Source organism: Xyrauchen texanus, chromosome 10, assembly GCF_025860055.1.
Source record: "Xyrauchen texanus isolate HMW12.3.18 chromosome 10, RBS_HiC_50CHRs, whole genome shotgun sequence".
Classification (NCBI taxonomy): domain Eukaryota; kingdom Metazoa; phylum Chordata; class Actinopteri; order Cypriniformes; family Catostomidae; genus Xyrauchen; species Xyrauchen texanus.
The window spans coordinates 19,013,542-19,069,591 of NC_068285.1; the positions used below are offsets into that span (position 1 = coordinate 19,013,542).

General features: G+C 37.9%; 2 protein-coding genes and 1 pseudogene across 4 annotated transcripts; all 3 read left to right on the forward strand.

The window, feature by feature from the left end:
• The first annotated feature begins 268 nt into the window (after nt 1-268).
• LOC127650689 (chromobox protein homolog 3-like) lies at nt 269-14,594 on the forward strand. Of its 3 annotated transcripts, XM_052136282.1 has the most exons (7): nt 269-1,139; nt 2,583-2,699; nt 2,963-3,049; nt 11,315-11,454; nt 11,597-11,765; nt 11,896-11,990; nt 12,274-14,594. In XM_052136282.1, the coding sequence occupies exons 1-7, from the start codon at nt 624-626 to the stop codon at nt 12,398-12,400; spliced, it is 1,251 nt and encodes a 416-aa protein (XP_051992242.1). In that variant the 5' UTR covers nt 269-623; the 3' UTR covers nt 12,401-14,594. The 3 variants fall into 3 exon arrangements, with proteins under 3 accessions (XP_051992242.1, XP_051992241.1, XP_051992243.1); XM_052136283.1 differs by lacking the exons at nt 269-1,139; nt 2,583-2,699; nt 2,963-3,049 and adding an exon at nt 10,452-10,658; XM_052136281.1 differs by lacking the exons at nt 11,315-11,454; nt 11,597-11,765; nt 11,896-11,990; nt 12,274-14,594 and adding an exon at nt 5,102-7,372.
• A 3,340-nt stretch (nt 14,595-17,934) lies between these two features.
• LOC127651027 (sorting nexin-10A-like) lies at nt 17,935-27,013 on the forward strand. Its single transcript, XM_052136726.1, has 7 exons — nt 17,935-17,985; nt 21,529-21,568; nt 22,897-22,983; nt 23,544-23,644; nt 23,833-23,931; nt 26,333-26,548; nt 26,776-27,013. The coding sequence occupies exons 2-7, from the start codon at nt 21,542-21,544 to the stop codon at nt 26,948-26,950; spliced, it is 705 nt and encodes a 234-aa protein (XP_051992686.1). The 5' UTR covers nt 17,935-17,985; nt 21,529-21,541; the 3' UTR covers nt 26,951-27,013.
• A 6,709-nt stretch (nt 27,014-33,722) lies between these two features.
• Nucleotides 33,723-37,898, forward strand: LOC127650854 (uncharacterized; annotated as a pseudogene).
• Nucleotides 37,899-56,050: the final 18,152 nt, after the last annotated feature.

The window sequence follows — 56,050 nt, forward strand, 5'->3', positions numbered from 1 at the left end:
GGCAAATTGACAAAGTTTTACACACCAACAAATATCGATATCAAACCCATCATGGGATGAAACTCCCCACACCCTAGCCCAGTTTATCATTTCCTCCAACGGCGGAAGTGTTTAACCGAAGCGGAGAGCACGCTTAATAGTGATTGGCTCTTGAAGTATAATACATCAGGAATGGGCCAATCAGCGCCTGTTGCGAAGGCAACTCCGTCACATGTGAGTGGGATTTTATGAATTATGCAAATTTGAGCAGTTGTTATCCTCCTTGAAAGAGAGGTTCGATTCAGGATACAACAGACGGGGAGTTTTATTGTTTTAATAAGATAAACGTTTGATCTCCTGCCACATAGTACTGAATATCCTGGACAAGAATGACTCTTTCTGTTTAGCGAGTTGAGAGGATGGCGTCGCTGCTGTGAATTATGTTATATAGCAGGAAGTTATGAAAAGCCGGTAGTGTGTTAGTGCAGCGAACAGTTTCGCCGGTCGGTGCTGCTCTCTTTGTCTGACACAGAGAGCAGTCAACGCGTGCTCTTTTGTTTGGGATTTTGTCTTTGTTAAACTGCAAACGGGCGAGCTTTGTTCGGGTTTTAGCCTCTCGTGGTTGAAATATATCGTTTTGAAACATGCAGCATATGAAGAAATATTTCACAGAGGGGCTCATTCAGTTTACGATCCTGCTGAGTTTGATAGGAGTTCGCGTGGATGTCGATACCTATTTGAACGGCTACTACTCGCCGTTGATTGAGACTGATGGAGGGCCGAGCTCGGCTTTCATACAGACCCCCTTTCACCACTACCGTGACACCGCGGCGGGCCATCAAGTGCATCCTAAATGTCCCGAACTTGACTATTATTTCACCAGCCGTAGGCTGCTGAATGAAGTGCGTGCGCTCGGGTCTCCGGCCCGCTTCCCCACGCGTGTCAGTGCATGGCTGGTGCACCTTGTGCCTGATGATGGCTCTGATGTCGGCGAGCCACACGACCTGTCCGAGTACGCTAGTAACGATGAGGTAAACACCGAAAATATCCGGGACGAAGTGGAAAATGACCACAGGACTGGAGAGGACTTCGAGCTGTCATTATCTCAGGAACACAGTATTTCAAGGCCTTGCTGTGCAGCTGAAGAGCTTTCCAAAGAGGTATCCGTGTAGTACCGTATTATTTTCTTTATCTTACAGTAGTTAACCGATTATTGTGTTGCTTTCTCGTCATGGGGAAAGTTAGGAGCCACACACGAGGTGTGTTTTTGATGAGTTAGCTGGCTAGCTTCATAGCAGTATTTTGCAGCAGTGGGACACCAAGTCGAAAGCGAAACAATAAGTGATCCACAAACAAAACAGCTTTTGCTACTCGATAAATATTCAATAAAATGTACTATTTGGTGGTTAACTACCTTGTTTCAGTGGCATTTGTGATGGCTATAGTAATAGATATTTAGTTGTATTGTTATTAAGTGGTTATAAGCCTCGATTAATGCCAGTTTTGGAACTGTAGGTTAATGATGAATAATGTTGTGTTAACTGTGTGCAGAGGTTATCTGACTTCTTCTATCTGTCACCATGGATACCAGATGTAGGTGTTGGTCAAGTGTCATGCAAACTTTGACACTACTTGGCCCATTTGCACTAGCATTATAAAACAAATTTAGACCTACAATTAAAATAAACTTCCTTTCATTTTCCTTCTATTTCAAGACCTGTATAATAGTCTGCTTAGAGGCCTTCTGGTGCAGGCTAAACTACTTTTGCATTCAGGCCAAACCTGCTCTCTCTGAAGTGTTTGTTGCTTACTTGTTCATGCTTGACAAAACTCAACCTCATCCCTGAAGTCATCCCTTTACTATCCCAAAGCCACTTCTGACAGTTTGTAGTCTGCTTTTCAAATATTTCACAATTTCTGTGAAATTGAAAGTGACAGATACTAGTGAAATATGTTAATTCCTTTGAATCTGATACACATTCCAGCTGTATTTCAGGGTACAATACAGCAATAATGAGAGTAGCATAAACCTTAAGAGATAGTTAACCCAAAAATAACAATTCTCTCACTATTTACTCACCCACATGCCATCCAAGATGTGTATGACTTTATCTTCTGCTGAACACAAAGACTTTTAGAAGAATATTTCTGCTCTCTTTAGGACATTGCACATGACAGTGAATGGTGACCAGAACTTTATAGGTCCAAAAAAACACAGAAAGGCAGCATAAAATGAGTCCATATTACTCCAGTGGTTCAATCCATGTCTTCTGAAGCGTTGTGTGGATGAAAACAGCTGAATATTTAGGTCCTTTTTTACTATAAATCTTCACTTTCACATGAACATTCTTCTTTTTGTTTTTGGAGATTCCAATTTTTTGTGCATACCGCCACCACCTGGGTAGGGAGGACAATTTATTGTACAAAAATTAAAAATAATTATTGATATATTTCTCATCCACACCTGTCATATCACATATCACAAACCACTGCATTCATATGGATTACTTTTATGTTGCCATTATGTCCTTGAATTTCTTGTCAGTGAAAAAGCGAAAGATCTTTAATCCTATATTTTTGCATCGCTATTTCTTTGTCTCCAGGATACTTTACCTAACCAAGAAAAAGAGGAGGATGATGTGAAATATGAGAGAGGGCAAGAGGAAACCAGCCTTACTGCGGTGAACCAGCTGACTCAGATCTCAGCACTAGAGCAGGAGGTACACAAACACTAACATCAAAACCTGTATAACAAGAATGAGTTGTTTTAATCAGATACATCTTGAGAAATTAATTCAACTTTATATTCATTGGTTAATAATTCAATGTGATTGAATTTTAACGCCTTGTAAGATTTCTGGTCATCTCAACAAACTGAACTGAAAAGGGATCTGACCTCAATTCAACACCATAGTAACTGTATTGTTGGTGTGAGACATTAAATATTTGTTTTAATAAGCTTTTTCTCATCTTTTCCATTCAGTATTTGCTGGGTAGCAGTGCCCTGCCCACACCTATTTCTGGGCTTGAGCTCACTCCACCATGGCAAGACTTTCTCTCAGAATTTGATGTAAGTAACTGCTGGAGAAAATTATGGATTGCTTTGTTCCAATAATTTAATTGTAATTAAAGAATCAAACTCCAAGTTTTTTGTTTCCAACTAAATGACAGACCCCGTTTACTCATTGTATTAAGATGTGTCTCTGGTCATCCGATCACATGTGGTCAGGCAGGACACATCGCTGTTTACACCTGGTCGCTTAAATGCATCTCCTATGACCACTTGTGTTCAGATTTCGAGGGGAGGGTCTCTGATTTCATGACGGCATACATCAATCACTGTCAATGTGCTACTCCGTGATAAATATACAGCAACAAAATCATAAATGACAAAGAAGGTGCGAATAAAACTGGTGGGCTATTTCTCCCAGATGTAACTGAAATTTAATCTAAGCACAAATGCAAAATTTCAAGCAGAATTCTCCGTTATTTTAGTGGAGTACTGTATTGACCAGTGCTGTTTAAAAACCGGTACTTCGGTACCAAGTCGGTACTACAATTAAAAAAGATTTAATGATATTAGTGATTCTGTAGTACGGGTAGAACCGAGCACTGACTTAATTTGGTACCCGCACACTGTCTTACTGACACACGACTGCTTTCAGATGCTCACATGCTTATTTGAACGTTTGCTCTGTTACTGCTTTTACACTGAAATGCACAACTAATCAAATTAAAATCGTGATATGTACTAGTGTATTTATTAGACTGCGAAATGCTGCAATCTTAGTCTGTATGAGCTGCATGAGCTTTAAATGAATGTGTAAAGATGACGGCTCATACACTGGAAAATCTGCAGACTATAAGAATCATTTGTCTTGTATGAGAGTTGACAGAGCAGATTCGTTTTTAAAGTTTTATTTTTATATAATTAAATTGCAGCACTTTAACGATCACACTGAGCCATGTAGCTAACTGTTTATCCAGAGAGGTTAAGTTCTTTCAAAAATACACGTCAAAATAAAAGCACGATTCATAATAAAAGCTAAACACCTGAAATTGAAGAAACTGCAACAGAAATATATTCTAAATGTATAGTAAAATGTAATCCTCACTGTAGAAATAATAATAATGAATAATGGTTGTAATAATAATGAAAATTAAGTAATATATTACAAGCAATAGTGCTTTAAAATGCAACGGTATGTTGATAAGTAGTTGTTCTATTTTTTTACGTGTTAAATTTTGTAAAAGTGTAAGGAACATTTTCTGATTAGACACCATTTTGAAAATGAAATTAAATCTAATATAAAACATGGAATTCTGGGGGAAAAATAAACAAAAAGGAATAAATAAAGACAGATTTCAGTAGGGCCCTGCTTAAAATTGAACAAGTATTAGAAACACTTGAAGGAAACATGAATATCTTTTAATTTATTATTGACATTGAAATGGAACTTTAAATAGGCTAAAGGAGTATATTCAATAGGACATTACCATATTAGCATTTTTTTTTTTTTGTCGTATCGAAATTGATATCGAGAATCATGAAATTTCACTGGTATCTATAATGTCTACTGAAATTTTGGTACCGTGACAACACTAGTATTAACTGAGTTTCAAATGTATGTGCTTGTCATCTGTGTCCTTGCATTTTGGTATCAGACACACTGAAGATGTTCCATGTAGTTCTCGTGCTTCTTTATGTATCTGCTTTTTCAAATTTTCTGATCGGATGGTTATTTCCTTTTAAAGCCGCTCGTAACCAGCAAAGTATAAACTCTTGTCTTGTTGTAGACAGTTGAGGAGTGGCACTTCACTGCTGTCTGGGACGCTTTCATGACATGGATTAGCGTTTAAACCTCAAATGCAAATGGCCACATGTGTTTTTGAATACCTCCGAATGTGGTTTATGTGATTTGATCACAAAACGTTTTAGGCCCCGTTTGCACCTGTACTTAATGCTGACCACTTGTGATCAGATCATCTAAATGCATCTTAATTCCAGGTGTAAATGGGGTCTTAGTTGTTGCTGATTCTTGTTTGTTGATCACATTTGCACATAATACGATTTTAACATTTTCCCTGGAAATCTAATTTTGGTTTTGCTTTCCATGAACAGGATTTTGACTCCCAGCATATATCAGATTTAGAACTTGATCTGACTAATCCTATTAGCTATAATGTAAGCCTGCAAGATGCCATGGTGACTAGGGGAGATTCAACAAGTTGCAGGCCCACATCTAACCGAGCACCCATCTTTCGTCTAGAATCTACAAATTCTTCCCACTCAGATCCATCTCAAAGTTCAGAAGGGACACTTCCTTTAACCCTCTTTTCTTTAACGGGGAACTGCTCCCGTAATGAAACCTCAGTTTCACAGGTTGGAGGTTATCTAGATGAGGCTGTTTTTGAGCAGATAAATATGTTGGATCTTTGTAATCTTGGTACAATTGATCCTCGGATGCTGGACTGCATGCAAGGTGATATGGACACTCCATGGCTGGAAGATTCAGACTCTGGTCTGTCTTTGGAGAGCAGTTCTAGAAGCCCTGCTTCCCCACCTACATCATCCGATTCATTTTGCGAGGATGAGGGTGGAGCTACAGGCTACAACAGTGAGGCAGAGTCCCTCATTTCGAAAGGAGGAGCTTGTGCAGCTGCTTACCGCCATTGGTCACCAGTGAACCTTAATGACAACATCTGGCATGACCACACATACTCAGTCCCACAGGCCCAGAATTCTACATCTGTTAGCTGGGACCAACCCATCAATTCTATCAAACAGGAAATAATGAGTGAAGATGAAGATGAACCAGAAGAGATGAGTCGTGATGAACGACGGGTCCAGGAATTGGGTCTTTCATTTTCCGCATTTCAGATTGTCAACATGCCTGTAGATGACTTCCTGGAGCTGTTGGACAGGCAGAGTCTGTCAGGATCAGAAGTTACGCTCTTGCGGGACGTCCGCAGAAGAGGCAAAAACAAGCTTGCTGCACAAAACTGCCGCAAGAGGAAGTTAGATGCGATCATGGGGCTTCAAGATGAGGTTGAGGGCCTTGCAGCGCAGCGAGAGGCTCTCCTGCGGCAGAGAGCTCACACTGCCAAGGCACTCTCTGCTGCTGCAGAACGCTTCGAAACGTTCTCAAGGACTGTGCTGAGCCACCTCCGGGATGAATATGGGCAGCCTCTAAGCCCTGAGCACTACGCACTTCAATGCAGCGCCAATGGACGGGTGGTGGTTCAGCCTCGCACAAGCGCAACATCAAGAACAATGACAGGGGGCAAGACAAAGAGAAAGAAGGACAAGAAACATTAAGAGACCTTTTTGAGTGTGTTTGTGTGTGAGAGAGAGTGCATGCATGTTTGTGTTTATATACATATATAAGTTTTTATCCTTCATATAAGATTGTGACGTGTTTCACAGCATGGGCAAGGAGGAGGCGGGAACCGGCTGAACAGCAATGTAAACTTTAATGACAGAAAGGAATTTAAACATAACATAAACTGCTTTCCAACATAAACAAAACAAAGACTCACACACACACAACACGTGTGTCTCGAACTGGTGTCCCGGCCGTTCCTTATCTCCCTCCCGCTGATTAGTTTGTGGGTGGCTGTGGCTCATGTGGTAGAGCGGGTCGGCTGCTAATCGCAGGGTTGATGGTTCGATTCCCGGCCCACAGGACTCCACATGCCGAAGTGTCCTTGGGCAAGACACTGAACCCCAAGTTGCTCCCAATGTCAGGCTAGCGCCTTGCATGGCAGCTCTGCCAACATTGGTGTGTGGGTGAGTGGGACACAGTGTAAAGTGCTTTGGTAACCTCTAAGGTGCAGACCATTGCAGACCATTTACTATTTAGTCAACTCAGCGCCAGGCGTGCGTCAGCCACGCCTTCCTCCTCCTCACAAAAATGTTATGGGGCATTTCAGGCTCTTCTCTGTTCCTACATACCATTCGTAACTCATAATGTGGACAGAAAGAATAAATTCTACACTTACAGCATGGAAGTGCGGGACTCAATTGCAGGACCGAATGTAAGGAAAACACTGGATATGTGTATAATAAGAGTGTGTATTAAAAGTATTTCTAAAGAGTACATTAGAACAGTAAAAGCGTATGTTCTTTTCTTTTACTTTAAATGGCAAGTTACTAAAGAAGGTTTGCAGCTAGAAGCAGATGGTCACTGGATGACCATGTTTAAAAAAAACTAAAGTATAATTTGCATCTGTTTCTTACAGGTTCAGCACTGACCTTAATTGATACTATTATCATAAATTAATCAATTTACATTTTGCCTCATTTGCTTCCTGTTAAGCATTGTGTAATCATCAGTTCACACTTTTATGATTTTTGCAATTGCAACCAACCATCTGTTTAAACAAGTACAATGTCCAAGCAAGCGGCTACAGCCCCCAACTCTCATGCAATAAATAAAAACTCACTAGTAAGATGGTCAGTGTGACATGCAGTGATCAGTCTGCTAAAACTGTTCTCATTAATTACATTCTTGTCACTTGCCAAAGAGCAATTATGTTGTGTTCTGTTGGCCTTATTTGCTTTTTTTATCAAGGGGTTTTATGGTAAAATTGTTTTTTATGAACTTGTTGAGTTTTGGTCTACCTCATAGCATAGCAAATAGATTCTGAAAAGTACAATATCAGCTTAATGATTAATTAATTTGAGACAATTATAAATCTTGTTATTGGCAGAGTGGATTGATATGTGTTGTAAGTAGGAACTGCTGCTTTCTGTTTCGCATTCTGTGTGTTTTTAAACAAGAATTTTGATCTCTATGGGGTTGGAATACCTACTTTTAATTTTAAACATGGGTTTTCAAAATCTGTCTCTTTACGTCTTTTAAAATAAAGGAAGAAAATGAACTGCTTATCTCAATGGTTTCTTTTTTGGTTTGTAGTTCATGACATTTATGTAATTCCACGGCATGCCACATGTAAATAGTGTCATGCTAAATTCTTTAAAGCCTCTTATCTCCATCCCATTCCTGTTGATCTACACCTAATCGTTATAGCATATATTTCCCTTTCAAAGTGATTTAAAAGAAGGTACATAATTATTCTGTTTATAATTGCCAAAACTATGTGATGCCTATTATTAGGACAGGTAACATAATTTTTCAAATTAGGCCTGACATATAAAATCAGGCTGTCCTATACAAATTTGGTGAACGGACAACAAAGGCAACAAACACTCTTCAGCATTTCTCAAAGGTATCTTCAATTAGAGAATGGCTAGAATGAAACCTATATATGGGAAAGGCTGACATTGCCATGTCTCGATTTTACTGGAAGCCATGTGACAACCTGAATTCTGTTGTCAACCTGAATTCTGTTGTGATATGACTTAAGTCAAGCAATTTGACTTTTGGTTAATTCAAACAGTCCTTTGAAACAAAGTATTGTGAATACTTTGTGAAAACAGTGAATGTGGAACTAAGGGAATTGCAAAAGCAAAACTACAGAATAAAACCCTGAATAGGCAATAAAAGCCCAATTCAAAAGACTGCTTTTCATGATTTTCATTGCAGAAAATCTTGAATGACATGTTAGATTATATATATATATATATATATATATATATATATATATATATATATATATATATATATATATATATATATAAATAACAAGTATTTGTTTGTGCTCTTTACAAAACACAAGACCTACAACAGTATCACACAAGGGTCTGAAAGAAAGCATAAAAAAACAAAAGAATACTTGTTCAGTCACTTGTCATAACTAGACTGGACTACTGTAATGCTCTCATTGCAGGCCTTCCTGCATGTGCAACTAGACCTCTGCAAATGATCCAGAATGCTGCAGCACATCTGGTCTTTAATGAACCAAAGAGAGCACATGTTACACCACTCTTTGTCTCTCTCTCCACTGGCTGCCGGTTGATGCACGCATTAAATTCAAGGCTCTGATGCTGGCATACAAAACAGTCACTGGGTCTGCTCCAGCATACCTAAAAACATTTATGCAGAGCTACACGCCCACCAGCCTGCGGTCGGCTAAGGAACGTCACCTTGTTGTACCAACACAAAGAAGCATCAAAACACTTTCCCGAACTCTCAGTTTCATCTTACCACTTTGGTGGAATGACCTTCCCAACTCCATACGTGAAGCTGACTCGCTCCCTGTCTTTACTTAACCAGTCACTAAAAAAATAAAATAAAAAAATCCTTGTTGCACTTAAATCTGTTTTGAATACTATTCTGATGCTAGTGAAACTTTGCAGTATGGCACTTTTCGTACCACTGTCTCCTTAAGGTGATTCAATTATGTTTTCCTCTTTTGTAAGTCGCTTTGGATAAATATGTCTGCCAAATGAATAAATGTAAATGTAAATGAATAAATGTAAATACAAAGGCTTTTATATTTTAAATAAATGTAAGCTTTTAAAATTAATAAGCCTGTCTGTTCTTGTTGTGGGCCTATTCACTTACGCATTGATATACCAGCTGTTTTATATATATATTTTAAGTCATCATGATTTCATGCTGAACACTTGAGCAGTGTAAATTATTTAAAAAAAAATTATACATATATTTAAAACAGTGTCTGTGCACAGTTTAAATGAATTAAAATTCTTATTTTCATAATCATCCGCTTTCAGCAGAGGTAAATCCCGCTGAGTCTCTCGCTAGAAGTGAATCGCGTTCTCCCACGTGATTGGTTGGGCGCTGCAAACGTCACTCATTCATGTTTTCGAGCGCATAATCTAATCTTAAATTCAGGATCGAAGCCTGTGTTGACAGAGAAAGTTGATGAGATGCATCATGGTACCAATTAAGCCTGAATGTATTGGTTTGCATTTGTCAACCTGAAACCAATCCTGAAACCCTGAGTTCGTTCATGGTACAGGCTTTCGTCCCGGAATGGAACTGCAAAGTAGAATATACTGGCTGTAGCATTGTCATCGGAGAAGCCAGTATTTCAAATTAGCATGTTTCCTAATTCTCTAATGTCATTGTGTGATTTAGTACATTTAATGGTTTCACCACATGGCATTTTTAATAATCGAATGTTATATTGTTTTTGTCTTTTGTTTGTTGTAGAAAATGCTATAAATGCTTTTTCAAAATATTGTGCAACCAACATGAACAAGACTTTTTTTTTTATCACTTCTTTATCACTCCACATTCGTCCAAACTACACTTATTTGAGTTCAACTTTAACGTTAAAGTTAGGAAATTGTCTAATTCCCTCAATGGGTCAGAAAACTTAAAAATATAATTTTAACTGGGCTAAAATAATGAATAGATTTAGAATACACAATTATTTTCAAGTATATATAGACTTTCTAAATATAACTAGAGGTATTAAACTTCTAAATATAGTGTTGTCTCAGTTTTGCATAATAAATAACACCTGCGGACGAAGGTGTTTTTGAAAACTTGCTCCGCCCCGTGAAGGTCTCATTGGACATACATGCACGCGCTGAAGAGTGGCTTTTACGTCCTCATGTTCGATTCGCGTTGTACCTAGTTCGAGCCTGTCGTCGTCAGTTCCATTGATATACAAAGAGCGTAGAGAGAAAAGTTTAAAAGTAGTTTGCACCCTGTTCGACTGAATTACATTTTCGCTGCAGTTATTTGCAGGTCGGCGAGCGATAAGACTTCTAATTCAGGTTTTAGTCCTTTTTCATTGTGGAGGTAAGTTTTCGCGCGCATGGATCTCATGCTGCAGCGTCCTCCATTGTAGTTTGATGTTGGAACGCTTCAGTGCATAAAGCTTTTTTTCTTGATTTGTTTCTCGACTTTTTGAAGTTTTATATTACATAGACTTAAGGCTGAGCTATGCATGATGTTGTATACGAACTTTAAATTATTTAATGGAATTACTTGTTAGCCATCCAGCTAGCAGGCTAACTCTGGGCATTTAAACACAAAACACGTTTGTTTTTAATAGTTCAAATGAAGAGGTGTTTTTTTTTTTTTTTTTTAACAGTGAGGCATTAACCCGAACGGTAGGACTAAACAACATAAAGTTTGATACCTGATGTATTGTTTAAACTGGGGGGCGGCCTGTTCATGTATGTAGGCCTTGTTAGCTCAATAGCATGTTAGCACTCACTGTAAACAAACTAAGTGATATAATTCGATGTTAGCCCTGCTACAATAGATCAGGGGATATTTTGAGGAGCTAAATAATTCACTATTAAAATGGTTTACACTTCAATTAAATGCAGGAAAAAAAATCCTAATTTAGGCAAACCGGTTTAGCCTTGCTACGCAATGCGTTGATATAGCAACTTTTGAAGTACCATCCAGGTTCTTGATTTGATCCTGCAGCCTTTTGTATTTTGTAGGTCAACATGGGTAAGAAACAGGCAACCAAATCAAAGAAGGACGTTCAGGAGGTCGAGGAGTTTGTGGTAGAGAAAGTGATGGACCAGCGGGTGGTCAATGGGAAAGTAGAGTTTTTCCTCAAGTGGAAAGGCTTCACAGAGTGAGTATTGATAACCTAATTATTTATTTTATTTTCCTACAGCTGTAATAAATCAGAGGAAACTCTCCTTTTCAACTATACTAGGAGTTTCACTGTTGCTAGTTGAGGTCTGGTGTATACAACAATTTATCATTTTCTTCAGTGCTGATAACACCTGGGAACCTGAGGAGAATTTGGGCTGCCCTGAACTGATTGCTGCCTTTCTGGAATCTCAGAAAGGGGTGGTGGAGAAAACCGACTCCAATAAAAGAAAACCATCCACAGATGAACCAGAAACCGAGGAGAGCAAAGCCAAGAGAAAGAAAGAAATGGTAAGGCTGTGTGTGTTTGAGTGCACCCGTTGACTAGGCTTTCTTTTGAAGGCACCTGCTTGTATCCAGCAGGTGTGATGGATTTTAGCTATTCTGTATTTTGATATAAACTTCATCTACATGTCTGCAGTCTGACAAGCCCAGAGGGTTTGCAAGAAACCTTGATCCAGAGCGTATCATTGGGGCAACTGATAGCAGTGGTGAACTCATGTTTCTCATGAAGTGGTAAGAAAATGTAATTTCCTGTGGTGGGAAAATACCATCCCCACAGTATAACCTTTAGCATCTTCCTTTGAATGATTTAAAAAGCCTGAAGGGGGCAGTATGTACACATCTCAGTCACTATAGTGAGTTGATGTTGGTACTACTGCTCCACATGCGAAACCTTGTTCAAAGACACTAGATTTAATTACTTTAACAGACTACATTGCACCTTGTTTACTCGGTGGTGGTGTTTTTTTTTTTTTTTTGTTGCTTTTTTATAAAAGGGATGTCTTTTGTTCTATAGGAAGGACTCTGATGAGGCAGACCTGGTGCCTGCGCGTGAGGCCAACACTCGCTGTCCACAGATTGTCATCGCCTTCTATGAGGAAAGACTGACTTGGCATTCTTGTCCTGAGGATGAGCAGCAGTAGCACCCCACTTCTTGAACCGTGCTTTAGTGTCTTCCACCTGTATAGCGTACATTCCTCTTTGTTAGCTAAAGTGTGGGTGACCTGACGGTGGGGGATATCTTTTTAGTGTTGCGATTGGGCTGGAAGCTATGTGCATGACTGTAGACCGATGAAAGTATGTATAATTGGATGATGGATATAATTTTTTTTTTTTTAACAATGTAGGATGCTGAAATGTTTTTTTTTTTTATTAAATATTACCACAGTGCTGTTCATTAATGGGCTGGATTGTTTTTTTTCTCTACCCTGTTTTGATCAACCAGAGAGATGCAAAACTTCCTTTCCACTCATGTGTTCATAATATATATTTTTTTTGTTTTTTTTGGTGTACAATACCCTCATAATCAGTTTGTTTTTTCATTTTTTTTTTTTTTTTCATTGTTTACATTAATATTGGATTAGTGTCTGTTGCTGTAAATGTTTGTGTAAATATGTCATTTTAGTTCAATAAACATTTATATGCATGCTTTTAATCTGTTTGCATGCTGTTTCCTAAACCAAAAATCCAAAGCAACCTGTATTTCCAGTATAAAACTATTGTCCGATGTATTATGGTTTTGTATTTTTTGCATGAGACATGCTGATTTTGACTGCACCAAAAACTGGTTCAATAGTGTGATTTGAGTTTTAGTTGTGTTAAGCATTTGAGCTATGTTACTGGGCTAAAATCAAGTTTTTGTAAAAGTACAACAGGTCTTAATATGTCTGATGTCAATCAGATGGGAAATCTTTATGATGGACAATTAATAGGAAATGTTCACAAAACCATCCTGCTTTTTGCTTTAACCTTATGGTATGAGTAGCTTCCTGAAGACTACACAATGACCAGGTTCTGCAACCCAATCATGTGTCTTGTAGTACTGAATCATTCATATTAGTTATTTTGACCTACAAATACTCATGGGTCCTGTTTTGTGTGCCATTGTGGTTTTAAATGCAGTTCCATACTAATGGATTAAAAGGAGGAATTTTCCAATTTTTTTCACAATGTATTTGCCTCCAAAGTGAATGTTGTCTGGTAATCTCTGCTGCATTGGATTTTCTGCTTTTTTTGTTTTCATTGAAATGGGTCTTTTTATTTGTGCATTTTGTTTTCTGCTGCTGTGCCCAACTTTCAGTTGGATAGGCTCCAACAGAACTGCATTGTTTTAGAACAGATGGCATTTTGCAAGTGACGTTTGCAGTGAAATGTTTTATTTACCATTTAAGTAGGCTGTTCCGTGCTCTGTTTAAAGTGCAAAATGATTGGTTCTCATCCCAAGACATTTGGAAATATAGGAACTAGAAAAGAAACGCCTACATTTTATAGTTATGACAACTTGTAAAGCTTCAATTGCCAAGTTTAATTAAGTCTTAAATAATAGTCATAATTTCCCATAGTCATTCACCAGCTGCCTTTTGTGTGTTAGAGCAAAGCAAAACAGAATGTGTCATCCTTTTCATCTTCAGTTGCACAACTCTGAAATAATCTAACACACTCAGGGAGGGAAGAGAGTTTAGCCACTAAATCAGTGTGACCAAAAATTTCATTCGAGTCCCTGACCTGCTTCCTTCCCCATTAGGGGGTCAGAGTTCATTGGGTTTGTGTTCGGTACACTTTATCTGAGGTGGGATACACACATATGCCTCTTACATGTGTACAGTAATACTTCATGTTGGTGCCAATGGAAGCAAAGTGGCTCCTTCAGATGTTGTCTCAGAAGCATGTAAATGCTAACAATATATGTGCAGTTCTGAAAAATTTACTGAAAACCCAGATTTTTGTAATCTGGGTTGTAATCTTGTTTATCAAACTGGGAAAACAGTCATGTTCTGTGTGATAGTGTATTTGACTCTCTAGATAAAGATTCATAGATAACATTTTGAAAAAACAAGAGAAGGGGTTAGAGCAATTTTGTCATCTATACCTCACCCCTCCTTCACAGGATTATGGCCATAGAAAATAAATGTACTACCTTTTGCTTAGCTGGTAACGGTAACAAGTCTCATGGTGAAGATTAGCAGTGTGAGATGGACTTTGAGTTGCCGTTTTTGTTAGTTTGTTTTTGTGCTTTCAATCACCTACTTTTTTAATGTCATCCTGAAATAAGCAAGTCTCCTTAATGACAAACCACCATGTGAATATACAGTTTACAGTCATAATAAAAATCTGCATTGACACTGTTTGGATGTGTAAATGTACTGGCTGCATACACACTAACATAAAGGATACACCCTAAGTTACATAACATCCAGCCAGATAGCCCCCAGCTTCCACCTGCTTCCCCCCCCCCACTGGGACCTTTGATATGTGTTTTACATCCTGTACACATTAATATTAAACATTTCTTTCTTAAAGGGTAGTTCACCCAAAAATGAAAATTCTTTCCAAATGTATTCACCCTCATGCCATCCCAGATGTGTATGTCTTTCTTTCAGCAGAACACAAACAGAAATTTTCAAAGACCCAGTCCTCAGTATCTCATATTGTCTGTAACAGTACGATCCAATTTCTGTACATCCTCATGGGCACATGTACTTTTTGTTATCTGGATTAGGTAATTTTTTTGTGATTATGGGAGAGGTGAAGTCTTGTTGTGCTAAGCTTCCCAGCCTACTGGACCTTTGAGTATATTATCGGTAAAAATAAATTTAGTCAGATATTTTGCAGCGGTCCAGAGTTAAGATTACACAAGTTCCAGTTTTTTGACAAACCATTTTAACACTCATGGAGCCTAAAATGCTTACATTTACTTTAGAAATTAAGAAAACAGATTTTGGAATGGAAAATATTTCAACAAAATCAAAGTCATCTCCTTGAATTCTAAGTTACTAAACTAACTTTTAACTCACACACTCCTTACGGATGGGGATGCCCATATATTCCTTTCTATTTCAGTATATATGCCAGAGATTTTCTCGTCACTATATGACGAGATTTATAATGGGGTTTCTGTGTGAATGTGTGTTTGGGTATGTGCTGATGCAAATTATTTCATTTTGGATTTCCAAGAAAAAGGTTAAAGAAAAACATCAATTGGGCATAAAATAGATAGAATCAAAATACCAATATCAATAAACATGTTAGACATGTTAAGACTGTTTTATTTACAGTCTCCATCAGAAATTCAATCATCAATCCAAATATAAATGTTGGTGTGAACAAAATAAATATTTATTAATTTTTGTTTGGATATGTTTTCATAACCAGAGGGACAAATGAGCCTGAATAGTTGAAAGTTTCATGTGATACACAATGTCAAGTAATGAACCAGTGAATACTTGAGAGAAGGAGAGCACTCAGCTTCCAATGAGAGGAACTTTGCAAGTAGCCAACCCCTGATAACCATTCAAGCACATCAACACTTTATGCAGGACCAAAACAAGGATCAACACAATGGAAGATAAAGCTATATATGCTGAATCTACATGCAATATATGCATAAATACTGTATATTATTATCCAATATAAACAAAGCCAAACATTTGTATTCACAAACACAACATTCCTGACACTGCACAATACATAATATTTATGGCAAACTGTTGTTTATAATAATATAATTTTTTTACAGTAACAAAATCAATTGTTATAGTATACTAAATCAATGTCTCTTAATATACATTCTACAGTTTACATAACCTACAAACATAGTTTTGTATAATAGTTCCCAAGATTGTATCCTCTAGCTATATAATGCAATTTAGGTAAATGTTAGATGGTAAATAACGATCGCCTGCATACTAAAACTATATAATGCATGAAATATTATGAAACAAATATTTGTGTAATTGTAAATATCTAAACTCTACAATGAACATCTTCCTCCAAACACAGCATAGCGACACTACTCTCACATTCCTGTTAAAGTTTTTAACAGGTTCCCCCTACTCATTGATGCACCACTGAAAATCCTATTGAAAACGCCCTGGTTATAGGAGATTCTAAGGAACATGGAAATAGAGACTCCATCCAACATTATTAAATGTTTACCAGGGGTGAGAGCACCTGACATCAGATCAAATTTACAAGTGCTGGCTAATTGTAAATGTAGATTTTCTGAGACTATTATTCAAGTCAGCACTAACGATGTCCGGCTTCACCAAAGATCACTAAATATAACTTTAAAGAGGTGTGGGAACTTGCAAAAATAATAACAGACACTGTAATATGCTCTGGCCTCCTCCCTGATCATGGTGGTGATGAGATTTATAGTAGATTAGCATTACTGAATGGCAGGATGTCTGAGTGGTGTCTGTAGAATAGCATAGGATTTATAGACATTTGGACAAGTTTTTAGGGTAGACATGCGCTGCTAAGAGAGATGGACTCCATCACTCCAGGGGAGATGTCGTGGTCCTATCTAGTATTTTGGCTCATTGCCAATCATTCACTATCAATTGTGATAATGTTTGACTAACTGTTTTCACTCAAAATTATGTTGGCATTTGTGGACAGGCATTAGCTTGGTTTAGGTCCTGTTTATCCACCCATGCCAATTTTTCTGTCTAAATGAGGAATTGTCAGATCAAGCTTAAGTTAAGTATGTGACTTTCTCTTGCAAATTACTTTGCACCAAAATATTCTGGCCATTTTTGGACGAGGAATATTTCTATTTGTAATGTTCGGAAAATGAAAACTGTAAAGGAGCTCAATATCTCTGTCACAGATGACAGACAGAAATGATGGGTCTCGTGGACGTCAATAGCTGCAACCTCCACATAATACCACAGAAAAGGACAGATAAATGTTGAGGTAGTATTGGTGTGCCTGCCAGTGACAAAACATTGTGATGGCTGGCATGTCACTTGCCATCAGTCTTGAACCACTTCAAGATTTACAATGCTAAAATCGTTTCTACTGGACATTACTGCCACACAATATATTGATATTGTTAGTCAAGGCTTCCACCAATAACCTCTGCTATAACTGGCTAACCACTTTGCATGCACTTTTTGCATGAGAATATTTTCTTGTTGCAGGGTTGCTATTGGGTCTCACATACTGTAGGTGGCACTGCCCCATTCTTCATTATAAGGCTCCTTGTAAAGCATCATTACATTTTTACAAGATCTTCCAATCCCGAAAGTGAATTGTATACATTCATGCACGTAGTGTTTTGACCATAAGTTTGTAGCTCTATCGACAAAATAATCACATTGCAACTTTGCTGAGTGGCGCCTCTGAATGTGACAGCTGGAGGCAGAACTTATTGGATATATTTGTAAAAATCACGTGTTACTTGTTGAAATAATATAGTTGCAGCCTCTGCTAATATTAGGCTACACTTAAAGAAAAATATATAATAATGGAAAATACACGCGTTACACGAGGTACTGAGACCTGTTAGTTTTGAATGAGTTGTTGGTTTGTGGCAACTTCGGCAAGTTCTCGCGGTTGAGAGAGCCGCGCATGCGCGAGTCTGAAAACTTTCATTACCCGTCTGGCAAACTTCATCAGCGAGCGCAAACTTGCAGCACTCAATCACATCACTTTCCGCAGCACCTGTGGTAGCTGAACCGCCCAGAATCTCTACACGAAACCGAGACGAAAAACAACAGAGAAGGTGAGAACAGCAAACGAATGTATCCCGAATAGGCTATAACGAACGTAAACCACGTTGTGTTGGAAAATACTTTTGCATTGTTGATACGGACGAAGTGCTGCTGCCGCCGCCCAAGCGTCTTAATGGACAATGTAGCCATTCAGGGAGCTTTTCTAACATAAAAATCACTGCTGCATTATTCGTTTTCACAATGCAATTATTATTATTATTTCTCCGTGTGACGTGTTAAATTATAACAAATAAATAAAAAAACGCGCTCCAGTTTTGTATAATCCTTTGATTGTTTGGATGCTGGTTGATTCATTTGGTTGCACATTTTAAAACGTATTTTAGTTTTTTTCACTCCCGATTATGTTGTATGTTCTGTTGCATTTATATTTGAAAGTCGGCACCTTTTGTAAAAAAAAAAAAACCCAAAAACAACAACAACAAAAAAAAAACGCTGTTCACAAAATTAGCACACAAGTTTAATATTTGACGGATAAAGTGTCGCAGTTGTCATGTCAGAAAATCTTAAGAATGTTTCACAATCTATTAAACTGCCTGTAAAGAGAATGAAAGATCTCTCGAAATCCCTCTTAAAGGTATAGTTCACCCTAAAATGAAAATTTGCTGATAATTTACTCTCCATCAGACTTTGATGGTGAGTAATGGTGAGATATGACCTTCTGTCTTCATCAGACCAGGATCTAAATCTACAGGAAGTAAATTTAAATTTTTTAGTTAAGTATCCCAGGTTTTTAGCTTTATCCAATGGATGTGAATGTACACCAATATCTGACTGTCCAAAAAGAATATTTAGGCACCATCAAAGTAATCCACACGACTCCAGTCCATTAAGTAATGTCTTCTGAAGTGAACTGATATGTTTGTGTGAAAAACAAATGCCCTTCCATAAATCGGCCCTTCCACCAGCTCTCTGTAGCTGTTTGAATTGACCAACTTCTTGCATGAAGTACGTTCCTCTATGATAAACAGAGCGGAACTTCTGAATTCTCGCGTGAACCCGCCAATGTGATGAGTGATTTATTAAGTTGATTAGGTTTTAATTAGTGATTTCGTTTTTCACACAAACTTATCGATTCACTTCAGAAGACATTACTTGATCGACGGGAGTCACGTGGATTACTTTGATGCTGACTTAGTGTGCTTTTTGTACTGTCAAATTTTGGTGTCCAATCACTTGCATTGGATGAAGAAAAATCTTAAATCCTCTTCTGATGAAGAAAGAAACTCCGATACATCTTGGATGGCCTGAGGGTAAGTAAATTATCAGCAAATTTTCACTTTAGGGTGAACTATTTCTTAAAATACATTTACACTTAGGCTATGCATTTGGCAGATACTTTTATCCAAAGCGACTTACAGAGCCCTTATTACAGGGACAGTCCCCCGGAGCAACCTGGAGTTCAGTGCCTTGCTCAAGGACACAATGGTGGCTGTGAGGATCGAACCGACAACCTTCTGCTTTACTGCTTTAGCCCACTATGCCACTACCACTCTAAATACATGTGGTTAAGTTGTGATTTTGGTTGTGTGTTTTCTGTTTGTTCTTACGTGTGAATTAAAAAGTAACATTTAAATGGAATATCTCATATATGATCAAATTGAAAAACAGATCAGAATGAAAGCATTTTAACAACGAACCTTAGAGGTCCAGTTTATTGTGCAAAGTGTCACTTGAATTTCTCTGCTTGCCATTTATCTTTGTATTCCCAGTCAGAATAATGTTAATTAGATTGGTGTCAATGAAAGTCTCTGACAATTGGTTTGCATTGACTGATGGGACTTTTTATATTTGAATGCACAAGAAAGGTGGTCAGCTTTAGAAATGACTCTTTTGAATGTCTCTAGTGGTTAAAAGGAAAAGTTCAACCAAAAATGAATCCAAGATTTATCAGAATTTCTGTCTTCATCAAAACAGAGTTTAAGATTTTTCAGGCCACCTCCTTTAAACAATGCAAATGAATATACTCAATTTTTTTGACGGTGCAATATTAAAATGCATATTTAGGGTGCATCAAAATAATCCACACGACTCAAAAAGTTCTTCTGAACCCAAACAATTGATTATGTTTAGAAACAAAACAATACTTATACTTTTTAACTACAAATGCTAATTTCCATACATCTCTGTGATGCGTGCTCATTAGAGGAATGATTTGAGTCCGTTGGTAAGGTCATGTGTCATGATGAGGAGGCAGGAAGTGCCGTTCACAAACCAAAACCGTTCAAAACAATAAAAAAAGAATTTCCAAATAATAATAACGGAGCAATGCCCGTTGCATTATCTACTTGTGCTTTTTCTTTGGCAGAAATATATAGGCTATATGTGACAGGAATTGCACACAAGTTGTAGTTAGTGAAACCAAGTGTCCTTTGCATGAGACTTGACAGTGAAGTGGAGTGAAGGTGAGTTTATGCAGGCAGAGATGAGTGAGTGAATTGAGTACAGGTGCGGTGAATTCGAAATTCGGGTGATACAGAGCCCGAGGGAGGCGTGACAATGACAAAGTTTTCACACATACCGGAGTTCACTGGAAAAAACACACTGGCACAGCCGATGAATTCAGATATTGACCCTTTGTTTCTTTCAATGGTTTGAAATCCTCAGGGGTAAAATGTTCACTGCACACCCTCCAATATTTGAGAGAATGTAGGGGTGTAGTGATATCCAGGTTCATAAGCCAGAGCTTCAATCACTCATGATCATGTATAGGCAATCAATGAAAAGTTTTTTTTTTCCCAGCATGCATTTCTTTGGGTTTTTTTGAAAGTTGAAGCATCCAGTAAACACTCACCAAAGACTATTTTGAACAATACACTTATACAAATCTACAGCAAAGAAAATTAAACTTTTGTACAGCGCCCCTTCTCTTGTAAATAATGACGCGCTTCCTGCCTCCTCCACGTGACCTTATCAACGAGCTTATGTCATTCATCTCATGAGTGCATATTACAGAGATGTATGGAAGCAAACATTTGTAAGAACGTTTGTGGATTATTTTGCTGCACCCTAAATATGCATTGCACCGTCAAAAAATGGAGTACATTCACTTGCATTGTTTAAAGGAGGAGGCCTGAAATGAAATTAAACCTTAAATTCTGTTTTGATGAAGAAAGAGACTCATCCATCTTGGATGGCCTGAGGGCGAGTCAATTATCCGGAAATTTTCATTTTTGGTGAACTATTCCTTTAAGTTCAGTTGTGTGTTCGGTCTAATTAAAGGGATAGTTCACCCAAAAATGAAAATACTATTCCTTTCATATCTCAACATTGCCTGTTCCACACTGGAACTTCCTTGTCACTAGTTGTAATGAAAAGTCACCATTGCCATTTAACCACTGATTTCTGCAGTATTGGTTGCTCATTGATTTGCAGCATTAATTGATGTTAATTGAAGTAATTATTGTCTTGTTAAAAGTCAAAAGAGTCTGTGAATTGTCTTTTACAGTCAGAACCCTTCAAAATGTGTTGCTATTAGACCATTTCTCATTTAAAGGCTATACACTTCCTAAACAAAGGGTCTTTCTCTTTTTCAGTCAAGTCTTGGAAATGGAAAACGCAAGCTTTGTGAATAAGGTTAGTGTTTTGTTCATTTCTTTACATTTTGTCTGTATGTCAATGGGTTTATGCTTTTAAACACAATACAGATTATAGATTCTCCTGATCATAGATGCCTCAAAGGCTACGTTCACAATGCGGATGGTACCCAAATCTGATTTTCTGCTCAAATCAATTTTTTTTATGGTTGTTCACATGACATTTTAGAAAGTTTTAAACCATAACTCACCTAAATATGCTGAAAGTCATGTGCACATATGACGAATGTTGAGTTGGACTGATGTAATTAGATCAGTTAAATCAGACCTGGAAAATGTCAGATGTATATCCGATTTATTTCAGATTTGAAAATGTCAGATTCAGAGCACTTTTGGCTGTTCACATGGTCATCCAATTAACAGATTTGTGTCACATGTGAGTGAATAAAAGATTTGGGCCACATTCAGCTGCGGTGTGAGCGTGTCTGAGTGTGATAACACCTGGAGTCTTGAAATTACATTTCTAAAAATGTAATGTGTGGATGTTTGCTACTTTGAACAAGCAACTTAACCTGACATTTTTTTAGATCTTTAAAATAAATGATCACTTCATCTTTGTTACGGGAAAAAGAGAGGAAAAACCTCTTTTGTTTTACAACAAAATGTGTAAATGTAACTGCCATAGCATCATGACTTTGTCTGGAATTTTAAGAGGAAACTGGTAACACACAAATGCCCCCGCAGCAGTTGACATTCATGCGGTTACCATTGTCTACCTCCTGAAAGTAGCTGCAATACAGAAATTCCCCATGAACTCACTACAAATTATAGGTCTCCAATGAGACTTTGACTTTTCAAAAGCTTTAATAAAGTAAACCTTACATTAAATGTTATCCTGCACTTAAAAGAATGATTGATTAATTGTTTTTTGTTCATGTTTATTTGAAATCCATTATCAGTCATTGATGTGGTTATCTTAATTCAAAATATATGAGTGTCTTTATATTCCTTAAAAGTCAGATCTGATGAAATTCAAATAGCATGGATCTGTTGCGTTGTGTGTTTTTAGGAAAGTGTTTTGTTTGACCTTAATTTGGGACAGTTTGTGTTTTGGCTGTAATGCCACAATGTCATTGATTTTCGAAATTCCTTGCATATCACAAACCGGTGCTAAACACCATACAGATCTCCAGCTAGTGTCATGAGAATTAAAGGGCAGAGTCCGAATCAGTGTTAGTCTTAGAAAATGAGTGAAACTCTGTAGAAAAAAAGTACAACACACTTTTTTGCTGACTCACTTCCTTGACTCCACTTCACTGATCATAAACGCATTTACAATGACCTTTTCCTCCTTTATTGTTGCTGCAGGAGTTTATAAGATTATGGGTACGGGATCCTCAGCTGCGAAAGGAGGATTTCTGGCACGCTTACATTGACTATGAGATCTGTCTTCACGTGAGTGCAAACCTGCATGTTTACATGTTACTAAGGAATGTTGCTGCCCATACAACTGTATGAGATTTGTTTGGCTTTCTACCTGTAGATATTTTCCCATCATCACATTGACCAACGAGAGTTGTCTGCCTGCACAAAACTGCCTTATTCATGAAACTCAAGCAGACTGAATTTGTGTGTGAATTATTCATAAAATCCCTTCTTGCGTAAATGGTTGCATTCAATCCAAATGGACATAAAATGGGATTTATGACAGAAATAAATTTGGCTTGTATCATTAACAAGGCTTGGTGACTTTTAGTTTTACAACATGACATTTACTTAGAATGGCTTGAAGGAAACTTTTCCTTTTAATTCTAGTCTTGGATACTAATTACTGTTGTATTATCAGGTATCAATTTTTATTTAGGCCTTTGATCTTTGTTCCATGGTACATATTTATCATATTAATGATGAAATTATAGTAATCTAGTTGAAATGATAGTTTCTGAGTTTGCACTGTTTAATATTAAAATTAGACCAAGAGACTATTATATTTATTGTTTTCTTTTTGTTTGTAGACAAATAGCATGTGTTTCAGAAAGAAGACTTCTTGTGTTAGGAGGAGGTATAGTGAGTTTGTTTGGTTGCAGCAGAAACTACAGAACAACGCTCTGCTTATGTAAGTAAATTCAGGTATATCACATTCTGGGCAAACGCAGCAATACATTACAATATATATATACAATAAAAAGCATAGAATGACTTTATTAGGGTGATTTCTATTTCATCGCATGTATAACTTGAGCTTTATGGAGCTTAGAATCATCAATCCTTGTCTTTGAAATGTGTTGTTTTTTGCGTCTGTAGAGAGCTGCCTAAACTCCCTACTTGGAATCCTTTCTTCAATCTCAATAATGATTTCCAGGTTGCTCAGCGGATGCAGGTGCTACAAAAGTTTCTTGAGGCGTAAGTTTCCTCAGTCACTTTGTGACAGTTATGCTCTGGTTCTTTCAATTTCTGATTATCTTGATTCGAATATAATTTTTTCCACTTTCTAATCGGCATATATTTGACGTTTCATGTTTTTTCAGTATTTTAATATTAATGGATGATGAATAATTTAATAAGTTAATTTGGGTGTTAATTTTGACTGTCAGATTATGCATAAAGACATAAAGGAAATGCAGTAGTTTCACCACCTAGTGGCTGCTCTGTGACGCATCCCTCTTACCTGGGATGGAGACTAAAGAGTAAATATTTTAAAGGTGCACTCAGTAACTTTTGTCTTTGTGTCATCTTGGACTTACACTAACGCCTAGCGGCTTTGATGCAGTATCATTTCAGATGCCATTATAGAAATATAGTATTCACAGTCAGCCATGATTACTTTAATCAATGAGTGAAAGTGATAAATAACAAGAAGTTTACAGAGATTAAGCAAGTAGTATTTGGCTGGTCATGTGATTATAACAATGCAGCCCCCATGTGGACCCTCTCCATGTAGAATAAATGGCTTTTATAAGGTTACTGATTTGACTGTAGTCTTCATTTAATGTGAGTGGCCATGATTTCCTCGAAATATTGAAAAATTACAATTCATGTATTTAGGAGTTGTTTTAATGAGGAAAACATAACTGAGTGCACATTTAAGTGTAGAACTCCCCTTGCATTCATAAAGTATTCAAATCCCTTTATTTTTTTTACATTTAGTTATTTTGCAGCCTTATGTTAAAATGCTTAATTTTTTTTTTTTACATTAGTCTACACTCCATACCCCATAATGACAATCCAAAAAACATATTTTTGGTAACTGTATCAAACTGTATTGAATGCACTGTATCAAAACAAAAGAAGTGCTTGTTTTCACAAACTTATGATATATAACCCTTTTTCAGGACACTGTATTTTAAAGATAATTTTGCAGATCTTTATTGTAAAGAGTTTAAACAATGTTTTCCATGCTTGTTCAATGGACCATAAACAATTAATGAACATGCACCTGTGGAACGGTCGTTAAGACACTAACATCTTGCAGACGGTGGGCAATTAAGGTCACAGTTATAAAAACTTAGGACACTAAAGAGATTTTTCTACTGACTCTGGAAAAACACCAAAAGAAAGATGCCCAGGGTCCCTGCTCATCTGCATGAACGTACCTTTGGCATGCTGCATGAGGACTGCAGGTGTGGCCCGGGCAATAAATTGCAATGTCCATACTGTGAGATGCCTAAGACAGCGCTACAGGGAGACAGGAAGGACGGCTGATCGGAACGTCAGTGTTCTGCCATGGCCAGCGACGGTCCCGGAACTCAATCTCATTGAGCATGGCTGGGACCTGTTGGATCAGAGGGCGAGGGCTAGGGCCATTCCTCCTAGAAATGTCCAGGAAATGGAACTGACAGGACTGGCAAGAAGTGCTCTTCACTGATGAGTTGCGGTTTTGTCTCACCAGGGGTGATGGTCGGACTCTCGTTTATTGTCGAAGGAATGAGTGTTATACTCAGGGGCCTGTACTCTGGTGCGGGATCCATTTGGAGGTGGTGGGTCCGTCTTGGTCAGGAACGGTGTGTCACAGCATCATCGGACTGAGCTTGTTGTCATTGCAGGCAATCTCAACGCTGTGCGTTACAGGGAAGACATCCTCCTCCCTCATGTGGTACCCTTCCTGCAGGCTCATCCTGACATGACCCTCCAGCATGACAATGCCACCAGCCATACTGCTCATTCTGTGTGTGATTTCCTGCAAGATAGGAATGTCAGTGTTCTGCCATGGCCAGCGAAGTGCCCGGATCTCAATCCCATTGAGCGTGGCTGGGACCTGTTGGATCAGAGGGTGAGGGCTAGGGTCATTCCCCCTAGAAATGTCCAGGAACTTGCAAGTGCCTTGGTGGAAGTGTGGGGTAACATCTCACAGCATGAATGGGCAAATCTGGTGCAAATCTTGTGGCCACACCAGATACTGACTGTTACTTTAGATTTTGACCCTCACTTGGTTCATGGACACATTATTCCATTTCTGTTAGTCACATGTCTGTGAAACTTGTTCAGTTTATGTCTTAGTTGTTGAACCTTTTTATGTTCATAAAAATATTTACACATGTTAAGTCTGCTGAAAATAAAATCAGTTGAAAGTGAGAGGACATTTTTTTTTTGCTGAGTTTGTCAAATATATATACGCCAAGTATAGAAATTAAAATAGAAATGTTTAAATGTCTCAATTATATTTTAACCTGAACTATTCCATGATAACAACCACAGAAGCTGGCATGGCATCAAATAAACAATCAAACCAATAAACTGAATGGCTCAAGATTTTTAATGGAAAATATAATATAATACTGTTTGTGCTTTTACTCTGTGTTTACAGAGTTCTACAGACACCATTACTGTTGTCAGACAGTCGGCTGCACCTGTTCTTGCAGTCACAGCTGAGCATTGCAAAAATGGATGCATGTTCACAGGGACAGACACACTACACCGTTGCGCAGGCAATACAGCGATGTGTTTGTGACACACGTTTCCCTGTGGAGGAGCATCTTCATGAAGAAGACAGCAAAACTCGCTGGGACTCCGACTGTGACAGGTGTGTTTTTATTTTTAACTCCTAGTATTAAGTACCTCAACTTATTTCATATGATGTAAATTGCACAAAATAGAAGGATTTTGAGATGATTTGTGTTACGCTGGTTTAGGCATGTTATGCATGCCATGGTTATCCTTTCGAATAGTGTACACAGAGTATTGCAGTATATCCGTTCCAGTAAACAACATGCAGAAATTGTATGAAATATACAAAAATGTTTGTTACAGTACAACATCCTCTGGTTTGGGCCATAGTGTCGAACCTGTCTCATCTGCTGAAGAGGATTCCTTCCACAACGAGAGGCATGCCCATGAACTCCATGTCACAACCCCTGAGACAGAACTCTTTAGCAGCCTGTCTTCATCTCCTAGCAACCAGCAGCATGTGCACTCCATTAGATAAACTGGAAAGATATATCCAAGCAAATGCGCACATATGTACATACACGTATTCTCTCAGGCAAAGAGAGCCCCAATTGCTGCTTGGAGCCTTCAAAGTTGTGTTTGGATGGATGATAATGAAAGGAAAATGTTTCTTGATTTTGTTTTATTACGCATTCTATTTTTGTGTTCATGTTTTTCCATGACTCCTTTTAAAAAAATACTTTATTTAAGTTTTTGTGCTCATCACATTTAATATTCCTTCATGACTAAAGAGTTGACCTGGATGTACAACAAACAAATGAAGTGGGGCCAGATGTTAGGAGTTGATTTGCAGTATTCAGACTGGGCATCACTCTTAAGGTTTTGGTGTTTTTTTTCTCCATTAACTCTGTAATTCAGGTGTAGACTGGGTTTAATATGTGCTGACAAAGATGCCTTTTAAATACGGCTATGGCATTTTCCTCTCTATAGATATGCTTTTGTTTAACAGATTTTAAAAGAATGTCAGAAAGAATATGCATCTTTGAATGTTTCTTAAAATCATATTTTCTATATATCAGCATTGTTAAAATGGGCATTGGACTCTTTCAATGTATGAAGAAAATACTGATTTTTATTATTTTTTTTTTGTTGAAAATACACTTTTTTAATGTGATTTATGTAGCCTTAAATGAATAAATATTCTCTTTTTAATTAAGTCTTATCTAAATAAATGAAGGCATGCAAACCTTTTTCTGCACATCCTAAAGCACTAATAGAACTCCACAGTTGCATAAAAGGGATTTGTTTCACTTGACATAAGCGTACACACAATATTTACAAAAAGAGATGCACAATTGAGGTTATTCATTGTTCACAAATGATAGAATCTATAATAGAAATGAGCAGTAATTTTAGTGTTATGTGCAATGCAATGCATTGTTTTGTTTTTTTTAGAGCAAAAATATTCCTAAAAGTTTCCTCATTCATTTTTAGATGAAGGTTGTCAGTGATAAAAAACATTTCTGAAAACAACCATGTAGCAGCTTTCTGACTGTGTATCACTGCCAGTTGTTGCTTTATAGATGTTGTGCTTTACCTGCATGTGCTAAAGAAGTCTTTTTCTTTGCGTTTCCACACGCAACACAACAATTCTTCGGTATCTAATTGTTGTTTAAGAGAGAGATTAAGTTATCAATGAATGAGGAATGAAGCGTGTGACAGAAATGTTTCGGTGAACTTGGTGGTCTGATTGGGGGCATATTCGATCTGTGTAGGCGTAGATTCATCAGCGTCTTGCAGCAGCCGATAAACACATTCAGAGTTGTCATCCAGATCACCAGACTCTCGGAACCTCACCAATCTCTGCCACTGCCAATCAGCATCACTGGTGATCACTAAGAACGTAACCCATCATGTTGTTAGACTATATATGTATAGTGTTATGTTACAGATTAGGAATGTACAAATTTAGTATCCTATCTATCATCAATCAAAAGTTTTAGTTGAATATTTTTGATACTTCTGTTCACCAAGGAAGCTTTACTGTGATTCCTAATCAATTTAAAGACATTTATATTACATATGAATTATTGTTTCTATTTAAATAAATGCTATATATTTATTAAACTTTATATACTCAACTTGCAGCAATGCAAGTGTTTGGCATTGAAATTGCATGTTTAAGGGTTATGAGGAGTCTTTCTCAAACTAGAGAATCTGGTGCACTTGTACTCTTGTTGTTGTGCCTCTGTGCTGTCCACCTCTCTGTGCTGTTGGATCAAGTTTGCTTTCTTCTTTCAAAGCAGTAGTGCATGGAATAGTCTTCATCTCTCAAAAGAACAATAGACTGATGAATTTCAGGAGAAATGTGTTTCTTTTTGGCCATTTTTAAAACTTTAAAGATTTATTAAGGATTAGGTAACACAGTATGTTCTTAGAGTAATGATTGCTAAAAATTCGGCTTTGTCATCATGGGTAAAAATCACATTTAAACAAATAAAAAAATAGAATGTTTAAAAAATAGAAACTGTAAAAATATTCTTCATTGTAAAGATGTAGTTTTTTTTTATCAATTTATATATCCTTTGGAACAGAAGCATACATGTCTTAGTCTTCTAAAATTTTGAATATGAGTATAAATGTGTGTTTATGTATATATGTGTGTGTGTGTGTGTATATATGTGTATATTTATGTGTGTGTGTGTGTGTGTATATATATATATATATATATATATATATATATATATATATATATATATAACATATAACATATGTATACAGTGCTGTGGGAAAGTATTTTCCCCATCCTGATTTTTTTTTCTGTTTTTGTGTACATCTCATACTAAATTGTTTTTAAATTAAAAAAATAATAATAAATCTAACATAAAACTAAGGCAATCTGAGTAAACACAAAATACTGTTTTTATATGATAATGTTATTTATTGAAGCAAAAAAGTTATCCAATGTCAGCTAGGCCTGTTTGAAAAAGGATTTGCCCCCTTAGTTAATAAATCCCCAAATCTATGAAACTGCATTCATAATGGGGTTCAGCTGGGCTAGATACAGGCCTGAATACTGCCAGCCCTGTTCAATCAATTCAACACCTAAACAGAACTTATTCAGCAGCATGAAATTGGTTACAAGGTCTCACCCAGTATCACACTATGTCAAGGTCTAAAGAAATGATGAGGAAAAAGTTTTTTGAAATGCTTCAGTCTGGGAAGAGCTACAAATAGATTTCAAAGGTCTGGGACTCCAAAGAACCACAGAAAATGCCATTGTCTCCAAATGGAAAACACTTTGCACACGAACCTTCCCAGACGTGGCCGACCGTCCAAAATTCCTTCAAGAGCACAGCGACAACACCTCCATGAAGTAACAATAAAGCCAAGTACAACATCCAAGGAACTGCAGGCCTCTCTTGCATCAATAAAGGTCACTGTTCATGACTTCACTATCAGAAAGCCAGTGGGCAGAAATGTCATCCATGGCAGAGTGGCGAGACGAAAACCACTGCTAACCCAGGCTTGTCTGAATTTTGACAGAACACTCCTTGATGATCTTCAAAGCTTTTGGGAAAATGTTCTGTGGACTGATGAGTCTGAAGTAGAACTGTTTGGAAGACAGGGGTCCCATTATATCTGGTGTAAATCGAACACAGAATTCCACAAAAAGAACATCATACCTACAGTCAAGCATGGTGGTTGTAGTGTGATGGTGTGGGGATGCTTTGCTGCTTCAGGGCCAGGGCGACTTGCAATAATTGAGGGAATTATGAATTCTGCTCTCTACCAGAAAATCCTAAAGGAAAACGTCCGGTCATCAGTCCATTAGTTGAAGCTCAAGTGCAACTCTGTTATGCAACAAGACAATGATCCAAATCATAGGAGTAAGTCCACCTCTGAATGGCTCAAAAGAAGCTAAATTAAAATTTCTACCAGATTGAGGTCAAGGCTTTGTGATGGCCTCCAATACCTTGATTTTGTTGTCCTTAAGCCATTTTGCCACAACTTTGGAGGTATGCTTGGGATCATTGTCCATTTGGAAGACCCATATGCAACCGAGCTTTAACTTTCTGGCTGATGTATTGAGATGCTTCAATATATCCACATCATTTTCCTTCCTCATGATGCCATCTATTTTGTGAAATGCACTAGTCCCTCCTGAAGCAAAGTACCCCCACAACATGATACTGCCACCCTCATGGTTCATGGTTGGGATGGTGTTCTTCAGCTTGCAAGCCTCACCCTTTTCCCACCAAGCATAATAATGGTCATAATGGTTTTTGTTTTTTAGACCAAATGACATTTCTCAAAAAAGATCTTTGTCCCCATGTGCACTTGCAAACTAGTCTCTCCAATTTGGAATGCCCAATTCCCAATGTGCTCTAAATCCTTGTGGTGACATAGTGACTCACCTCAATCCGGGTGGTGGTGGACGAATCCCAGTTGCCTCCGCGTCTGAGACATCAATCCGCACATCTTATTGCATGGCTTGTTGAGTGCATTACTGCGAAGACATATCATGCATGGAGGCTTCACGCTATTCTCCGCAGCATCGACTGTGGTTCTGGGATTGATTTGCACTTTTCGCTACAAAATACATTAATTTCTAGGAGACTGAATGTGTCTCCTTCCTGAGCAGCATGCTGGCTGCATAGTCCCATGGTGTTTATACTTAAGTATTATTGTTTGTACAGATGAACATGATACCTTCAGGAATGTGGAAATTGCTCCCAAGGATGAACCAGACTTGTGGAGGTCCAGAATTTTTTTTTCTGTGGTCTTGGCTGATTTCTTATGATTTTCCCACGATGTCAAGCAAAGAGGCACTGAGTTTGAAGGTAGGCCTTAAAATACATCCACAGGTACTCCTCCAATTCAGCACATCTCTTATCAGAAGCTAATTGTCTAAAGGCTTGACATCATTTTCTGGAATTTTCCAAGCTGCTTAAAGGAACTGTAAACTTTGTGTATGTAAACATCTGACCTACAGAAATTGAGATGTAGTCAATTAAAAGTGAAACCATCTGTCTGTAAACAATTGTTAGAAAAAAATTACTTGTGTAATACACAAAGTAGATATCCTAAACTATACTTGCCAAAACTATAGTTTGCTAATATTAATCTGTGGTGTGGTTAATTTTTTTTTTTTTTTTTTAATGATTCAGCCTCAGTGTATGTAAACTTCTGAGTTCAACTGCACATAGAAGGTTATGTTCTTAAGGGCAGGGTAGGGGGCTGAAACATGTCGCATTAAGAAATGAAACAAAAAGCCACCTTTACCTTCAAGTCATGGGTCACTAATCAGAAGCACTTAGGCAGAGCAGGGGTTGCTGTGGTGATAGTGGGTTGGGGAGAGATGGTCATTTATCACTGGCTGTTTCATGGTGAGTCTGAGAGGAAAAGACAGCACAGACTCTGCAGACAAACGACCAACAATAAAGAGAATTAATCAGCACTGATTACCTGACTACCCACAACCGATAATGGAGGCTTGGAGAAACAAAGAGAGGAGAAAAGGAGAGAGAGAAAAGAGCAAGATTGGGTTACAATAGAATTAACAGGACAAGCAGAATCTGTTCAGCCTAAATTGACTTTCTCTTCAAATATGACATATCGTCTTTTTCTACTTTGGTTTAATGATGTGTTGTATTTAATATTTGTATTTATTTCAATGTGTCCCAGAGGCCAATAACAGAGTCATATGTGGTACCACTGAACATTTCTCTGAGCACTTGGCTGTTATTGCCCTGTGGTCCATCAATACCGTGATCAGAACTCAACAGCCTGATGGATTAAACAACTGAATGAATTGGATTCTTCTTGCTCTGCAATGCCAGCTAATCATTCCCCACACACAGCAATAAAATGCACCTCAAGCACGGTCACATGCTCATATTCTACATTCAGCTCACCAATCACTGCCACATCTGATTTTGATATCTGAGATGACAAGGATTGGCCATTTATACTGGCTGTCTGGAATGCTAACAATCAGGTAAAGGCAAGACTGTGATAAATCAGCCACATTTGCCCTTTTATACCCATTATCAAAAACATCACAAACTACATGTGGTCTATTTTTCAGATAAAACATTCAGTTTAAAAAGAAATTGTTTATTTTGAAGGGTTTATGTTGAAAATGAAGAGATCTTTTAATCTGAACAAGCATTTTAAAATAGCCAGACCTCATGTACCACATAGGTCTTAAATCTCATTTGCGTTCACCCACATTAATGCTGTTTGAAGACGCATCAAGAGAGGTTTGATTTCAATGAAGCCGAACACCATTGGGTCTTGTATGTGGCATGACCATTCACAACTTGGCAAGTTTATATATGTGGAAGTGTGAATGAGATATGAGAGCAATGGCAGAGGGGAAAATTCATTAAAAATGTATAACTAATTTAATTTCAGTCTGTTCCTCAACACAAAGCTATGGCTTCTTAGAAGACTTGAACATAGCACACAAGTCATATGGCCTACTTTAATGGTGCTTTTTTCATGTTTGGAGCTTGATAGACCATGGTCTTCATAATATTCTTCAAAATGTCATCTTTAGGGCTCCTGCACACTTCGAAAAACGAATGGGTTTGACATAATTTAGAACAAATTCTGGTCAAAAATATGTTTTTTTTGTTTTTTTTTGTGGTTTGTAACAGCTCGCCAGTGCAAAGTTTCAGGAAAACTTCTTACTGATCCGCATTACCATGCTTTTGGAGGCTCACGCTATTCTCTGCGGCATCCTTGCTCAACTCACCACGTGCCCCACAGAGAGCCAGAACCACATTGTAGCAACGAGGAGGTGGTTAACCCCCATTGGTTGCTTAGGAAGCCTGACTGGAGTCACTCAGCTGAAAATGTCTCTTAGAAACTTTGGGTACATTTCTAGAGAAAACAAATTATCCACGCTGACCATTGAAAATGTGTAGTGTTCTATCAAGAGCTGAACCAAGAGAGAGGAAACGTGTTGCCATGCTGCATTAATTTCTGATAGTCCAGCTGCACAAAAGCAAGTACGTTGCATATGATAGCTTCAGATTTGGTGTGGGCAGAAGAAAATTTGTTGATACATTTTGCAGTGCAGTCAGCTGACCAAAAATCAGCTGACTGCACTGCAAAACAGAATGATAAGCAAACAGTCCTTCATTTGCGTGCACCTAATCAGATTCGAAACGTTGCTTCACCAAAAAATCGCTAACACTTGGTGAGGCACTTCACATGCTTTTTTGTATGAAAATGCATTTTTTACAGAATAAGTTGGGACACTAGAAAAAGTGCTAAAATATGGGACTGTCCCAGGAAAAATGGGATGTCTGGCCACCCTATCACTCATGTGCTGTCTGCAGCAAAAGCCATTCACACGTCTGCCCGAAGTAAGATATGCCTATCATTATTATTTTGTCTGTATTCTACACATTAACATGCTGTGACAGGGCAGAGGGCCGGGCTGGGACGTGATTTTACACACCCAGCCCCTTATCATGCTAATCAAGCCTCCGAGAGGGATAAAGGCCGACTGCGGACGGTGGTGCGACAGAGAGAGAACGTTTACGGACATGTCCATTTGTGTCTTTTTTGTTTATTTCTTTATTAAAATATTATTGTCAAGCCGGTTCTCGCCTCCTCCTTTCCATTAAACTGCTTTACACTGGTGCCGAAACCCGGGAGAGGAGGAGGAGGCGAGAACTGGCTTGACAATATAAATGATATATAATATAAACTAAACAAAAAGACACAAACACACACACACATGCACAAACACACACATAGGACCGACAGCTTCCCTTAAACATTCTCTCTCATCAGATTTTAACCCGAGCCAAACCTAAAATTGCTTAGTATTTAATTTCTTCTCCTAACAAGTACTATTGCAATAGGCTGTAATTTATGAAAGCATATAGGCAACATTCGAAACTGTATAGAAACTGAAAACATACTGTAATAGTCCCCTCTGTGTAGCCTGAACTTGTTCACATTGTTGAATCTTTGTGACAACTGCACTGAAAACCATCTAGACTCAGCGCAAAGAAAGAAACTGGTGTCTCAACATGTGTTTTTGAAATTTGAAGTTCTTTTTAACTCGACATGTTGTTTAAAATGTGCCGTTCCTTCACGAGACGATGAAGAAAAAGCAACATGCGGTGCAAATATCAAAGACATTCATCCAGCATGTGTTTACATACGAAAACAATGGGAAAACAGAACAGAAGCATTCAAAAACATGTTTGGTATGAATGGCCCCTAACTTGTCCGTTTGCACGTGTCTGTGAGTGAGAGCGCATGCATGAAACAAGTTCAGTTGGCCTGTTTATTTTTTCGTTCATACAAACCTGAACCTGAAGTCCTACTTGAAAAACTGACCCAGCATTGTGGCCAGTGGGGCCCTAAGTGTTCCACAGAAGAAAATCATACAGGCAGGGCCATAGCAATCATTTAAAATCTGAGGGGGACAGAATGTTTAGCGCAAACATAAATAAAATAATATATATATTTTTAGGGTTGTCAATCAATAATACATTTTTATCGAATGAATTAAGTGACTGACCACTAAATTTTAACTTTTGCATTTACACATTTAGACATTTGCTGTATGAAAGACAGCATAAACACATATACCACATGGATAAAGTGGGGAGGATGAAATTTGGTTTTATGGAAAGTAAGGGGATATTCTATCGCCATGCAAACAGGTTTGGAACGCCATGAGGCTCTGTCTTTGTAAATTACATTTTTTTTAAGCTATTCCTTTAAGGTCACATCAAAATATGATCCCTTTGTGATTAGCCATAACTGTCATGTTAATAATTTGCTGAAATGCATAAGACTACAGTATATGTCTAAAGAAATGAGGTGACCCCATTGCCAAGGATATTTTGTCAAGCCTCCCATAAAGGCTCATCTTGTGCTCTGCACAACCGGTCAAATGAACACTCCTTAATGGATCCTGATGGGTGTACCTAATCCAAATCCAGTTGCTACTGATCAGCTGGAGAGAAGGAACAGATGGATTACTTTATGGGTGTGCGTGTGGGTTGCTATGTTGCAGTAATTGCTATGTTTCTCTGGTTTATTGGCTCTTAACCTTGAGCTGACAGCTACTGAGCAAGTGGGGTTTTTGTTGCTATGACAACTGTGCTGAGTTAAGGAGTGTGCTGGCATGTAGGATATACTCTACTGCAGCTTGGACAAAATCACCAATAAAATGAAAAGACCAAGAAAAAATAAAAAGAGAGAGTGAGAGGGAATGAAAGCTTTAGTTTCAATAATTTAGATGTATGGCTATTACTTTAGAATTCATTCTGTTTGCTTTTCCTTGCACAAAAATGTTGATGAGCATTATCCCAAAGTAACTCTGACTTATCATTCATTAAAGAGGACATACCATAAAAGCCCTCTTTGGCATAAACAATTCCTCACACTACATAGCACAGTACCCAACAAATACAAGTATATTAGAGTCAGCATCTTTTATTGTGACAAACATTATTCTCATGTTATTTAATGATGTAACAAAGTGACTTGTAATGGATACCAGTCATGCATAGAAACATATTAATATGCATTAATGTGCATGATGCAGCTGCAAGGCAGCATAAAGGATCTTATTTCCTATTTGATAATGAAGGAGGGAAAGATGGAGTGAGGGATACAGACAGATAGCAAGACAGAGGAGGAGCAATTGTGCATAAATGGTTGAGTGACTAATGGGAAAAAAGGGCCGAGGGAGGATAGGCAAGGGAGACCATCTGTTTATCTCTCCCCCTTTTTTTACCCCCTCTGCATCCTGATGACTAACCTTTCCCTTGTATCAGTTCAGATTATTGGTCGACTGATATGGGTTTTTCAGTGGCTCATACAGATGCTGATATCTAAACAGCAGGGTGGCCGATGGCATGCTATAAATGCTGTTAGACAAATAAAACAAATGGCAGAGTTGGCAACATCATTGCTGAAATGAATACCTTTTTTTTTTTTTACACATATTGTCTCAAAACGTATTGAAAAAAATACAAATTACATTTTTTTTTTAAATGATAAGAAGAAATAGTTTTTTCTACAATTGAAAAAGCTGTCGGCAAATTTAGAACTGACATAGGGTCCCACCAAAGAACTAACCCTTTGATAAAAATGTCACGATTACTGTAATAGCTAAATAATTGAGGACAGTGTGACATCTTTCACAAGTGCGCTGGGAAATTGACTTTGTGGTTATTGTGTGCAAGGTCTAAGTAATTTGATCTGACATTATAAAAATGTAAAATGGTAAATATTTACTTAGCTAACGAGAATCATTGAAATTGTCACCTTTACATACACTCTTACAGGAGCGAATAGATTTGTCATGAAGAATGTTCAAATTGGGCTCACCTTTTCTGATCCAATCACAATAAAGATTAATTTGTTTGAGACGTTAGAGAGAAGAGAACAGAAGAGAAGCAAAGGGAAGGGAAGGGAAGAGTAGAGAAGAGAAGCGAAGGGAAGAGTAGAGAAGAGAAGAGAAGCGAAGGGAAGAGAAGAGTAGAGAAGAGAAGCGAAGCGAAGGGAAGGGAAGAGAAGAGAAGAGAAGAGAAGAGAAGAGAAGAGAAGAGAAGAGAAGGGAAGGGAAGGGAAGGGAAGAGAAGAGTAGAGAAGAGAAGCGGAAGGGAAGAGAAGAGTAGAGAAGAGAAGCGGCGAAGGAAGAGAAGAGAACAGAAGAGTAGCAAAGGGAAGGGAAGGAAGAGTAGAGAAGAAAGCGAAGGAAGAGTAGAGAAGAGAAGCGGCAAGGGAAGAGAAGAGTAGAGAAGAGAAGCGAGAAGAGAAGAGAAGAGAAGAGAAGAGAAGAGAAGAGAAGGAAGGGAAGGAAGGGAAGAGAAGAGTAGAGAAGAGAAGCCGAAGGGAAGAGAAGAGTAGAGAAGAGAAGCTGCGAAGGGAAGAGAAGAGAACAGAAGAGTAGCAAAGGGAAGGGAAGGGAAGAGTAGAGAAGAGAAGCGAAGGGAAGAGTAGAGAAGAGAAGCGAAGCGAAGGGAAGAGAAGAGTAGAGAAGAGAAGCGAAGCGAAGAGAAGAGAAGAGAAGAGAAGAGAAGAGAAGGGAAGGGAAGGGAAGGGAAGAGAAGAGTAGAGAAGAGAAGCGAAGCGAAGGGAAGAGAAGAGTAGAGAAGAGAAGCGAAGCGAAGGGAAGAGAAGAGAACAGAAGAGTAGCAAAGGGAAGGGAAGGGAAGAGTAGAGAAGAGAAGCGAAGGGAAGAGTAGAGAAGAGAAGCGAAGCGAAGGGAAGAGAAGAGAAGAGAAGAGAAGAGAAGAGAAGAGAAGAGAAGAGAAGAGAAGAGAAGAGAAGAGAAGGGAAGGGAAGGGAAGAGAAGGGAAGCAAAGAGAAGCGAAGGGAAGGGAAGGGAAGGGAAGAGAAGAGTAGAGAAGAAAAGAAAAGAAAAGAAAAGAAAAGAGAAGAGAAGAGAAGAGTAGAGAAGAAAAGAAAAGAAAAGAGAAGAGAACAGAAACATGTGAATGGACAATGGAGGGGATGGACTATCTGTTAAAAAAATTGAGACTGCCTCTTTCACAGACCTTATTAAATCCTGCAATTAGTGTGAAGACATAAATAACTGCTTCCAATTTCGGTGTGTCACTCAAGGCTTGGATCAAGCTCCAGGGAAACAAAACCACTTAAATTACGTTCCTCTAGCTTCATGTCCGGCCACTTTTTGCGGCATAATTATGCTGCCATTCTTTTGCATCACCTCCTGCGACCTCGGTGATAAACGCTCTTCTCGAGAGAAACGTGAGCAAAAAACAGCCGCTGTCCACTTTTTTTGCCGTCTCTGTGACAGTATTTCACCGCGAGCTGCTGAGGCCCCATCTATAATTCAAGCGTCCCTCGACTCTGTTGCTGTCGGTAAAAATAGGAAATCCATCACGGAGACAAATGGCCGTTAAATGAAGCCCTGCGCAGATAGGCAAAGCGGCAGATGAGTTTTAATTGTCTCCGTGTGCTCATATGAAATCAGTTCATGACCATGGCTATATGACCGCAGGCCTTTAGAGGTTGTGGGGGCATAGTCTTTGGGGCTACATAAGTGTCAGCGAACAATTAAAAGGCTTTTAATATCGGAGCATATGAAACGGCAGCACAGCAGCCTGGTTCCTATAGCAGTTTCTTTTTTTTTTTTTTGTGACACATTGATGACCTAAACTCAAATGTGATAAATAAAGCTGCATTAAATTAAAGTTCTTAAACGCACATTCGGGAGGAGCTTGCTCATATAATCTGCCAATCCACCTGCAGACTGCAGAGTATAGCCTATATAATCACTCAGATTAAATGGGCAGGCGAACACGTGAATAATAATACTTTTTATTTTTAATTATAGGCTAGCCTATATAGTCTACGAAAGAAAAATATAGAATACCAGCTCATAAAAAACGTATTTACAAAAGAAACACTAGGCCCTTTACCCGAAAGGTTGTAGTAAGCAATAATAAACCTTTCCTGGTTGGCTATATGCAGGTCAGAAATAGCTCCTGGACGACAGGACATTTTCACTTTTTACACTTTACCAGACCCATGGATTATTATTTTTTTTTTACATGTTATCTAATTGTACCAAAAAGACTTCAGAAACAAGAAATATATGATCAGAACACAATGGGAAGCAGAAAGAAAGAGGCAATTGGGGCAATTAGGGATGTTCATTAAAACAGCTTAAAAAGACAAATTGGTTCTCTTGAGAGGTGCTAATGAAGTACATGAAATATTACCAAAGCCACTAGAGGGGACTGACTGTTGGGGTGGTTGAGGGGTGAATTTCCAGCTCGAAGTCATCTCTCTGGGAGGTCACCCGTGGAACCACTGATTGAAGTGTTTTGTAGTTTGTTTGCCATAAAACCTAACATGCTAATGTGGCCATTACGTATTTAATAAAACATGTAATTCATGTAGCCAAGACTAAATTAAAGTGATTTTTAGGCCCAGACTGAATCTGTGCACACAAAAACACCACAGAAAACTGCACATTTCTGCAGGATTGCAGCCTCTGTCATTAACAAAAGTTCTGCACATTACCCATCCTTGTATGTTTGTTTAATACATATTTTATATTATGCTTCCAACTACCAGTAAGAGTCTCAGTTAGATTTAAAGGAATATTCTAGGTTAAATGCTAATCTCAATCATCAGCATTTATAACAATGTTGAATAACACAAAAAAATTATAATTTCAACAAGTCGTACAATATCATAGGACTTAGCCAAATTTAGTTAAGTCATGACGATTTTGCCGTGACAGTGTGTTGGCAATACTCCTTCCTTCCTTGCTGAGGTGATCTTATAGTTGCTGCGTAACTGATTTTAAATCAACAACTTGTCCACCAACTTGTTCATGGAATGTTTAATTGCAATAACTTCATGAATTGTGTCTGTTATGCTACTGATCAAGGAAAAAATTAACATTGGTATGAAGATTTGGATTTTGGTTTTAATGGACACACCATCCTTGCAGTACACCTCCAAATTTACCAACACTCACCACCAATATTTTGCAAAACAATGATTTAAACAGCTTTACAGCTCAAAGAATACACATGTTTTTTTTGTTTTTTTATTTACAAAATAATACGTGTAAGTACTTTTATAAAATTATAAGCTTCACATTTCTGCCCAAAAATGGCCCCATTTACTTCCATTGTAAGTGCCTCACTGTAACCAAGATTTATTTATTTTTTAAAGAAAAGGAGAGACATGTCAAAATACATTTTTGAGGTAATCAACATTATGACATAAATGCTGTCGACTGAGCTTAACTAAACACTCATATCAGTTATAGTAATCACCTGACTTAGGCTGGTGCTAAAGAGCTAGTCACACCCTAATGCAAGCTCAATATGAGTATTATTATATAATTATTACATTACACAGGAAGGAAACTGAATCCTGAGAAACTGCTCCAGATTTGGTTGTGTTGAAGAAAGGATCTGTATGCAAATTACTTGCAATGTGCTGTTTTTGTGACTGGAGACTGTGTAAAGTCTAACACATTGATCTACTGTGTTGTTCAATTGAGACAAGAGCTATGATGTGAATAGTCTCTACGCATGTGAGTGTGAGCACAATTGCACATGAATGCTTTATTCATAGGTCAGTTTAAATGTCCCATCAGTCTGTCCTCCTGTGATTCACGACAGCACTTCATCACCTACCTGAGAAGGACAAGAAGAAAACGAAAGAGAGAGAGGGAGAGGAGAGAGAGAGAGAGAGAGAGAGAGAGAGAGAGAGAGAGAGAGAGAGAGAGAGAGAGAGATCTTTTGGTCTGTCAAGCTGACAGGCTTCAGTTGCTGCAGCAACTCAGTAACATCTTTCTCTGCCAGTCAGAAGGAAATGAGCTGCCATGTTACCTGCTGACCATCTATCACTCTACATTCAAATGTGCACACATAACACACATTCATTATTTCACAAACACATTCACAAACACAGAGAAAAACAACATAAACTACATTATGTTGTAGTCTATCAGTTTCCCCCCCCAAAAAAATGTTTCTATTTTGTTCTTGTTGATGAAACCATTCCAAACTGAAGTCTTTAGAAGTATAGAGAAATAAAAAAGGTCTATATAAGGTGTGAGAGAGGGGTAGGCTTGGTAACAGAATAAGCTTAATAACTGGCTTCTCCCTGCTGCTGTAGAAATAATTACAATGTGCTCTTCTGTAGTTCATTATCATAATACATTTACAATGAGTGTGCAATGTCATTCAGAGGGCAACTTCCCCCACACACAGAGACACACAGAGGGAGTCTGCATGCATAAAACTGCCCTGTCAGCATCTGGAAGACCCACCAATAGGTGGCAGAGCTATAATGGTGCAGCATTAACTTCTCCCATGCTGACTATGCTTTCTCTTTCAGCCATATAAAACAGAGGGGGGAACATAGAGAGACCAGGAGAAAGGGAGACATCTTAAAAGCTGAGTGGCAGCTAGAGAGAGATAAAACAAAAGTAAGAGAAATGTAGAGTGAAAATGAGAGAGAGAGAGAGAGAGAGAGAGAGATATAAAAGAAAGGGAGTGCGGGAGAGAGGGAGGGAAGAAAGCAGAACACAGGAAAGAGGCCCCTGAGGGCCTGGAATTCTGATGGGCTCCTGGAAGACAGATGTCCCTCAAGCTGCCTGTTTTATACAGGCAGCATCCACATCTTTCCAGCATCCACATCTTTCATCCACATCAGGCAGTGTGTGTGTGTGTGTGTGTGTGTGTGTGTGTGTGTGTGTGTGCTTGTTTATGGGTGCAGATTGAAAGTGATAAAGCGACAGCTGTCAGAATGATTGAGTGTCCTTCAGACAGGATGTGAGCGGTGAATGAGTTCAGTGCTGCTGTCTGCATCATTGACTCACATCCTCTAAGACATGCGGAGACACATGCAGTCAAGCGGAGACACATGCAGTCAAACTGAGACCCTCATAAAACTACTAACGATCAGTCTGAAATCCACATGGTGGTTTGTGGATTTCATGTCCAGCAGCATAAGACACTTATTTTGATATGCTTAGCTGCGGAACCTAGTTTCCAAGTCCATTTCCATCATTAATTTAGCATGAAATAAATTATTTACAAAGACATTAAACTGTTAAAAGTAACATGATTCCAAAACAAGACATGTGCAAAAGAATAGCAAAGGAGCTTTACAGAAATATTTTATTCACTGATATTGAAAGCCATATAGTCTATCCATGTTTAATGCTGTTTGTTCCCCTAAAAGACCAAACTCAGACTGAAGTAAATTCAACCTGAACTTACATTTTATTTTGGTGATGAAATTATAAACATTCAGGAATTTATTTGTATGTCTTGTTGTTTATCGTTGCCACCATAAACATGTTTCTACTGAATTATTCACTAGCTCCTGTCAGTACAGTCCCTTTATAAATACTGAAAAATCTTTGGGCACAGTAATGGTCCAATATAAGTTCTCTAGTGCCACCTTATGGACAGTTGAGTGAAGATGGTGTATGTCAACATGTAAAGTAGACCAAGCGTTCGATTCTACAATATGCTAAAACACAATTTAGTGTTGTTTTTTCACTGTATCTGAAGTGCCATAACACCTTAACCAATTGACAACAGCAAGCACCGAATAAATAAGGAACATTTACAGAGCTTTAAACATATTACTGATTCTGTAAAGAGACCTTTGAATAACACTATGCACAACACGTTCTCACTACCTAGGCGTCAAAGTCTGACGCTTGTGCAATATCCCAGGGCGTCGAATTACAGACGCCAAAAGCTCACTATAGCGTCAGAATTACGACGCAACCGACAAGTGTGTTCTTTTTAATGAGAAACATTTGATGTCAACTGACTGACGCGATGGGCATTATAATTTTAGCATTGTTTAATTATATGTTGGGGTACAATGTTGTCATGGTGACATATGTTGGGGGGTACGATTTTCATTTCATTTGAAATCAGCAACCTTTATTCACAGTGATTAGGCTAATATTTAATCTGTTGTCTATCTATCTATTTAATCTGTATGTACACATCCTGCACTGCACTGAAGTGATCTGTTTAATTTCGGGTGTATTCCGAGTCTTACAATCATTTTATTTGAAGAACAAACCTAAATGTACGTTTTTAGCGGTCACCCGATGTCCACCCGACATACACATCCTGCACATGTTTTTGTTATAACATATAAAAAGTGTTGCTGCCTCAAGCTTAATGACACAGGTTTGACATCAGAGACTCAGCGATTATGCTATTGGCACTCACGTGTCTTGTAACTGATTACAACGACCTCATGTTCGGATCAGAGTATGTGAACAGAGCGGCATGATTTTGCCTGGCTCCAAGAACGCTCCACTATTGCTCCAGCAGGGGCACAGCACATTTTAACGGTCCATAATGCAGTAATTCACCATGTGTTGAAAGATAGAATGAAGCATGAAGGAAAGACAGAATTTCTGATATAACCAGAAAGAATATAATAAAACTAAAATAACATACATTTAAAATCTAGCCCGCGAAGGGAACTTTTGCGTTCTGTGTTCATGCTCCCTATAATTGAGTTAAGTTTGCAGTAAAGCTTGACTTAACTACATGCGCATGTCTCCTCTCTTATCAGCTGGCATATATTAAAAATTAATGAAGGGAGGGCGAAGGAGAACATGAGTGGGGAGGTGATTGATTGCCCCTGAAATCCTAAAAGACGTGTCCAGAAAATACGATGATAATCCATTAACATGTGGAGAGAAAATATAAAGGTCAGTAATACATATGTATGACATATTAGACATATAGTTTTGATAGTCTAGGGTATAGGGCAATCTTAATGAAAAGAAGTGCAATAATGGGGGCCTTGGTAACTCAGCCTTGATGCTGGAGTCGCCAGTTTGAATCCAGGGTGTGCTGAGTGACTCCAGCCAGATCTGCTAAGCAACCAAATTGGCCCAGTTGCTAAGGAGGGTAGGGTCACATAGGGGGATTAGTTGTTCTTTCTCTCAACGGGGCATGTGGTAAGTTGTGCATGGATCATGGAGAATATCATGAACCTCCACATGCTGGGAGTCTCCGCAATGTCATGCAAAGCGAGCCACGTGATAAGATGCGTGGACTGACTGTCTCAGAATCAGAGGGAACATGTTTTTTTTTTCTTTTTTGGTAATTTATTAATTTGATTTAATTTCATGTTTTGGTTTCGTTCTGGTCTTATTTTTGGTATGGTTTGGAATATTATTATAGTGCATTTTTAAAAATAAATTATCATGACTGTGCTTGATCTGCTTGTTATGTCTTTTCTGTTGTTGAGACTGGTTGAGTTTATAAATGTGCTGTTGGTTGCTTACACATATCTATAAGCTAAATAGTGTAATTTATATCAAATTATGAATAGGCCTAAGTGTCTCTTTCATGTTTTTTATGGTTGATTATCGGTTGGGTTTAGAAATGGGGTTGGGTTAGGGGTTATATTATATATGATTATATAATGCAATATCACACTAATATATATAGTATATAGACGCCAGGGGGCACTTTTGACGTCATCATGCAGACGCGGACGGCTTCTGCGCAAGCGTCAAAACGCTTAAGGAATGAGAAGGGGTTACTATGGATTACATCGATAAATTAAATAATTAACGGTAACAACTGGTTCTTTTTGTGTAAATAATGTAGTATATTTGTAGACTGTTTTCTACAATGAATTATCACAAACAACAACAACAAAGAACCAAAATAGACTGAATAGCGCTGAAGCTGTTTAAATGATATTTACAGTAGCCTATATGTTAAATAGGAGGAGGTTGGATAAAATAATAATATTAATAATAAATGGTTAACCTAATGAGGAAATGAAAACGGAACTGTTGACATCATTACATATTTAGAAAAAAATATGTAACTTATATAACTTATATAGGCCCTAGCCTAAATATGAATTAGAACCTGTGAAATGTATGTGTGAAAATTACACATTTTCAAAATAAAGCTAATTTAAATCCGGTCATATTGTCAACAGAACTGAACTTACCCGACCTGTTAACAGCTCAAATATGATTGCAAATGTATAAATTATATTAGGCCTATTACTAATTAATTGATTGATATTTCAGAATGATTATAATTGTCAAAAACGGCAAAGATCTATAAAATAGAATTCCTCGAAATGTGGGTATCAACGGCTTGTCCTCTTCATCGTTGAAGGTTCTTTTTCCTTTGAACACTAGATGTCGCACTGCAACATTTTACGAGGACTGTCGACGAAGCTGCGTAGAGAAACAGGGAGGTTGGGGGGCGCGCCGCGCGCTGTCAGGTGAAGAGTTCAACGCGCGTCTCCGAGTGTGATGATGCGCAACCTCACATCAAGCTATAATTCAATTTGCCAAGATGTAGTAAATGGTTCGCGTCCGACATGGTGTATTGCGAGCGTCTAAGGCCCTTTAACTGAGGCATGCCAATAAACAAATGCTCCGGACGCCACGCTATTTGTAACTAAACACTTAACCTTATGTTCGGAATAAGTCTGCCCCCATTAATTTTGGCATTTCATAACGCGCTCAGACATTACCGCTACGAGATGTCTAATGAGAATGCGCCATTTATAGTTGAAGTATTATAGTTTTTACGATGATGGAGAGCATGCTTTTTTGTTGTTGTTGTTGTCCAAAATTAGACTGGCTATATTCTACTGCAAGGAGTGGTAACTCTTAATAGCTATATGAAAACACTCTGATGTTGTTTAAACATTTTTATATTATCTAAATGTCATTTAACGAGATAGGCCTATTGTGTGTTTGGAGGTCTCCCTCCTTCAGTTTACCATTAGAGATTATCCAGATAGCACACGTGGTCCTAAATCTCCTAGATGTCTGTTTTAGATATTTTCATCTTGAAAGCATCATCATCTAATTATAATCTGCAAAACATCTTTTAAAAAAGTCATATTTACGAACATTCTAAATCATAGACGTCTCGCAGACATCTGCTGAATATATTATTGACATCCGAGACATAACTAGAGATACATACACGTCTTATATACGTATATTCATATATATTCACAAAAAATACATCTTCCAGATGTAAACACACAAACATCAAAAGACGTCTGGGTGATGTACGTGTGCTATCAGGTATACACTTAACGTCATCCAATGGCACACAGCCTACATCTCCGAGATTTACATATTTTTTTTTTTTTTTTAGATATTTCTTTCTGGAAGCATCGCAATCTAATTAACATCTGTTAAAGGAATATTCCGGGTTCAATACAAGTTAAGCTCAATCAACAGTATTTGCAGCATAATGTAGCTTACCACAAAAACTAATTTCAAATCGTCCCTCCTTTTCTTTATAAAAAGCAAAAATCTGGGTTACAGTGAGGCACTTACAATAGAAGTGAATGGGGTCAATGTTTGGATGGTTTAAAGCCAGAAAAGTGAAGCTTATAATTTTATAAAAGCATGTACTTACATGAATTCTTCAGTTAAATCTCATTTATTATTTAAGCTGTAGAGTTCTTTAAATGGTCATTTTTACAGATGTTTAAGGGTTTTAGGGTTTGTTGACATTACATCATCATGACAATAAAGTTGTAAAACTGGCTATGACTTTGCTCTGTAAAGGTTAGTAAGTGATTTTATCGCACTAAAATCATGTTTATATACATATTGTTTATGTCTTTTGGCTATACTTTTGAAAAAGTGAGTATTTTAACGTTGAAAAATTGGCCCCCATTCACTTCATTGTAAGTGCCTCACTGTAACCCAGATTGTTTTTTCTTTTTTAGAGAAAAGGAGGGCCAAATCAAAAACATTTTTTTTGTGGCAATCAATATTATCCCACAAATGCTGTTCAACTTGTATTGAACCCGGAATATTCCTTTAAACAGGTTAAAATTTCCAGATTCACATATATTCTGAACCATAAACATCTCAAGGACATCTGCTGAATGTCTTATTGACATATGGTACAAGCTACTTATTGACAGAGGCCTACACTTCTTATAACAAAGAAAAAATGTCTTCCAGGTGTAGGCTAATGTAACGTCAAAGACGATGCATGTGTGCTGTAGGGTTATTTGAATAACATACTTCATATATTGCCTGTAAATTTGAACTATTTATGCATTGTCAGCAATTTTATCGCAAAATTCCATAATAACATTTTTACTTTGTAAATTTTTTGGCATAATTTTAAAATTGCGTGTTCACAGTATGGGTAGAAAGCATGCAAATGGAGTAACTGGTGACCTCGCTTAAAAGTTCCACCCAGCCACGTGGGGAAAAGGGGGCACTGTTGTCGAGATCAGAAGCCGGAAGAATTGTCGGAGGGGGTGAGGTAAGCATTCTCTTAAAATTTAGGGAATTCCATTTTGTCCGCATTTTCCTTGTCCTTGTTTTTTATGTGGTGGGAATTGCCAATCTGCACATTGTTTGATGCATAAGTAATATATGGAATTATGTCTACGAGTAGGCTACTCATAATTCTTGTTAATTGCGGTAATTACGAATTGACGACACTTGATTAAATTACTGCAGCGCCAGCTGCTCTGAACCAGTCACGTGAGAAATTGTAGGCATTTGATTGCTCTGGTGTGTATGTGTGTGCTCTGCAATGGCTGTAAACATGTCCTCTTGAACTGTAATGGGGTGTTTGCTTTTTCTCCAAGACGTAATTTATATTAAACTGGTTGGATGCATGTTCACCTGTGCTCATCACACCTACACATGTGTGCACATGTCCACATGAACTTGGACACATGCTGAGCCAGCTCATTGTATCATTAATGTGAGCCAGACTGCTCTTCTTCACATGCAGATGCATAGCAGTTGACCGAGAATGATGCACACAGCACATGTGACAAGAAAGGTTGTACACCTTTGCCCTACTGTAGTTTATCAGCCACATTTACAAAATGTAGACACACAGAGAAACATACAAAGACAAAAATGTTAGGACTGATAAAAGCATTGCAGTGGTCAGCATGCAGACAGCTTCTTCCGTTGAATGGACAGGCTTCCTGTTGTACTAACCTCCTCCTTCTGCTGTCCACAAAATCTCTCCTTTCACACTCTTGCTGACCATGGAGAGTACTAATTAGGAGAATTCACTATGTTGGCTTGAGCCAACTTTCAGCCTATATAGAATATAATCTTGCTGAAATACTGTCTTGGCAAAATCTTTCATTCAGAATGTCTCCATGAGTTTGTGATCATCTGTATTGTCAAGTGTACACTTGAAAAGTTTCAATTTTAGGAATCAGATTTCTTTAAAAAATTTTACTCAATACTTACTGTTTCTCACCTTATTTCTCAAAGCTTTGCTTTTCCATGAAGTACACTTCATGTTATTAAGTTTTCTTTCTTAATTTGACTAGTTTCTTAATGGTATGCAGTGTGAAGATATTTGAGCTTGGCCAACATTTGTGCTGTGTATCTGAGGATCGATGAGTGGTCTTAAGTTTATCTGATTTTCCACCGGCTGGACAAGGGACAAGTCGATCGGACGTTGCCTGTGTCAAGTTGACCTTTTCAGGGCATCGGCGGCTAGTTGTCCCCTGGGCTCCCTTCCCATTCCTGTGTCACACACTGAGTGACACCGGTCTGTTCCTCTCAAACACAAAGTCCGGCTGGACGTCTATATTGCACTGTCGTGGCAGTGACATAGATTGGCCGCAGTATTTGTGAGCTGTCCTTTGCCACTGACACTTTGCCGATGAATGCAGGCTAATTTATGCGGCCAAATCTCCTCTGTGCAAAAATGAAAGCTAATTGAGTCATTATCCGTTAATTCAAGCCAGGATTGCTTGTGTAAATTGGCTTACTTTGTAAAGCCATCTACCAATAATCTCTCTCTCTCTCTCTCGCTCTCTCTCTCTCTCTCGCTCTCTGTCAGTTTGTAACTTAAACTAAAGTTTTTATATCGCTCTGCAATATACTTATTCCCAACTATATTGTATTGAAACATTTTGTAGATTTATTTTTCATTGCATTGTCTGACTGCTTGAGACAATGTGCTGTTATCAGGTGGACATGTTGCATTGCTTACAGGCATATGTGCAACATAATCACACGGGAAGTCGACATGTTTTTTTTCGAGAGTTACAGTACCCTAGGATCGGCCATATTATGCCGATTCACCAACAAGCAGCAACTCATATCAAATATTTTTGCATCAGCTCTAACATGTTTACATTCCCCTGGTGGGAGAACCAGGTTCAGATCCTGCGTTAAAACCAGGAAGTAATCGCATTTTCATAATTAGTGACGAACGTGATTCAGAGGGTTGCATTTTCCCCTCTACCATTAAATTTAGACTCCACTGATGTTTAGGTTTGAGTTGGGGGGTACAGTTTATAACATATGCATTCCTCATCACTGAATTACAGCTTGAACAGCTGAAAACAACTCTCTTCTCAAATCGCTTTTGGTGCCCCTTCGTGGACAATTTACCCAGAAAATGGAGCTCAAACATGCCCATATGCCCAACAACACACCGTTTTGGCCACCAGGGCCATGCAGTGTTTTGCATATCGGTAAGCACAGACTGATTTTAGCTTAAAGGGATAGTTCACCCAAAAATTAAAATTTTCTCATAATTTATAATTTATAATTTATTTTCTCACCCTCATGCCATCCCAGATGTACAGTATATGGCTTTCTTTTTTCAGCAGAACACAAGCAAAGATTTTTGTAAGAATATTGTATCTCTGTAGGTCCATAAAATCCAATAAGCACATATAGCCATCATAAAAGTAATCCATACGACTCCAGTGGATTATTTAATGTAATCTGAAGCAAAACGCTAGGTGTGTGTAAGAAATAGATCAATATTTAAAACTTTTTTTACTAAAAATGTTTGCTTACGGCCAGCTGTGGTTTGCAGCTTTGCATGTTGACGAGGTTCAAACTGCCTCTTGCGTGACATAAGCACATAAACCTCCTCTGCATAGATATTCATAAGTAGATACCTTATTAGCAGCTGTCATATGGACAGCAATACTATTTCCACATGTGACCTTGACCTTTCGTGAGTTTTTAGTAGAAACCGTTTTATATATTGATCTATTCCTTACATACACGTAGCGTTTCACTTCAGAACACATTAATTAATCACTGGAGTCATATGGATTACTTTTATGATGGCTATGTTCTTTTTGGAGCGTCAAAAATTTGGCACCCATTCACTTGCATTTTAGGGACCTAAAGAAATAAATAAATTCTTTAAAAAATCCTTGTTTGTGTTCAGCAGAAGATATAAAGTCATACACATCTGGGATGGTATGAGGATGAGTAAATTATGAGAATATTTTTGGGTGAACTAATCCTTTAAGAAAGTAATGTTTCCATATGTAACCGAGATCAGTCTGTTATCTGTGTGGTCTAAATAAACAATATCAAAAGACCTTTTCATTCTCTGAGTCTGTATGTGTATGCCTCTGTACTTTGTTGTGAATGTAGACTACAAATGTGAATATTGCAATGGGCAAGATGCAGTGGCTTTGAGCTCTCCACATAGGTACCTCTTGTTGTTTTAGCTGGTCTTAACTTATTTTGCATGTGGTGAATCATTGTGGCAGTTGCGATTTTGACACTAAATGTTTATACAAATGTATTTGATTCCCATTGTCAGGGGCCAGAGAATTCTCATGTTCATACTGAACTGAACTGATTACTTTCCTTTCTGATAAATCTATACTTGCCTCTGCAGTATAGACAAAATTGAGAAGAGAGAGAGAAATACAAACTTAAAAAACTCTAGAGGAAACTGGTATAACCACCAACATAAAATCTAAGAACATAAACATTTATCAAACCAATTAACAGTTTTAAGGATTAAGAACATTATCATCATATTTCACAATCTAATGAGAGAATTAATTACTTTTCACAGGCTAATGTCTGAGCCACTGCATCATTCATTATGAAGCTCAATGGCTTGTTTATGAATCGATGTCGACTTTTCCGGAAGGACAGTCGCACTGTCATCATCAAGATTAATTAAGATGTTTCCTGCATGCCTAATGCATCCAAAGCCATCACCATGACAACTGTTGAGCACCTCTAACTCAATGTGTGTTTTGGTGTGTAGATAGTCAAATTGACTATAAACAACTCTGACTGCATTTTTTTAGTTAGTTGTGGTTTCTAGTAGGATTGAATTTAATGATCTTTCCCCTGAAAGTCTTGCTGAAATAAAACTGTCCATTTCTCTTCCATAGTGGTTTCTTATTGGAATAAACACAGTAATTTGTCTTTCTCTTGTGGTTTTAGTCGAGCAAATTTGAGACAAACAACTGACACCCACTCTGACCCTGCTAGTGAAAGACCCCTGTACTAAATCTCTTTCATTTGCCATTAATCAGTGATTGGTTTTAAAGCTCTCAAAACGTAAACACTTTTATGGGCTTACACACTATATACAAATACAATACATTCTACTCCTAGATATCTTTCTGATTATTCTACACCTAATATAACTGTAGAAAACTACTTTTAATTTTATGGTTTGATTAATTCAGTAAAATATAGGCCTATTAACTCTTCTTTGGTCTTTGGTCATATAAGAAATTGTGGAGTGTCCCATGTGAAATTCTATGCAATTTCATTGAAATTGCAAAAACCCATCTGAAACCAGCCAACTGACCAGCCTGGGCAATCAGCTAAGACCAGCCCAACCAGCTCAACTTGAATCCTACTGTAATCTGCAAGCACATTCTCTGTTCTATTCGAAGCCTCTGACTTCTATGGGCACCATGATCACCTACTCAGGCTTGTAATAAATGGGTGTGGCTGTGACCTAGTTTGACTGGCTGCCTTCTAATGACTGGCCCAATAATGGCCAGTCATTAGAAATATTGAAATATTGGAATATTTCACTGAAATATTGGGCCATGTTTTTTGGATGAGTCTACAGGGACAGAAGGAGAAAGATGAGGAGAACTTTTGTATATCTCTTGTTCATTCCTAAATGCATTGTTTATAGTTTTAGTGTTACAAAGTATTTGAGTTATGACACTTTTCCTGTGTACATTATAAGGCTGAGGCAGTTTATATGTAAACATTTGCTGTACTGAGAGGATGTCTAGGCTAGAAAAACAAGCATACTACTGAAGTTACTTACTGTAAGATATAGCTCACTGCATTTAATTCGCAGCCAGCCTCATAAGTTCTCCCATGTCCTCTCTACCAAAATATCACATTAGTCATGTGCTTTTTTTAAATTTTCCTGAGCCTGCATGATATAGTATTCCATGTTATGTTGAAGAGTTTAACATTCACATACTGATGGACTAACAGATTTGAACAGTCATTCTTTGGCTATTCTAGGACTCTTGTGACTTCAGTTATAATAGCCATGTAATGCTTGCAATTTGGTATGCTCTCTTAGCCTTGGCACCATTACATGTCAAATAAATCCCCATTTAAGAAGTTTGACTGTCCTCGGTTTGATATAAATGGGCTTATTGGACGTACATGTGGCATGAGATATACAGTATGAGAGACAAATTGAAAACGAGAGGAAGACCGTGGCAGACTTACAGTATAGTGGCCAACTCAGCAACCCAATGAAAGTGGCATGAGATTGTTGATTTGTTCCACACAATCTCACATTTGAAGTGACAGCGTTTCTGTCAGTTTGCATTCATGGCACTTTCTGGGTAAAGACGGAGAAAAGGATGTGGGAAAGGTGTGCACTGAGACTTCAAATCACCATAGCAACTCTGCATATTCTGTTGTAATAAGCTGTGAAACTCAAATTACCTTAGTGTGTGATTCCAACTCTGCTGCTGACAAGACTGTCATAGATGGGATTTAATCTCTTAATAACAGTGCGTACGTTTCTCTGCTTCCCTGAGCACATCTGTTCATGCTCACTAATCAAACACAATTTGGAGGGAGATATAGATGAGGGGGAAAACTATTAAAGATAAAAGTTCCAATAGCAAAGAGTGACTGATAAAAAGCAGTAATAAAACAAACTTTCTATGAAAATGGAAACGAATGTGATGTGCCTCTAATTTGCATAACAGCTACCAAGCTACTTTAACATGATTTCTTTATTGATCCACAGAAATGTAATATTGTTCACACAAAGCAATCAGTTTCACATTACTAATTATCTATAGAGAAGCATACAAAACATGCTGGTGAGGTTTACAATTCATTGTTTAATACAAATGTACCATTGTTTAAATTGAGAACTTTTAATTAGTTCAGTTTCATCACTTTCCCAGTAGCGTGTCTTGTCAACTTGAAGTGGATCTATAGACCAGCATTCTTGAACGGAAGATTTTCACTAAAGAGACACTTTTAATGATGCAGATAAATTCAAGAAGCTTTGACAGTGAAAAGGGGCTTTAAAGGAGTAGTTCACCCTAAAATGAAAATTCACAATGAATTGAAATAAAAATCTCACCTTTATGTCCTTCCAAACTCGTCTGTCTTTCTTTCTTATGCAGAACACAAAAGGAGATGTTTTAATAAATATTCAGGTCCATCTTTTCAATACAATGGCAGTGACTATTACTTCATTTTAGAGGGATAGTTCACCCAAAAATGTAAATTCTCTTTTAATTTACTCACCCTCCTGCCATCCCAGATGACTTTCTTTCTTTTGCTGAACACAAATGAAGATTTCTAGAAGAATATCTCTGCTCTGCAGGTCCATACAATGCAAGTGAATGGTGATCAGAACTTTTAGCTCTAAAAATCACATAAAGGAAACTCCAGTGTTTAAATCCACACTTGACTGAAATGTTTCTCATGATCTAAAAAATCTTTCGATCTGAAGGTGTAGGCTTAAATGTTTGAAATGAGTTTTCTAGACAAAAATATAATTGTTCCACCATATTAATCTATTTCATTATAAAACTAAAACTCTAATTTAAAGTTTTTTAAATTGATGACTTGGACAAATAATAAAGAAAAGCAGCCAATAAGTGCCCAACATAAATGGGAACTGCTTCAAAACTGTTTAAAATCATCCCAGCGTGATACCTCAAGAAGTTGCTTGAGAAAATGTCAAGAGTTCATGTCTGCAAATTCTAGGCAAAGGATGACAACTTTGAAGATGCTAAAATATAACACAGTTTTGATTCATTTTGGATTTTTTTTTAGTCACAACATAATTCCCATAATTCCATTTCTGTTATTCCATAGTTTTGATGACTGTACTATGATTCTAAAATGTAAAAAAAAAATATATATATTATATATATATGAAGAAGAGTAAGTGTTTCAAAACTTTTGACTGGTAGTATACAGTCCTGGCCAAAAGTTTTGGCAGTGACATACATTTTGTGTTTCACAAAGTTTTCTGCTTCAGTTGTTCTGGTGTTGATTCACATTGTTTCTAGATTATTGTGCAGAGTGATCAGATGCATTTTAAATAAGTGCAAAAAAGTTTCATTGGCCAAAAAATATACGTTATCACAAAAACCCAAATTTTACTTTTTTTTTTGGCTCTGGAACAAAATGACCAGCTAACATCATTTCACTAATCATATCAGCAACACCTGGGAAAGTGTGAACGAGTACTAGTCAGGTGAAATCACTCTATCATTCTGATTGGATTATAAGAGCAGACTGATTGCTATAAAAGGAGGGAAGAAGTGCTTCTTATCATTGTGTTCTTCTTAGCAACGGTTACCTCTAAAGGAAGACGTGCAGGCATTATCGCTTTGCATCAAAAATGGCCTCACATGCAAGGAAATTGCTGCAAAGAATATTGCACCTGAAAGAACCATTTACCGGATCATCAAGAACTTCAAGGAGAGAGGTTCAACTGCAGTGAAGAAGGCTTCAGGACGTCCCAGAGTGTCCAGCAGGAGCCAGGACAGTCTCCTCCTGAGGAGTCAGCTACGGAATCGTGTCACCACCAGTGCAGAGCTTGCTCAATATTGGCAGCAGGTTGGTGTGAGTGCATCTGCACGCACAGTGAGGTGAAGACTTTTGGAAAATGGCCTGGTGTCAAGAAGGGCAGCAAAGAAGCCACTTCTCTCTAAGAAAAACATCAAGGACAGACTGAAAGAAGAATGGTGCAAAGTTATTTTCTCTGATGAATCCCTCTTCCAACTGTTTGGAACATCTGGAAAATCGATAGTCTGGAGAAGAAAAGGTGAATGCTACCATGAGTCCTGTGTCGTGCCAACAGTGAAGCATCCTGAGACCATCCATATGTGGGGTTGCTTTTCATCCAAGGGAGTGGGCTCTCTCACAATTCTGCCCAAAAACACTGCCTTGAATAAAGAATGGTATCAAAACGTCCTGCAAGAGCAACTTCTCCCAACGACCCAGGAGCAATTTGGTGATGATCTGTGCATTTTCCAGCATGATGGAGCCCCATGTCACAAGGCAAGAGTAATAATGAAGTGGCTCGGAGATCATTACATTGAAATTTTGGCTCCGTGGCCAGGCAAATTCCCAGATCTTAATCCCATAGAGAACCTGTGGTCAATCCTCAAAAGGCGAGTGGACAAGCAGAAGCCCACAAATTGTGATCAACTCCGAGCACTAAGGCGGCAAGAATGGATCACCATCATTCAGGATTTGGCCCAGAAGCTGATATCCAGCATGCCAGAGTGAATTGCAGAGGTTATAAAGAACAAGGGTCAACACTGTAAATATTGACTCTTTGCATATATTGAGTGTTTTTCCAATAAAAGCCTTTAAAACTTATGAAATGCTTATCATAGTTTTCCAGTATACCATAGAAACATGTGAAAAAAAGAATCTACAAATACTGAAGCAGCAAACTTTGCAAAACACAAAATGTATATCACTGCCAATACTTTTAGCCACAGCTGTATTTATAATAGGTTTGAAATTTTAAATTAACTATTTCTTTAAAAGCTATTATTGTCATATATTGTGAAGATTCTGATATTACAAACAGTCATCTCATATTTCTGTGCTGGTGCTCATCTAAACAATGACGTTTTGGGGTTATTGAAGTGAATGGTCATCAAAGCATGCTCGATGCCAACCAATACATCATATTATTGGTAATCACTAAATGACCAAACAATTGTTAAATGCTTGATTAGTTTCAATGACCTCATCTGTCACCAAATAAACTCATTGTGTACTTGTGTCTTGAGTTATGCTGGGGTTCCAGAGTTCAAGGGCTCCAGCCTTTGAAATGATTAGTCACAAAAAACAAAG

What these genes read in the sequence shown, in the direction of transcription:
- LOC127650689 (XM_052136281.1), top strand. Translation starts at nt 624, where the DNA reads ATGCAGCATATGAAGAAATATTTCACAGAGGGGCTCATTCAGTTTACG. An exon ending in CTGAAGAGCTTTCCAAAGAG is followed by an intron (nt 1,140 to 2,582) that starts GTATCCGTGTAG and finishes CTTTGTCTCCAG; the next exon opens with GATACTTTACCTAACCAAGA. An exon ending in TCTCAGCACTAGAGCAGGAG is followed by an intron (nt 2,700 to 2,962) that starts GTACACAAACAC and finishes TTTTCCATTCAG; the next exon opens with TATTTGCTGGGTAGCAGTGC.
- LOC127651027 (XM_052136726.1), top strand. Translation starts at nt 21,542, where the DNA reads ATGGAAAACGCAAGCTTTGTGAATAAG. An exon ending in ACTATGAGATCTGTCTTCAC is followed by an intron (nt 22,984 to 23,543) that starts GTGAGTGCAAAC and finishes TTTTGTTTGTAG; the next exon opens with ACAAATAGCATGTGTTTCAG. An exon ending in TGGGACTCCGACTGTGACAG is followed by an intron (nt 26,549 to 26,775) that starts GTGTGTTTTTAT and finishes TGTTTGTTACAG; the next exon opens with TACAACATCCTCTGGTTTGG.